This window comes from Gorilla gorilla, chromosome 13 (genome assembly GCF_029281585.2).
Source record: "Gorilla gorilla gorilla isolate KB3781 chromosome 13, NHGRI_mGorGor1-v2.1_pri, whole genome shotgun sequence".
NCBI lineage: Eukaryota > Metazoa > Chordata > Mammalia > Primates > Hominidae > Gorilla > Gorilla gorilla.
This window is the reverse complement of record NC_073237.2, coordinates 112,236,131-112,308,219: the sequence shown is the minus strand read 5'-3', so window position 1 is coordinate 112,308,219 and position 72,089 is coordinate 112,236,131. Positions and strand designations below refer to the sequence as shown.

General features: G+C 38.1%; 1 long non-coding RNA gene across 1 annotated transcript; it reads left to right on the top strand.

The window, feature by feature from the left end:
• The first annotated feature begins 17,988 nt into the window (after positions 1-17,988).
• On the top strand, positions 17,989-55,358 carry LOC101145468 (uncharacterized). Its single transcript, XR_010130340.1, has 3 exons — positions 17,989-18,173; positions 38,555-38,826; positions 55,040-55,358. It is a non-coding gene; the product is annotated as an uncharacterized lncRNA (long non-coding RNA).
• The last annotated feature ends 16,731 nt before the right edge of the window (positions 55,359-72,089 follow it).

Below are 72,089 nucleotides of genomic sequence, written 5' to 3'. Positions count from 1 at the left end.
TAGTTTTGAACAGATTGGATTTAAGATGCCTGTGAGTCTTTCAAGAGCTATCTACAGATACTTAGATAAAACAGTGTGGAGTTCAGAAGACGCACATGTGCTGGAGTTACAAATGAGAAGTCACCTTCACAAAGATGCTACCAGAAGCCATAGCAGTGAATCAGGATATCCAAGGACTTGATTAAAGGTGAGAGAGCAGGGGAGAGCCTCGAACATAGAACTCTAACAACAACAACAAAAACCAGTTATGGGCCATAAGCATTAAGAAGAAAAGCCTTTAAACCTTCCAAGAGTAGCCAGAGAGATAGAGATAATTAGGAGAAGGAACACTTTCTGAAAGCTGGAGTGAAGACTTCTGAAAAATCTACTTCATAACAGCAAAAAGAACACTAAAAAAATTGACAAAATAAACTTTTACAGAGCTGTAAAACTTAATCAAAAGCTTGTAACAATCTGAAGAATGTTTGTTGAAGAAAAATAGCTGAATTTCTGTAAGAATAGCAAAGAGCTTTGTAGCATTTTAACACACACTATTCCTATTTCTGTTTTCCTGCACAGTAGCAGTGAAAACCAACAGCCTCACGAGCATGGTAATTGTGAAAACCAGCAGTCTTACAGCTACTGGATGGGACAGAAACTGTTTAGAGATCTCCCAAAAGTCCATTCCTAGAGAACTATCACTATTTGACCTGCCTGACAACTCCCTGGAAAGCCCCATTCATGGAGACTGGCTTTATTTTAACTGACTCAGAGCTCATTCACTGGGGAAATGCTGTATCCCCAGGGTGTTTGTGAAAAATGAACAGTGTCCATCATTTAAATTGAAGCTGCCTGAAGCAGTGATACCAGTTGTATCAATTAGGGCAAATAAGAGGCTAGCTAAGACCCTTAAAGGAAAAAGCTGAAAAATGAAACATTTACAGGGGGCTGTAAAAGACTCCAACATATTCAAGGGCATCTAGAAAATAATGTACATGTGCAGGGCTGTGAGAATGCTCAGGAAAGACTTGAGAAGATCCCAATATCTTACGCTGGCTGACACTGAGGATCTGCATAAGCAGGAACTGAAAGCTAAGGCAGAGTTGAAAACTGGCAGTGTTGAAATGGTGGCCCAACACATCCACTCAGGGCTCCATGGTAAAGTGTGAGAGACCTACGGGTTCAAGTCATTCATGGAAATTTTTATCCAATCATTCCCTGACCACTAAGCTAACTCAGCAGAGACTTCAGTGGCCACACACAACACAGTGCAGACTTTAAATAATAAGTTGAGTAAAGTCACCAAACAAACTTCAAACAGCAGAAACAACAAACAGTAACAGTAGAAAACCCTGGGAAGTGAGGAATCTTATTTCCAGAGTTGCCACATTAGATTATGAAAAATGTCCAGTTTTCAACACGAAGCTGTGAAACACACTAAGAAACAGGAAGTTATGGCCCAAACACATAATTATAAACTAAATAATATTGTACATGGATTAAAAGAGTTTCCTATGTTAAAGAAATAAAATAGGCCGGGCGCGGTGGCTCACGCCTGTAATCCCAGCACTTTGGGAGGCCGAGGTGGGCGGATCACGAGGTCAGGAGATCGAGACCACGGTGAAACCCCATCTCTACTAAAAATACAAAAAATTAGCCGGGCGCAGTGGCGGGCGCCTGTAGTCCCAGCTACTCGGGAGGCTGAGGCAGGAGAATGGCGTGAACCCGGGAGGCAGAGCTTGCAGTGAGCCGAGATTGCACCACTGCACTCCAGCCTGGGCGACACAGCGAGACTCCGTCTCAAAAAAAAAAAAAAAAGAAATAAAATAAAAACACAAAGATTCTTCATTGGGAGAATATTCAGGTAACTTGTTATAATTATTAGATAGTTTAAATTCTGCTGTACCAAAGTTTATTAATTAATTTTTTAAAAATATATAGTCCACGAGGCTTAGAAATGCAAGACGTGTACACTGAAACTACAAGACATTGCTGAAGGAAATTAAAGAAGACCTAAAGAAATTGAAATTTAACCACATTTATAGATTGAAAAATTTAATATTGTTAAGATAGCAGTACTTCCCAAATTGAACTATAAATTCAATGCAGTCCCTATCAAAATCCTAGTGCCACTTTCTGCGGAAATTGACAAACTGATTTTAAAACTTATAGGAAAATGTAAGGGACCAAGAAGGACCAAAATGATTTTTAAAAAGGAAAATAAAGTTAAAAATTCACACTTTTTAATTTCATAACTTAAACAAAAGTATGGTATTTAAGAAAATGTTGTACTTGCATAAAGATAGGCTATAAACTAATGCAGTGGAAATGAAAATTCAGAAGTAAATCCTTACAATATAGTTGATTGATTTTTGACAAGGTTGCCTAGACAAATTGATATGAAAAGAAATAGTCTTTTCAACAAGTGGTGCTGAAACAACTGGCTATCTACCTGGAAAAAAATGAAGGTGGACCCTTCCTTACACTGTACAGAAAAGCTAACATAAAATGGATCATAGACCTAAATATCAGAGATAAAAGTATGAAAGTCTTGTAAGTAAATATAGTAGTATATATTCATGACTTTGGGTTAGGCAAAAGTTTCTTAGATATGATACTGGAAGCATAAGTGAAGACAGAATAAGTAGGCAAACTGGATAAGATCAAGTTTAAAAAGTTTTCACTTCAAAGGTCGCCATCAAGAAAGTGAAAAGGCAACCCAGATAATGAGAGAAAATGTTTACAAGCCATATATTTCATAAGAGTCTCTATAAGAGTTTTGTACTTTTATCTCTTGTTCATTCCTTATATATTCTAAATGCTAAATATATAAGGAATGATCAGAACTCAACAATAAAGAGAAATAATGCAATTAAAAAATGAGCACATATCTGAGTAGACATTCCTCTTCAAACAAAGATATAGAAATGGCCAATAAACCCATGAAAAGATGTTCAAGATAATATGACATGAGGAAAATTCAAAACAGAACTACAGTGAGACACTACTTCACACTGACTAGGATGGCTAAAATTTTAAAAGATAGTAAAAAGTTTGACAAGGATGAAAATGGTGGAGAAAATGATACCCTCATATATTGCTGGCAGAAACGTTAAATAGTATGCCTCCTTTGGAAATAAACTTGACAGTTCTTCAAAATGTTAAACATAGAGTTACCATATGACCTAGCAATTCCAGTCTTAGGTATATAACTAAGAAAAATAAAAATGCACTTTGATACAAAAACTTGTACACACATTTCCATAACAGCATTATTCATGGTAACAAATTAGAAGCAACCCAATTGTTCATCAACAGGTGAATGGGTAAACAAAATGTGATATATATATGCAATGGAATATTACTCAGCCATTTAAAAATGACATACTGATACATGCTACAACATGAATAAATCTTGAAAATATTATGCTAAGTGAAATAAGCCAGTCACAAAAGACCACATTTTAAATGACTTCACTTACATAAAATGTCCTGAGTAGTTAAATCCAAAGAGACGGAAAGTAGATTAGTGGTTGCCAGGGAATGGGTGGAAGAAGAGAATTGGGAGTGACTGCTATAGGGTATGGGGTTTCTTTGAAGTGATGTAAATGTTCTGGAATTAGATAGTGGTTAAGATTGCACAACTCTGTGAATATATTACAAATCACTCAATTGTATATTTCAAAAAAGGTGAATTTTAAGGCATGTGAATTATAGCTTGATAGAGCTGTTATAGGAAAAAAAAAGAGGAATCCAGGAGACATGATGACAGCAGTGTCATATGCTGTGAATAAGCCCATTTGATAAAATGAGCAACATTTATTGGATATAGCAACAGTGAGGTCTTTGATAAACTTGGCTAAAGATAGTGGAGAGGTGGGGCAAAACAAGTTTGATTCATTCACCAAATATTTATGAATTACATATTGCACAATGGCATGTGCCATTGGGATGAGATATGAATGAAGGGAAGAAAGCCAGATGATAATGGGTTGATTTGAAAATAGGGGATGAGAAATGAGAGACTAGGAGTATGCACAATTCTTATATAAGTTAGGTTGCAAAGGGCTGAAAACAAAAATGTTAGTAACTGGAAGAGGACACATACTCAGCTTGTTTTGTGGTTTGTTATCTGGGAGAAATTTCAGCATCTTAACATGGGTGAACATATCCTCTGTGTAGCGCTGATGGAAAGGATTCATGGGAGAAGGAAGGATGGGGTTGATGACACACGATGGCATGGGGATAGCTAAAAGGGACAAGTTCTGGAGAAGTTCACCAGAGCACAGATGGAGGGATTGTCTTTAGATAGCAAGGGACACAGCCATATATTGTGATGGAAGAAAGAGAGGAAAATGGATGGAAATGAAGCTTATCTTAAAGACTTGTGGGAGAACACTGAAGAAATTTCCTGTCCTGGATTCTATTACTAATAAAGGGAGGTTTTATCTGTGGAGAGCCAAGAATTGGTAGAGCTTCCAGACTCACTTGGGATCAGTGAAATAGTGGCCAGGGAGGAAGCTTGAGAGGAGCGTGTAGGAGAAACATGAATGATTGCTCTGTGTTGAATAGACAAATCCATAGAGTGTTGAGAGCTCAAGGTCCAAGACTATCAATTTGTTGTAGCCCCAATTCACAGGGTTGGACATTTTTTTTAATTCTCCCAGTTTTCAGCAGCAGTGTTCAGATTGTAACATTAATAAAGCAAATCAGTGAATATTGCATAGTAGAGGAAGTAAAAATATTCTATTGATAAAGGAATTCTTTAAAGTGGGCACCCAGGATCTAAGCTGTGGAAAGAAAGGGAAGTCTGGGCATGACTGGTAGGGAGAAATTAGAGGGGTCAAATGATTGAAGGTATTTTTTCTCTTCTCTCTAATCTGTTTTGGATATCCCTTCCTCCTTTCCATCATCTTTCTTCTTCTATTTCTTCTCCTTTTTTAAGAAGCTGCTCATTTAAGATTACTTTTCTGCCTGGTTGGCATATTCTTGATGATGAGCTCATCAGTTCTTGAAGAACTGTTGACTGGCAGTTGCCTGTGTGAAGGTTAGGCAGGTTTAGGATGCTAGTTACCTCATGGTTCAGCTTTCACAGAGGGGTTTTCATTTGAATTTCACAGCAATCCTGCCCTCTAAGTGAAGTGAAGAAACAGAATCCACTTCAATGGGCTAGGGGCTATTTGAATAATGTTCCAAGAGGTTTAGGGACAACTCTATGAAGTCCAGTACAGGGTTGAAATTCAGTTTGATTTGTTTCACTTTTCTCCATTCCATGCTGACAGATCATTTAATTTATATATGGAAATGCATGCATTTCATTCAGTGAAGGGAGTCCTATTTATTTGGAGGGATGTTATTAATAATAGAGAACCCTTTAAAAATAATAATCCACCACACATTTTAAATATAATTATTACTCCATCAATGTAATCCTTCCTTGGTTTTCTAGATGATCTTTTCAATATATTTATGCTTTGCCCTCCTCCCCTCCCCAAACATTTTCTTTAAATTAGGAACCAAATATGAGCCAAGCACCATCTTAATCATGGTATGAGAAAGAGTCACTATTTACAAGGGACTTAAAATCCATTTGGGAATATAACACATATTTGTATATATGTATGTTGGAGTACATAACATATGTTATGTTGGAAAGAGTTCGTTATTTATATTAACTTTTAAAATTTCATGTGATTACCCAGTTTTCCTAGAACATTTATTTGAACACCTGTTCACCCTAGTAATTTAGAAATCAACTTTTCCTTAACATCATTATATTCATGCAATATTCAGATTAGAAATTTATCCTAGTCTCTGAAAATCTGGTGGCAGGAATTGTGTCATTTAGGTATGACAAACTTAGTGTTAATACCTAACTAATTCTTGCTGATTTTAACTGAAATGTTGAATCAAAACAAATACTAAATCTCAGCATGTATGCCCATCTGCATCAGCTTCTATATAGCTATTAAATTCTGATGTCCAGACACATACAAAAAATCCTTCACTACTTAATAGCTTTGTGACTTCAGTCAAGTCATGTGGCCTCTGGACATTGATTTTCTTAACTTGTTAAATGGGGGTAATACTTTCTGCTCTATTTACCTCACAGGGGTGCTCTGTTTTATAGGCAAAACAGAAAGCACTCAAAGAACATGTTGAACACACATACACACGTGTGTTTTCACACAGAAACACATTCTTTTGAAAGGCCATTAGATCAAAGAATCATAATATCTTCTCCCATGATATGGGTGAATCTGAAAAAACCAGGATTATCCATTCTGTCATAAATGGCAGGATTTTTTTTTAAAAGGCTGAATGATATTCCATTGTGTATACATACCATATTTTCTTTATCTATTCATTCATACATGGATATTCGGTTGATTCAATATCTTGTCAATTGCAAATAATGCTGTAATGAACATAGGACTGTTGATACCTCAACATATTTATTTTATTTCTTCTAGATATATACCCAGGAGTAGGACTGCTGGATTGTATGGGAGTTTTAGTTTTAATGTTTTGAGGAACCTACATACTGTTTTCCATAATGGTTATACCAATTTACCTTCCCACCAACAATGTGCAGAGGACCTCTCTTCTAGATATTGTCACCAACCCTTAGGTTTTTTTTTTTTTAAATAATAGCATTCTAACACGTATGAAGTAATATCTCATTGTAGTTTCAATTTGCATTTCTCTGATGATTAGTGATGTAAACAATTTTTTTATATTCCTGTTGACGATTTGTATGTCCTCTTTGGTAAGTGTCTAGTCAGGACCTTTGCCCATTTTTAAATTGGGTTATTTGTTTTCTTCCTATTGAGTTATTTGGGTTCCTTATGCATTTTGGATATTAACACCTTACATGATGTACAGTTTCTAAATACTTTCTCTCATTCCATAGGCTGTATTTTCACTCTATTGATTAGAGTGAAAATCTAATCTTTTAGCTTTGCTGTGCAGAAGCTTTTTAGTTTCCTGCAATACCATTTGTCTATTTTTGCTTTTGTTGCCTGTTTTTGGGGGTGTTATCATTGCCCAGGCTAATATGAAAACAATTTTTCCTATGTTTTTATGCAGTGATTTTTACAGTTTCAAATCTTATGTTTAAGTCTAATCCCTTTTGAGTTAACTTTTGTATATGTTGTGAGATAAAAGTCTAATTTCTTTCAACATGTGGATATCCAGTTTTCCCATTACTATTTAATAGAGAGACTATAATTTCATTGCTGTGTGTTTTTTAATCTAAAAATATCAAATTCAGAGAAGCAAAGAGTAGAATGGTGGTTGCCAGGAGCTGTGTGGGGGTGGGGAAAATGGGAAGATGTTGATCAGAGTACAAACTTCCAGTTACTCAGGATGAAATATGTTCTAGAGATCTAATGTACAGTATGGTGACTATAGTTAAAATACTGTATTGAATACTCGAAATTTGCTAGGAGTAGATCTTAAATGTTCTCAACACACACACAAGGTAACTATGTGAGTTGATGGATATTTTAATTAGTTTGATGATTGTATTAGTCCGTTCTCACACTGCTAATACAGACATATCTAAGACTGGGGTTATTTATAAAGAAAAGAGGTTTAATTGACTCATAGTTCAGCATGGCTGGGAGGCCTCAGGAAATGTACAATCATGACAGAAGGGGAAGCAGACATGTCCTTCTTCACATGGCAGCAGGAAAGAGAAGTGCAGAGTGAAGAGTGAAGAGCAGCAGCAAGAAGTGCCAAGCAAAAAGGGGAAAAGTCTCTTATAAAACGATTAGATCTCATGAGAACTCACTATTATGAGAATAGCATGAGGGTAACTTCCTCCATGATTAAATTACCTCTTCCCCACCGGTTCCTACCCAAGACATGTGGGGGATTATGGGAACTACAATTCAAGATGAGATTTGGGTGGGAGCACAGCCAAATCGTATGAATGATGTTAATCATTTCACAATATATATCAAAACAATGTTGAACACCTAAAATACATATTACTTGTATTTGTCTATGATACTCCAATAAAGCTGGAGAAGAAAAAATACACCATGAGATGCTGATCATGCTGGCTATCATTAATTGGTCATTTAAGAAATAAACAAATGTTCTTGAATGTTGTTATTAAGAGACCACCTTTAAATTTTCATTATATCAACATTTAAATCAGGGTTTCTCAACTCCATACTACTGAAATTTGGGGCCAGATTATTCTTTGCTGAGGAGTGAAAAGAGACTGCCCTGTGCATTGCAGGATGTTGAGCAGCATCCCTGGCTTCTACCTCCTAGGTGCCAGTAGCACTCCCCTTTCCTACAGTGCAAAAACATGCCTCTAGACATTGCCAAATATCCCTAGGGGGTGTTTGTGTAAAATTGCCCCCAGTTGAGAACCCCTGCTTTAAATAATATGAACCAAGGCTTTCATGCAGCATTTTGCAAAACCCACTGAAATACATTATATATTAAATTCCCATAATACTAAGGCTTTGAGAAAGTGGATGATTTGCCTGAGGTCACACAGAAGGGAATTCAGGGAAACCAGGATTGAAGTTCAGTCTTCTGGTGTCTCAAATCCATGCGAATTCCCCTCCTCATCCTGCCTCCTGCCTCCATATACTATGTAATCTCAGGCAGGGAATATATATATATATATATATATATATATATATATATATATATAGAGAGAGAGAGAGAGAGAGAGAGAGAGAGAGAGAGAGAGAATGAGTGAGAGAAAGAGAGAATGAGTGACAGTGAGAGAGAGAGTAGTGAGTTTACCACACCACTCGTAAGGCAATTCCGGAGACTAATAAGCCCAAATACATTGACATGGCAATATATTGCATGACTTGTATGGATTGATAAGTAATTTCTTTAACATATATTCTAATTTAGAGTTAAAACACACATATGTTTTACTCTCACAATAAACTTGTAATCTCCAAAAAATAAGTATCAATATTTCCAGTTTAAAGACAAGCAAATCAAGGCTCATTTGAGTAAGCTGCCTGAGGATACACAGCTATGTAATGGTATGGTTGGGATGTGAAGTGACGTCTGTTTAATTGTAATCTATCTTTCTCCTCTCACCTCTTTCCTCTTCTCTCCATGGCTGATGCCTAGAAATTTCCATTATCTTAGGGCAATAAGCAGGTGTTACAGCTCCTTAAATTTTTCTGAGGAAAAAAATGAGTCATTCATAGGTGTTCTGCTTAATTCAATTCACATTCCATTCAATTAATATTTATTGAGAGTCTTCAGAGGACTTGAAACTGTACAGTATTTTTAATGAGGTAGAGTTTGCGAATTTCAATCTCTTTGTTATGAGAAACTTTGAGGATTATTTTTCCCCTTGCTTTTGAGAGATTCTTAACCACCTCAGTGAACATCAAAGTGCATTCAAGGGCGAAAAGCCTTCTTTTCTGTTATCTAAAAACTACTTATGGTATTTTACAGTGGGGCTACTGATGAAGCATTAATTCATCCAGCTTCGCTGTCTTTGGGAAGCAAATGTCCAATAAGAAGAAGCACTAATAACATTAGTGACTTCAACGCAAGTTGTAATCCCCTCTGTGTGTTTGCCGCTTTTATATTTTGAATTGTCAAGAACCTTTGGAGCACAAAGGAAACAATGGTACGGGGTTTTAATTTTCATGATTTCCAACTTAAATTTCTCTCATCTGTTCCTTTGTTTATTACTTTACTTATTCATCAAATGCAATGAAGGCAGGGACAGGAGACACAGTGATAAAAAAGAGACAGTCCTTCCTGTAATGGAGCAGACAAGCGGGTGAAGCACACAAAGGGATGTAAATATGGATGCAGGAGAGATGGTATGACAAAGGTCTGTGTGGCATGAAGTGGAAGCACATGGAAAGGTTATCTAACCTGGATATGGAACACACAGGGATGCCCTCCATGAATACCAATTCACAGCTGAAGGATAAGAAAGAATTATCAGAGGTGGGTGGAATTGGGACCAGCATATGCTCAATTAAAGAGTCAAGAAAACATTATGACAATGGAGGCAGCAGAAACTTATTGTGAGTGGAGAATAAAGTGTAAAACACACACACACAGAAAGAGATAGAGAGACTAGCAACGAGTGAGGCAGAAGGGGTACACAAATTGGAATGTGAAAGCCCTGTTTTACATGTTAAAGGGGCCATGTCTAATAGAGTCATTGAAGATTTAAAGTAAGGGTCAGACCTATGGCCGATGTTGGTTTTGGGAAAGATCCCATATGCTACATGATGGAAGATGAATTGGCAAGAGACAGGCCCAGAGTGTCCAGTTCAGATGAGAGGTGAAAATGCCTTGAACCAGGTTGATGTCAAGGAAGTGGAGATAAGGGGCAGACGTAAGTGGGATGAAAGTGGTAATGCCCTGGACCAGAGAAATGTCAGTATGATGGCGATAAGAAGGCAGATAGAAAAGGAAAAGAGCCAATTTTCAGGCAAGGAAACAGGAGAAAAATCGTCCTGTCATACACGGATCTTGTTGAAGGGATGCCATAGTAGACGTTTTGGAGACAGACAAATATTCCATCCCAGCTTTGTGACCTTGGGCAAGTTACTACAATACTGTGTGCCTCAGTTTCCTCGTGTATAAAATTATGACAATAATAGAACTACTTCATAATATTACAAGAACTCAATGGGACAATATATAAAGCACTTAGCCCAGTACCTGGCAGATAGAATCTATTCAATAAAGAATAGTTATCATCATCATAGTATTTTTTCGTTCTCTTACATTAATGTGGTCTCTGATATGAGGGCTGGGAATGAGAGTGAGTGTCATTTATTTCTATTTTGCATTTACTGAGGACAGGGGTTGGCTGGATTCCCTGATGTCTTAGCATTGAGCTCTTAGGATACTGAACTAAATAGTTCCTCTCTTTTGAATCCAGTTTTTGCTCCCCTCATCCCATCGTTTTCCCCCTCTCCCACTGAAACATATGGAACTGCAAACCTCACCCCAAGTGGGACTTCTTCTGTCTGTTTTGGAAAGCCTTTGCTTGTAGACAAATGGGGCTAAAATTTGATGTTCCCCATTATGGTTTATGTAGGCAAGACCAGGGACAGATCTTGTTACCTTTGAAACTGGTTTCAGTTTTGGCTAAAGACAAAGTGCAGACAGTACTCAGGAGGATGGGAGTGGTGGCATGTCTTCAGGAAGGTGCATGAATCTCTTTGGGTGATGCCTTGGGGGAAAATGAAATTCTGCAGAGGTAGGGTGGGCCCCGGGAGTCAGGGATCTTCCTCACCCTGCCTCCTAGTCCCAACAAGGAACCTTAAACTTGCATTTCTGATTTCTGTCTTTACAATACCCTGAGATATAGAAGAGAATGGAGCACAGCATGTCAGCCCAGGGAAGGTCTTAATAGACCATGCCATTCAATAGCCTTCCTCTATTTCCAGATGCAGAACCAGAGGCCCAAAAAAGGGTTGGAGCTTATTCATATCAATTTCATGATAAAAATAAAATAAAAAAAACAAATTGCTTCCTCACTGAATAAAAACAGTTGTACCTGCTGTGTGCTAACCTTCATAGCAGTTCATCTGACTCTTTCTTGTGTTGTATTTCTTTTCTACCTCTTTGTATAAACATGTATACATTTTTCTTTTTCTCATTTCTAGCCTGATAAATCCCGGGAAGTGAGGTTGACTCCATTTTTTTTTAATTTTTATTTTTTTACCTCTACATTGTACACAGTCTGATATACAGAACCTTGTACCAGACAAAATCTTAATAATTAATTATTAACTGTTAATAATGGGAAGCAGGTGCATCAATTAGAATGACACATAAAATTTACATTAGAAGGAAGAGAATCTGAAAGTATGCCTCCAAATAGCACCAGGAGCATTGTATTAATCACTTGATCTACAACTTGTTGGGATTTTAGGGAGCTTCTCAAGTTCTGAATTTGTATAACCAAGTTACACAAATGAGTTGAGTGGATAGAAAGCCAAATGTTGACTTTATTACTGAAAGAGCTGTATAAAATGTGCGGTGGGTTTCTTCTGGAATTAGTCAGATGTGCCCACTTGGTCACAGCAATCATGGATGTCCTCAGGTCTCTCTGGCATGGCCAGGACCTTTACTGCCTGGTTCATTGCATGGCAGAGGGCACACCCAGGCAAAGGTTCTGTGAAGACAGAAAGATTCCAAGGAGGAAAGGGATGGTGCTGAGCTATGAATATAGCTCCTTGTTCCAATACGTTATCTGAGAGGTGGAGAGGACCTAGAAGTGTTTGTTTATAGGCATCTTCCACATGAAAACACAGCCCCCCACCCCTGCTGGCAACAGTACTCTCAATTACCATAGGAATCAGTGCAATTAATTTTCCCTTATTACAAAGAAGAAAACAAAAACAAAAACCCAAGACTCATCCAGTAAGGGACTTGCTCTAGGTCACAGGGCTGGTAAAGAGCAGGGCCCTGATTTGAAGCTGGGCTGTCCTCAGGTCTAAACAATCTGCTATATTTCATCACTTCCTCTTCCTCTAAGGTGGTCATTCTAATTCCCTGTGTCAGTTAAAAGAAAATTCTTTAAAAAGATGCTGATTTATTAACTCACCACCTTTATTCATAGGGTCATGTTGCTGGCATTTAAATGAAGATTGATGAGGGTGGAGTATTTGGCAGAGCTCTGCTGTTTGAAGTGCAGGGGGGATTTTCTTTGTAGCCAAAGAGAGACAGAGAATATAAATTGTGAGAGCTAAGGGAAAATGATTCAAGACAGCAATGGCTGGTGTTGCACCCCTAGAGAGAAAGTGCCCTTATTGTGTGTTGCTGAACTGATGGGCTGGGTGAAGACTCCTCCACTCAGTCTTCTCTCATTGGCCATTGACTCGTCTTCAGAGTAAAACTGGGCCGGGCACGTTGGCTCACACCTGTAATCCCAGCACTTTGGGAGGCCGAGACTGGCGGATCATAAAGTCAAGATATCAAGACCATCCTGGCCAACATGCTGAAACCCATCTCTACTAAAAATACAAAAATTAGCTGGGTGCGGTGGCGCATGCCTGTAGTACCAACTTCCGGGGAAACTAAGGCAGGAGAATCGCTTGAACTCGGGAGGCAGAGACTGCAGTGAGCAGAGATTGTGCCACTGCACTCCAGCCTGGCAACAAAGCGAGACTCTGTCTCAAAAAAAAAAAAAAAAAAAAAGTAAAACTAGTACTTTGTTCAGAAAGAAAACTAGAAAGTAGTATCTTTTTTTTTTTTTTGATAGCATAGAGGTCAGGAGTTATGACTAAATCATCTGCTTGACATTTTCCATACTTTTTTGAAAATATCCTCTGTCCATAAGAAAGCTGGAATATAAGAACCTATGTTCTGTGTTCATGTCAACCAACATTATATCTGACAGGGCAGAATGTAATAAAATGGCAGCTGGAAGTGGCTCAGCATATGGTACCTGCTGTCAAAAAAGTCACAGGATCCTAGAGCTTCCGACCTCTCAGAGCCTCTTTTTCCTTATCAATAAAATCAGTAGATTTTCACCTCAACCACTCTCATTAAAAACAATGTTTACAAGGCTGGGCATGGTGGCTCTAGCCTGTAATCCCAGCACTTTGGGAGGCCGAGGCGGGTGGATCTTAAGGTCAGGAGGTCCAGGAGAAGAGCAGCCTGACCAACATGGTGAAACCCCATCTCTACTAAAGAAAAAAAAATTAGCCAGACGTGGTGGCACATGCCTGTAATCCCAGCTACTAGGGAGGCTAAGGCAGGAGAATTGCTTGAACCCGGGAGGCAGAGGTTGCAGTGAGCCAAGATCACACCACTGCACTCCAGCCTGGGCGACGGGGTGAGACTCCTTCTCAAAAAACAAACAAACAAACAAACAGACAAAAAAACCACGTTTACAAAACAGTAGGTTAAATGCTAGAGCAGAGCAGTATCAAAAGCACAGGCCCTGAAGGTGAGTAGACTTGGTTTTAAATCTTGGCCATACTACTTACTGGTGGTTTAAGCTTGAGCAGTCATTTAGTCTCATGGAACCTCAGATTTTCCATATGGAAAACATGGATAACACTTGCCCTCTCTCTTCTTCTGGTGATGCATAAGAACAATGTAAATAAGATACTTTGCACAGTGTTTGACACATAATAAATGCTCGCTAAATGGTAGATTATTTCATCATTATGGTATTATTAAATGATATTATCATTTGGTCCCTAGTAAATATGCATTTATGGGGTAGCGTTAAACAGAGAGACTTTATGAGAAGCAGCCTCACAAAGCTCATTTTCAAAAGCTTTTTAGAGATATTGAAGAGGGTACGTGCCATTATATTGCACATTTTTCCTTCAATTAGGACCTAGGAACAAAATTGATTTCCAGCTTCAAAACAGGCAAATAACTGTTTCTTCTTGGGAAGTAGTATTTTAATCATGTAACTAATTGCATTTCCCTCTTTGTTTTCTGTGCTAGGAAGCTCATATTTAAAGTTGGACTATAAATTAATACTTATCTAAATACCCCTTAATTCAAGGGTTCGTAATACCAAAGGGAACACCAAGTCCCAAAATTATTTATTTTGTATATTTAACATGAAAGATCATTCCCTCAAGTCTCAAACTCTTATTCCTTGACAACTACTTTTCTGAAAATTGTTTCCCTTTCTTCTCATCTCGCTTCTTGCACTCTGGATGCCTCATATTTTTAATGTTTTTTACCTGCATCATCACATTTAATTACCACACAAATGCTGTAAAACATGATACTATTATCTTCACTCTACAGCAAAGACACCTGAGGCTTAGAACAATTAGAACTAACTGATATACTAGTCTTTCACCTTCTCATCTCACTATACCCTTTCCCTGAATGATATATTTATGTGATTTAAACAATACCACTGAGCTACACCAATTTTGTACCTCTAGCATTGAACTCCCTTTTGAACACCAAGTATTATTTCCAAACAACTACTAGATATCCTATAGACACTGTAAAATCAACATGTTGAGAACCAAACTTAATATCACTCATCTGAAAAACGCTTTTTTCTGTAGACTTGTTCTTGCCTACCATAATTAATTTATACAATAAAAATTTTGAGCACTCATGTTTCTGGCACCATGCTATGTGTTTTATGTGCATTATCTCATTTAATCCTCACAGTAATTCTATACAGTGAGTTTACTATTATTTCTAGGCAAGAAGTATGTCATTTGCCCAAGGCTACCATCAAGCACCTGTTGTAGCCACTCTGATTCCAGAGACAAGACCTTAAACCAATAGCGTTTCCCCAGGTCATGTGAGCTGGAAAATCTATCTTTATGTCCTCCTTCCTTCCCAGTCATAGCCAACTAGTCATCCAGACCCGGTAATTCATAAACCAGTGATTCTCAAACTTAGCTACACATTAGAATTACCTGTGGGGCCTTACAAGCTATTGATACTCTGCCCCATGCCCAAAATTTCTGATATAATTGGTTTGGGCTGTGTGCGAGGTCCCAGAGTTGTTTAAAGCTCCCTGGGTCATTCAATGGACATCCAAATTTGAGAATAACTGACTAATTCTCTAAGCATGGATATCTGAGTCATCATTCTCACTTCTTTCGACTTAGCACTTCTATTAGTCCGTTTTCACACTGCTATAAAGAACTGCTGAGACTGGGTAATTTATAAAGGAAAGAGGTTTAATTGACTCACAGTTCTGCATGGCTGAGAAGGCCTCAGGAAACTTACAGTCATAGCGGAAGGCAAAGGGAAAGCAAGGCACCTTCCTCACAAGGTGGCAGGAAGGAGAATGAATGCAGGAAGAACTATCAAACACTTATAAAACCATCAGATCTCATGATAACTCACTCATTATCATGAAAACAGCATGGGGGAAACTGCCCCTGTAATTCAATTACCTCCACCTGGTCTCTCCCTTGACATGTGGGGATTATGGGAACTACAATTAAAGATGAGATTTGAGCGGGGACACAAAGCCTAATCATATCAACTGTTTTCACCATTTTCTCCAAGATGTCACAAGGCCCCTAACCCAGCATCCTGTCTCCCTTTTTATCCCTTGTCATCCATCTTCCCTGATGGCTGTCAGAGTGACCTCAATGAAGCACAGATCTGACCAACCCACAACCTAGATTAAACGTGGCAATGGCTTCCTACCACCCTTAAGGCATCTTCATCTCCTTATTTTTACCTGCTAAGCTCTTTTCCTTGAGTAGATCTCATACTCTTGCTACAGCCTCTGCCTGAAGACCACTTTCTGCATTTAGCAATGGTTTAATCCATTCTGTAGGCTTATGTTTAGATGCCATCTGTCTTTGAGATATTCTTTGTATAACTACATCCCTAAGGAAATCAATTGCTCCCTCCTCTGTGCTCTTAAAGCACAAAGCTGTTAAAATACTGATAATTTTACACTAACTAGGCTGTGCTAGATTGTAAGCTCACTGTGAGCAGGCAATGTTTCATTCATTTTTCCATCCTATGGGTACAGCACACAGTATAATAGAATTGCTATAAGGAACTAATAATAACAGTTATTGAATAAACAAAGAAATATATTAATAAACACTTAATTGTTCTTTTCAAATGTAACTGTCTTTGATTTTTTTTCTCTCTGTAATTTCAAGTAGGATAGTTTCATCTCTAAAAGAGATTTCTAAAATGGTACCCCATGGTTGGCAACCAGAGAGATAAAGGTCTGGCTCCTGGCTTCTTATATAAATTGTTGCACTGATTTTGAGAAAGTGAGTTAGCCTTTTGACACAACAGTTTTCTAATCTGTAAAATGGACACAATAATTTTATGAACTTATTTCACAGAGTCATTAAGAAGGTTTAATGAGATAATAGCTCTAAGACACTTAGCATAGTATCTGGCACGCAGTAAGCACTCAAAAATTATTTTTATTTTCTTCTCCACAAAGCCCTCCTTGCTTATGCCAAGCCTCAGTGATGCCTCTCTTTTTCTTTCTTGTTTGTATTTATTTACTTAATCAATATTAATTGAAGGTCCCATACTCATGACATATGCTTCTCTAAAGTGCTGTGAGATATATGTCTCACAATTATTCACTGTCAATTAATATTTATTATTTATGTATTATTAGATTAGTTACATATATATCAGTGGAGAGGACCAGTGTTGCCCTTAGGAGCTTACTTTCTAGTATGGGAAATGAGATAAAATATACAAAATAAATAAGATATACAGAATACATGATGGAGGTAAGTGCTATGGAGAAAAAGAAAAGAGAGGGAAAGAGAAAATAAATGTTGGGATAGGATTTTAATTTTAAGAAAAGGGGTCAGGTACGTCTTTGCTGAGAAAGTCTCATCTGAGTGAAGACCTGAAGGAGATGTGGAAATCAGCCGTGTAGGTTTCTGGGGGACAGAATTTCAGACAGAGGGGACAGCAGGCAGGCTAGTGTGGCCAGAGCAGAGTGGCAGGGATGGGGGTGGGGTATAAGTGGTGAGTTCAGGGAGGGAACAGGGAGTATGGTCCTGTCAGTTGTTTTAAGGTCTTTGGATTTTACTCTGAATAAAACGAGAGGCCTTTGGAGAGCTGTCAGTTCTGGAACCACAAGTCTAACAGGTTTATTAGGATCACACTGGTGACTGAGTTAAGACCAGGCTGTATGGGGCAAATACAAAGGAAGAGCCTCCAAGAAGTAATCTGGGTGAGAGAAGACTGAGAGTTGCAGCAGGCTGGTCACAGGGCAGATGATGAGAAATTGCTGGATCCAGGATGTATTTGGGAGGTAACACAAACCAGTTTGCCATCAGATTGGGTGTGGGGTGTAATCAAAAGAGGCTTTTTGTTCCGAGCAACGGGAAAGGGAAAGATGAAGTTGCCATGAACTGAGACTGGGGAGTCCATCAGAGGAGTAGGTTTAATGGAGAAAAATGGGGACTTCAATTTTGAAAATGATAAGTTTGAGACACCCAAGGAGAGATAGCAAGTATGCTGTTGTATATATCAAGCTGAAGTTTAAAGAAGTGGTACAGAATAGAGGAAATTTGAGCTATTGGTATGCAGGTGGGATTTGAAGCATGAGACGGAATGAGGTCACCAAGAGAGTGAATGTATATAAAGCAAAGAGGGTGTCCAAGGGCTGAGTTCTGAGATACTTCAACAGCAGAAGATGATGCTGAGAAGCAGAAGCCAGCTAAAGAGACTGAGAAAGTGCTGGCGGTGAAGCACCAGGAAAACCAACAGATCATGTAAGATGTCTCAGATGCCAAGTGAAGAAAGCATTTCAAGGACAAGGAGGCAGTCAACTGTATTATATGTTGCTAATCAGCGAACCAAGATGAGAATTGATGTCTGACTTTTGTGTTTAGCAATGTGGGTGTCAATCATTATAATAATTAGGTTTATATATAATAACCTTGATAACAACAATTTTGGTGGAGAGTGGAGGTGAAAGTGTGATATAAGAGTGATGAAGAGAAAATGAGTAGAAAGCTTATTCATCAGCTATGGGTTTTATACAAGTTACAGAACCTCAAATCCTCCCTCCCTCTGTTCCTCCCTCCCTCTGTTCCTCCCTCCTTCCATTTCTCCCTCTCCCACTCCCTTCCCTTCCCTTCCCTTCCTTTCCCTTCCCTTCCCTTCCATCCTCTTCCCTTCCATCCCCTTCCTTCTTTCCTCCTTTCCCCAATCTGTAAAGCAGAATGATAGTATCTTTTTTATGTATGTAAATCATGACAATATATGATATGTCATCAATAAAAGATAGCCTCTTCCTGCTCTTTTAGGATCCTATGTCTTGTGTTCTCAGTGGCTGTGATAGTATTTGCACAAGTAGGTGTCCATTAAATGTCCATGGATGGAGACGAATTAGGTCCTTAATTCTGCTTCTGACCCAGGTGTCTGGTTATTTGTTTGGTGCAAACAACAAAAAGTTCCTGTTAAAGGTGATAGCTGAATGTTGGAGGCCACTACCAGCTTTTCAGGAAAGAAGCCTTTTGGCTCAGAATTTCATGGAGCTTCTGACTGTAAATAAAAATTGCATTGACTTCTGCTTGGAAGTGGGGATGGGAGGTCTGAGAGTAAGTGCACTCTGTCCAGGGCAGCCTCCTGCGGAAATGATTTCCAGAGCAGAGTGCCAAAGTGCTTTCGTAAATGACTCTGGCTCACCCCTTTCTCTATCTTCTGCCCTGTGTATACAACATTTATAAAAATAAACAGTTGCTGGAGGCATTTGGGAGGAAGCCAAGGTGAAGCACCCAGCAAAAGAAACAGATACACCAGACAACTCAGAACTCCCAAGAAGAGTATAAGTTTTCAGAGGAGGAAACAGAGGGACTAGCGGATGTTTGGGAGGATGGTGATAGGAGAGGAATGTATGAGTTTTAGAGTTTCCATTCTGTCCACTCTTGGCTTCTCCTTTCATGCACCATATTGTTATGAGTGAATGAGAGCGAATGAACTTCTCCACTGGACTGCATGATCCTTGAGGGAAGGGACCCTCAAATGAGTACTCATTTTTGGATTTGGGTTATTGATCCAAATATGATACATTTATCAAATACCTACTTCATGACAGGAACTCTGCTCCTACAACCACATTCATCATGCATTAGATGCTCCATAGTTAAATGAGCATTCCTTCACCCTTAAGAGTTAGTACTGCATTTGCTCTACTGGGCGCAGTGAACATGTCATATCCTCATAAAAGCCAGATCTAAACTCCCACCATAGGCAGAATAAGGCTTTTCCTCCTGTAAACTTCATGGCTTTTCACATTTCCCTCACTGAAATCTCTGTAATAGAAGCTCACTGAGTGTGAGGCTTGGCTTTGCTTACCTGTACACCCCACTGCCTAGAACAGTGCCAGGCATATAGTAGTTGCTATGGTCTGAATGTTTGTGACTCCCCCAAACTGCAAAATTCATGTTAGAATCCAACATGATACAATAGCATTAGGAGGTGAGGCCCTTTGGGAAGTTATTAAGTCCTTAGGGCTCTGCCCTCATGAATGGGATTAGTGCCCTTATAAAAAAGGTTCAAGAAAGGTATCTTGCCCCTTCCACCATGTGAGGATACAGAAAGTGCCATCTAAGAGGAACAGGCCCTCACCAGACACTGAATCTGCTAGTGCCTTGACCTTGGACTTCCCAGCCTCCATAAATATAAGCAGCAAAATCTGTTGATTATTAATTATCCAGTTTAAGCTATTAATATTTTGTCATAGCAGCCTGAAAAGATGAAGTCTGTAGGTATCCCATTAATATGAACAAATGATTAGTACCCAATTCCTCATTATTTTAAAGTCAAATATTTTGAGTCTGTCTCTATTACTAGGCTGTGAACACTTTGATGGGAGAGGTGGTGCTATTTTCTTCTTAATTTCTCCATTTCATGGCATACAAAAGTGACTTAGTAAATGGTAATGGGATAAATGTATAACCAAACTTTCACTGTTTTTTATGAATTTCTTTTAAATTATTCTTTGCTCTATAAAATCTAACATGTAATTTTATTACATAAAATGTGTATTACAAAAGAGATACAGTCAAAGGCTCTTGCTGAGATAAGGGTACTACAGGGAGTTGTGGAAGGATGTGGTATGTGTGGTATGACCCAGACTGATGCCACCAACGAGAACGTCAGAGGACGGGCCATGAAAGCTAAAGAATGAATTTCAGTACATTGTGTAGTCAAGTGATAAGTAGTCCTGAATTTGGCAAGGGGTGAAGAAAGAGGCGAGAATAGGGAGATGTTTATTCAGACAAAGAAAACAGCATTTTTTATAGCATATAAGTGATAAAGTGAAAGGAAAATAATAGAAGTTCAGGAAAATGATAGTAGTTCAAAATGGCCAAAAGGTAGATTGCAGGTGGGCAGGGGCATCCAGTGGAGAGAAGGCACAGAAGTGAGGAAGTCAGGGACCATGTCAAACAAAGCCATGTTATTCATGAGCAGGTTAGCCTCTGCCTGCTTTCTTTCCTCAATGCTGAATCACCTATTTTCTGCCCTGATCTTCATAAACACACAGGGGCATTAGTTAGATAGGTAATCTACTAGAAAAACTAATGAGCTGATATCAAGAGAAACTAAGTCAGTTGAAAATATCTGGAAATATCCGGTTGGTAGAACTGGACCTAAATTCAAAATCTCCACACTTCGTTTTTTTTGTTTGTTTGTTCTTGTTTTTAAGACGGAATTTTACTCTTGTTGCCCAGGCTGGAGTGCAATGGCGCGGTCTTGGCTCACTGGAACCTCCATCTCCCAGGTTCAAGTGATTCTCCTGCCTCAGCCTCCCAAGTAGCTGGGAATACAGGTGCTTGCAACCAGGCCTGGCTAATTTTTTGTGTTTAGTAGAGATGGGGTTTCACCATTGTGGTCAGGCTGGTCTTGAACTCCTGACCTCAGGTGGTCCACCCACCTCGGCCTCCTAAAGTGCTGGGATTACAGGCATGAGCCACCATGCCTGGCCAATCTCCACACTGTTAAATCCAAATGGCAGCAGTAGGAATGGAAACTAGATAACATCTTTTATGCCAATTCTAATTAACTGGTAGTGGATGTCTGTAGTCTGTTTTCAGTCTGTGATCCAAATGTGCTCTAAAGAAATGAGAACTCAGATTGATTCACCGTGATGCCTCGGGAGGGCGAGGGGGAAGAGCAGGCAGCCCCACCTGTCATGCATCCTGCATGCCCTGCAACAGCATTGTGCAATTCTTAGTTACACCACGCAGACCTCTATTTCTCGGTGAATTCTTTCTAAATGATTATGACTCTTCATTTATCCCCTTTTTTTGTTGGAACACTTCTTCACTATGACGCATACCAGAGATTTTCCTAGAAATCCAGAAAACTGCTAGTGTGGGCCAGTCAGGCTAGTGATTACGAAATTCTCCAAATTCAAAAATGGTTCATTTGAATCAGCCAAACCAAAGAAAACTCTTACCACCAATTCCCTGCTACAGATTTTTCAAGCTAAAGTGAATTAGGGTTATCCAATTACACATATATTAACAGTGATTACTACCTTAAGATGACTGCATTTCATTGCCACAGGAAGCATTTTAGTTATTCAAGACTTAGATATTGAAAAATGTATGCAAGCTAATGTGTCAGCCCTCCCATAGTATGATATTGGTGATACTGGTATTTTCTGTAGGTACTCACCATGTATTTTCCTGCCATCATGATAGCACATTTCACTTAGCAGCTATTTTGTAAATATTTATTAAATGCATAAAGGAATGAATTAATTGATGCAACAAATAGGTCAAATAGGTAAATGAGTGAAGGCAGAAATTAATTATTCTTACCTAACACTAATGAAACTTTTTGAGGAGAAGAACCATGTATTTTTACCTTTGTGCTGCCTTGGAGGCTAGCATGTTATCTAATATGTAATGGTTTTTTATAAAACAGATATAGATTTATTGGAATATTATCACTCCTAGTAGATTAAATGTGTTTAAATACTTTGGACTATAGTCTATGGATATGGACTTCATTCCACATGCTTTTTCAAATTCTTCGCAGATTCATTTATTAAATAGGGAATCCTTTTCCCCATTGTTTGTTTTTCTCAGCTTTGTCAAAGATCAGATAGCTGTAGATATGCAGCATTATTTCTGAGGGCTCTGTTCTATTCCATTGATTTATATCTCTGTTTTGGTACCAGTACCATGCTGTTTTGGTTACTGTAGCCTTGTAGTATAGTTTGAAGTCAGGTAGCGTGAGGCCTCCAGCTTTGTTCTTTTGGCTTAGGATTGACTTGGCGATGCGGGCTCTTTTTTGGTTCCATGTGAACTTTAAAGTAGTTTTTTCCAATTCTGTGAAGAAAGTCATTGGTAGCTTGATGGGGATGGCATTGAATCTATAAATTACCTTGGGCAGTATGGCCATTTTCACGATATTGATTCTTCCTACCCATGAGCATGGAATGTTCTTCCATTTGTTTGTATCCTCTTTTACTTCATTGAGCAGTGGTTTGTAGTTCTCCTTGAAGAAGTCCTTCACATCCCTCGTCAGTTGGATTCCTAAGTATTTTATTCCCTTTGAAGCAATTGTGAATGGGAGTTCACTCATGATTTGGCTCTCTGTTTGTCTGTTATTGGTGTATAAGAATGCTTGTGATTTTTGCACATTGACTTTGTATCCTGAGACTTTGCTGAAGTTGCTTATCAGCTTAAGGAGATTTTGGGCTGAGACAATGGGATTTTCTAGATATACAATCATGTCGTCTGCAAACAGGGACAATTTGACTTCCTCTTTTCCTAACTGAATACCCTTTATTTCCTTCTCCTGCCTCATTGCCCTGGCCAGAACTTCCAACACTATGTTGAATAGGAGTGGTGAGAGAGGGCATCCCTGTCTTGTGCCAGTTTTCAAAGGGAATGCTTCCAGTTTTTGCCCATTCAGTATGATATTGGCTGTGGGTCTGTCATAGATAGCTCTTATTATTTTGAGATATGTCCCATCAATACCTAATTTATTGAGAGTTTTTAGCATGAATGGTTGTTGAATTTTGTCAATGGCCTTTTCTGCATCTATTGAGATAATCATGTGGTTTTTGTCTTTGGTTCTGTTTATATGCTGGATTACATTTATTGATTTTCGTATATTGAACCAGCCTTGCATCCCAGGGATGAAGCCCACTTGATCATGGTGGATAAGCTTTTTGATGTGCTGCTGGATTCGGTTTGCCAGTATTTTATTGAGGATTTTTGCATCAATGTTCATCAAGGATATTGGTCTAAAATTCTCCTTTTTGGTTGTGTCTCTGCCCGGCTTTGGTATCAGGATGATGCTGGCCTCATAAAATGAGTTAGAGAGGATTCCCTCTTTTTCTATTGATTGGAATAGTTTCAGAAGGAATGGTACCAGTTCCTCCTTGTACCTCTGGTAGAATTCGGCTGTGAATCCATCTCGTCCTGGACTCTTTTTGGTTGGTAAGCTATTGATTATTGCCACAATTTCAGATCCTGTGATTGGTCTATTCAGAGATTCAACTTCTTCCTGGTTTAGTCTTGGGACAGTGTATGTGTCGAGGAATTTATCCATTTCTTCTAGATTTTCTAGTTTATTTGCATAGAGGTGTTTCTAGTATTCTCTGACGGTAGTTTGTATTTCTGTGGAATTGGTGGTGATATCCCCTTTATCATTTTTTATTGCACCTATTTGATTCTTCTCTCCTTTTTTCTTTATTAGTCTTGCTAGCGGTCTATCAATGATGCTGGGGAAACTGGCTAGCCATATGTAGAAAGCTGAAACTGGATCCCTTCCTTACACCTTATACAAAAGTTAATTCAAGATGGATTAAAGACTTACATGTTAGACCTAAAACCACAAAAGCCCTAGAAGAAAACCTAGGCATTACCATTCAGGACATAGGCATGGGAAAGGACTTCATGTCTAAAACACCAAAAGCAATGGCAACAAAAGCCAAAATTGACAAATGGGATCTAATTAAACTAAAGAGCTTCTGCACAGCAAAAGAAACTACCATCAGAGTGAACAGGCAACCTACAAAATGGGAGAAAATTTTCACAACCTACTCATCTGACAAAGGGCTAATATCCAGAACCTACAATGAACTCACACAAATTTACAAGAAAAAAACAAACAACCCCATCAAAAAGTGGGCAAAGGATATGAACAGACACTTCTCAAAAGAAGACATTTATGCAGCCAAAAAACACATGAAAAAATGCTCATCATCACTAGCCATCAGAGAAATGCAAAGCAAAACCACAATGAGATACCATCTCACACCAGTTAGAATGGCAATCATTAAAAAGTCAGGAAACAACAGGTGCTGGAGAGGATGTGGAGAAATAGGAACACTTTTACACTGTTGGTGGGACTGCAAACTAGTTCAACCATTGTGGAAGTTAGTGTGGCGATTCCTCAGGGATCTAGAACTAGAAATACCATTTGACCCAGCCATCCCATTACTGGGTATATACCCAGAGGACTATAAATCATGCTGCTATAAAGACACATGCACATGTATGTTTACTGCGGCACTATTCACAATAGCAAAGACTTGGAACCAACCCAAATGTCCAACAATGATAGACTGGATTAAGAAAATGTGGCATATATGCACCATGGAATACTATGCAGCCATAAAAAATGATGAGTTCATGTCCTTTGTAGGGACATGGATGAAATTGGAAATCATCATTCTCAGTAAACTATTGCAAGGACAAAATCCAAACACCGCATATTCTCACTCATAGATGGGAACTGAACAATGAGAACACATGGACACAGGAAGGGGAACATCACACTCTGGGGACTGTTGTGGGGTGGGGGGAGTGGGGAGGGATAGCATTAGGAGATATACCTAATGCTAAATGACGAGTTAATGGGTGCAGCACACCAGCATGGCACATGTATACATATGTAACTAACCTCCACATTGTGCACATGTACCCTAAAACTTAAAGTATAATAATAATAAAAAAATAAAAATAAAAATAAAATTCTTCACAGATTCTAGCACAGTATCTTCTGCTTAGTAAGGTTAGACCTAGCAATGTATGTTTTATGTCGTCTTTGGGATTTCAGTTTCTCCACAAGTGGTTCATGAATAACTTGTATCACAATATTAATATTAGAACCCAGCAGAAATCATTCTTAGTTCCAATTCCAAGACAAAGCATGAGAATTTTTAACAAGCTTGTTGGGTGGTTCTGGTGAACAAAAGTTAGAGAATCATCTTCTAAACTAAGAGCTACTTCAGGGTAGAACTAAGTTTATGCATCTTTGACTTTCTTGTAATGCAGCATAATTCCCAGCTCACAGTTGGTCTTATCTATTGAATGTAGGAGCTTTCAGAGTAAGTTACCTGCTGGCTGTGATGACTGTTGATGTGGTTTGGATCTGTGTCCACCTCCCCTCCTGCCCCCCACCAAGTCTCCTGTTGAACTGTAATCCCCAATGTTGGAGGTGGGACATGGTGGGAGGTGATTGGATCTTGGGGGTAGATTTCTTATGAATGGGTTAGCACCATTCCCTTGGTGCTGTTCTCATGGTAATGAGTGAGTTCTTGTGAGTTCTGGTTGTTTAAAAGTGTGCATCTTCCCCTTCCCTCTCATGCTCCTGCTCCTGCCGTGTAAGATGCCTGCTCCCTCTTTGCTTGCTGCCATGATTGGAAGTTTCCTGAGGCCTCCCTTGAAACAGAAGCTGCTATGCTTCCTGTACAGCCTGAAGAATCATGAGCCAATTAAACCTCTTTACTTTATAAATTACCCAGTCTCAGGTATTTCTTTATCACGACGTGAGAATGGACAAATAGAACTGTCAAATTGGTGATGTACTACCAAGGTAGTCAAGTTAACAGGCGATCTCAAAAGGGTGAAATTGTGTATCATAGTTGTTTTTGCCAAAGTGCTTCTGGCAGTTAGGAGAGAGTGCCTCAAATTTTGTGAAACTAGGCGTTCCCAACACTGCGCATGGTCTGGGACCTTATCTAAGGTATATGCTACCCGTATTGTTGAGTTCACTAATCTCTGAACTCCACAATACCACCTACTATATTGACATTGATCAGGCTCCCTGTAAACAGACTCCAAGGCTGAGATTTGTGTGTCAGAAGTTCATCAAGGGGTGCTTTTGGGAGATACACCTGTGGGAGTGTGAAGGCACTAGCGCTGGGCAAAGGGAAGAGTTGGGTCTCATGCAGTCACAACAGAGGCTTCCATCAATCCCACTGGAATCACTGGAGCTGGGATGGCCTTCAGAGTTGTGCCACATGAGGCAAGGGGGCCATGTTTTTGTACCCCACATTGAAGAGTACTGGATATGGGCTGGCCCTGGGAAGAGGTGTGACCTAGGGTGAGGAGGCTCCCTGAAGTAGAGGGCAGTTGGTAGCTGGAGAGTGAACAGCTGGATAGTGAACAGCAATCCCAACATCAGGGAAAAGGAGCCCCTTAGTCCTGAAGAAAGGTAACTGCATGGCACACTACTGCATCCAACATGTAAATTATCTACAATAACCATTTCTGAAGAATTTACAGTTTGAAGATAGTACACTATGTTGCAGTAAATCATAGGATTTGGAGTCAGGAATAATGAGTCTAAATCATACTGCTTCTTTTTATTAGCTGTGTAACCTCCATAAGTCACTTAAATTTTCAGAATCTCAGGCTTTTATTTGTAATAGTGGTGTTTGCCAATGCCTGGCTCCTGGAAGATGATACATACAAGCACCTCTGCCTCCTCACCCTTTCCCCTTAAAGGTTATTTAGCATTGTCTTAACATTCATTCATCTGTCAGACATGCCTTTTTTGATTTGACTAATTATATATTTGTAAAACTAAAATGACTTGGGCGTAGGTACAGTTGTATCCCTTGAGCATGTTTACCAAATTGGTACCTTTTGAAAAAAATAACTTTATTTTATTTTATTTTGAGACAGGGTCTCACTCTGTAGTCCAGGCTGAAGTGCAGTGGCATGATTTTGGCTCACTACAACCTCCGCCTTCTGGGTTCAAGCAATTCTCCTGTCTCAGCCACCCGAATAGCTGGAATTACAGGCGTGTGCCACCAGGCCTGGCTAATTTTTGTATTTCTCTGTAGAGACAGGGTTTTGCTATGTTGGCAGGCTGGTCTTGAACTCCTGATCTCCAAGTGATAAGCCCACCTTGGCCTCCCAAATTGCTAGGATTACAGACATGAACCATCGTGCCCAGCAGAAAAAAATAACTTTAAAAGGAAGTACATTGACAGGCTTTACATTATGACATTTTTTATCATATTGTGATAAAAAAGTAATTAAAGGAAACAATATGAAAAAAATTAACCACTTATTTAAAAAATATTTGAGTGCCTATACCCTATGCTAGCCCTATTCTGTGTGCTTAGGATTTATCAGTGAACAAAGTAGATGGAAATCCTCTCTTTTTCAGAGCATACCTTCTAAAAGGGAACTAAAAACAAATTTAAATAAATATACAAGTTTGTTAGAAATTAGTAAGTGTGGGAAAAACAAGGCTTTAGGGAGGATGTAAATTGCAGTTTGAAATAGGGTGATCAGAGTGAGCCTCATTGAAAAAAATGGCATTTGAATGAGCATTGTAGGTGTTATGGGAGTCAGCTTTGAAGAAGAGTATTCCGAGTAGAGATCACAGCTGGTGCAAGGATCCTGAGGCAGGAGGATGCCTGTCATATTTGAGGAATAGCAGGGAGACAGGTAGAGGAGGCAATCAAAGTGTGATGCTTTGACTATCCTAGCCTCTCCGCCAACACACAATTCAGGGTCTACCCTCCCAAAGCCATTCCTAAGCCCCTCCCTAAGCCCCTGCTCTGCTGGAGTAGCCCACACTATGTTACGTTCATTCCTCTTCACTTTCTAACTCCACACGTGGAGCAGGAAACCACGCACATCATGGAGTATTATTATGCCAGCTCTCCTCTTTTTCTATAGAAACCACAATAGTGGACTCAGTCTAGAAAACATCACCAGGATAGAATAAAAAACATACACACACAAAAATCTAAGTTACACAGAAGCCTGGAACTGACGTCCCCAAATCCTATTTCAAACACAAGCCTGGAATTGACACCCCAAATAAGCTTCCACAAGATGACTCAAGGCCAGTCTTCATCTTGCTTCAGTATGTGCATGACAGCCACTAAGAGAAACTGATCTTCAATGTTTCCACAACTTGAATGTTTCATCCTGGAGTGGAATTTATAAAATGGAAAGAAAAAAATAATGATTTGTGGTATAAGTAACAATGCTGCCTCTCAGACGTATTCCGCCCCTGTGATCTGGATTCCATTTGGATCGAACATTTTCATAGATGTTCACACACAGGGTGGTTCCCATTGCTTAAATTCATACTCAACTCAGCTTTAGTATCCCAAAATGATCTAGTGATGGATCTCACAATCTTGTAGAGAAAACTGTTCAAGATTTTAACTGAAGTCGCTGACCTCCAAATCTTCTGTGATTTTATTCCTGAGTATTTGTGAAGAAGGAAAATTCTGGATCCTTTTCCCCATGTTTAGTAAAAGCTACATAATTTCAGTCCTTGAAAGCCAGAAAACCTACATATTTGCTGATCATGATTTGGTGCATTTAATAGTGTGCAGCTCCTTCTGAAAGACCTAAATGTTGTTATAATATTTCTGATGAATTATCCAAAACACATTTTTGCTCTCTGATTTTTCCCCAGTGTCTCTAAAAACCATTTTGACAATGCTACCAAATAACTGTACTTTTTGTCAAGATGCTTAAAATTCATCAAACTCTTTTTTATCTGTAAGAAAGAATCCTATAACTGGAACAGAATGACAAAGATTTGACACCTAGCACTTCCATGTATTACTTTCTGATCTGAAGCCAAACACTTAGGCATTCTGCACTACAGTGTCCAAGTCTGACTAAGCTACTCACAAAAAACTATGCAACTGTACTGTGGATTAAGCTTTGCCAGATAACTATAAAGTGATATTCAAGTGAAAGAGTTATTAAGGTCTGCTGCTGGTGGTCATGGAGGTCTCCTTGTCCCTGACGTAAAATTCTATGACATACAGCGCAGTTGCTTAGATTTTTCTAATCCTTTAAAAAAATCAAAAGCGCGCACATGTGCATTTTCTTATTCTACTAATATTATGTCTGTTTCCTTTGGGAGTTAACCCCTCTGAGTCCCAAATCTATATCTTACAGCTCTTGAAACACCATCCTGTTTCTCACTAGGAGAATCAGTTTATGTTAATAATTAAGAACTCAGACTCCAGGGCCAGAAAGATTGCAAATTCTTTCACTCACTAGCTGCCATGGATAAATTTCTTCACTTCTCTAAGGCCAAGTTTTACAAAGTAAACATAATAATGGTAATTACTATACAGGATGTTGATTGTATTTAATGAAATAATGCATATAATTATTTTAGCATAGTGCCTGCTACATAGCAAATGCCTTAAAATTGATTATTATTGTTGTTGTTGCTGTTGTTATTAATGTTATTATTTAACCATAAATGTTATATAACTCTGTTTTTTAAGTTAGGCATTGAGATTTTGTCTGCCAAGAAAAATGACTCTGGGTCATTAAGGTTAAAATGTTTAACATGAATATAATGTTATTAATACACTTTTCTCATAGATCATCACTTCTTTAAAAAAGAAAGCCATTCTGATGCATTATTCTGATCTCTGTGTTAAAAGGAGTTTGGAGTGGAGGATGGTGGGGAACTGAACCATCAGGTTTAACTGAGAATCCATTGTAATTAAGGTGCTGGGCTAAGAATAGAATTGAGATATTTGGACTCTAATCAATATGTACTTAAAAGAGAGAGGCCTTTCAAGTGGAAGAGAAAAGGGTATTTGAGCAGCAATTCCTCTGCTACCATGTACACTGCTCCCTCCAATTTCTCTAACAAAACACACATGTAGAAACTTCGATGTCCAGGTTGCTTTTACTAGCTATTCCCAGTTTGTCCAGCTCTCATTACAACCTGATGTCTTTTTCCCTGAGAGATGAAAAAAAAAAAAAAAAAAAGCTTGAAGTTTATGCAGGTACTTTGTTGCAATACAGATCCTGATGAAATTTATGATCTTGCAGACTTCTGTTTGAATCTTAGCTCTGACATTTACATTAGCTGTGTGACCTTGAGAAGATTCTGAGCATCTCTTGACATATTTTCCTCTGATCCAATGTGATGATTAAATGAGATAATTGAATCTATCATTTCTTGAGTGCCTATCATTCTTCTTGTCCTAGGCAAGGTGAGAGATACCAAAAAATCTTTACATAGAGTCCAACTTTAGGAGAGATGAGATATGTATGTAAATCACACTGCGCTATTATGCACATAATGATGACTTAATAAATGATAGCTGTTTTATTATTGTTATTATTATTAGCAGTAATCATATGATCATGATTATCTGCTATTGAAGAGCACTGGGCAAGAAAAGACACATAGGTTTTCTAGGCAATGGGAGCAACCAGAGCAAATGTGTTTGGGCTGGAACCCAAATGTAATTGGGACACTGAATGCATGTGTAAAGCTGACAACACTTAATAATTGCAAAACTCAGGAAGTAAATGTTGAGTCTTAACCCTACCGCCACTCCCCAGTAAACACTGGTAAGTGCAAAACCAAAAGTAGAAGGCGAAGATTTTGATTCACCTCAAGGCAGCTCATTTTCCTGCATCCTTATAGCTAGGACTATGCCTTAATCTTTTCTCCTGAGCAAAGGGACTATGGGAGAGAAGTTCAAACTTCGAGCATTTCTGAGGTGAGAGGGTTTAAAGAGAGCATCTCTGATTGCCCCTTGGAAGTTTTCACAGGTTTCTTTTTCTCTAGATGTGGCAGATGATGGGGTATAGGATACAGCCTTGCTGTCCGATATAAAACAAAGGAGTACAGTGAACTAGGATGCCAGAATATCAAAATGGAGCTTGGTGTGTTTGCTCAGTTCCTTCTTTGTTTTATATTTTGGGAAACTGAAGCTCAGGGAGGGGAAAACTTGGGTAAAATCATGTAGCCAGAAGGTAGTAAAAACTACAGCCGATAGGAACCCAGGATGTGTGGCTCAAAATTGAGCGCTGTTTTTTTGGGGGCTTTTTTTTTTGTTTGTTTTTTGTTTTTGCCATATAACACAGTTGTTTGACTCCACAGAGCATATTACAAAAGAGTATAACTGCAAAATGCCTCAGATACCTGAGGCCTCTCATTTTAGAGATGGGAATACTGAGTGAGGCCTGCAGAGAAAAATGGACTTGTCCAAGGTAATAGTGAATAAATTGTTGCATTTCAATTAGAATGTAAATCTATGTACTCAAACAGTATACTTTCTAGTGCCCACTCTCACACTGTTGCAAAAAGGTCATGGGCTGGAGAATTTTGGGAGCAGTCTCCACTCCTTGAGGTTTTCTGCATATAGACCAGGAGTCAGCCTTTGAAAGCCTTAAGCTTGTGGTTGGCCATGCTCCAGGTTGGCTGCATGCACCTCCCAAGTGGCAATTCCCATGAAATATCTCACAAAAACATGGTGGAAAGGAATGAGATCTTTTATTAAATCTGTTTTAGGCTTGTTGCCTGCTGGACTATCTTGGCCAGTTCAACTTCTTCCTCAGTTTCTTGGCTCTTAAACATAAAGTACAAGTGCTGAGCTTGGGAGTCCAGAGGACTCCAGAATGCTGACCTCAGGGTGAATGATCCTGCGGGTGCTCTTTGTACACAGAGCACCTATTGGCTGAGTGTTGCTGGCCAGAGCTACCTATAGAGATAAGCCATTCAGCTCCTTGGCCAGGTACTAGTGAAAGAACCACAACAAACAAGGGCATCTGGAAACATGTAATCAGAATTGGCACACTTGCAGGGGAAATGCAGTGTAGTATATTAAATTATTTCTGCAACCACAGCTCTGTATTTAAAAGGGAAAAAATAAGCACACATAATGTTTCATATTTCAATTTTAAAAGAGGGAGGCTTGGTTTTTAACATCAAACACAGAGTTCAGGGCAAGGCACACAGTTGGATTTGTAATTTATTTTCATATGCTTATTTATTTATTTATGGCTAACCAAGTTCCACAAAGAATTTGAAGCAAAGGATTTGTATTTTTTTTTTCTTTTCCAAGTTTGTTTAGGCCAATAGTTGTCACTGAGTGGCTTATCATTGCACTAGAAATTTGGGGGACAGATAAAAGAAGACGCGTCATTCTTGGCCTCAAGGTCTCAATCACAGGAAACAAAGATAGAATGATGATGATGATGATGATGGACACAATGTTATGGTTTATCAAGTATTATCACATGTGGTAACCTAATGATCTTCTTAGGTGATACTGCAAGCAAATATAATTTCCTCTAGCTTACACAAAGTACTAAATTGATACGATGTAAAGAAAGGAAGAATGGTCTACTCAGATTCACTTGGCTGATAGTTGGTAGAATCAAACCTGGATTCCCAGAATTTTAAAATGGAAAATAAAATCCTTGATTGACCAGTTCGGGCACTGAGATAGAAAAGAGGAAGAAAGGCTGAAATTGTTTAGAAATGCTTTATGAAAGACACGATATATGACTAAGCAAGAAAGACAAGTAAGAGTTTGTTTTGGTGGAATTGAGAAAGAAAACAGCAATGCAACGAATGACTTCTCCTCCCTTCACAGAGGAAACTGACCATGTTTAAACACATTCCATATCTACTTGATGTTAAATGCTTCCTGAAGCACATCCACTTGCCTTGTTTGCTATCCAGAATAGCACCACAGGTGGTTCAAACTATCTTGACGGTTACAAAGCCCAGCTTTCACCTTTTCCTAGGTGAGGGACTAGTTTTGGTCATGGCCTCCATCAGGACCACTGCAGTTAGAGCCCGAGAAGCTCCAGTCTTGATGGGATCCATGGAGCCTCTGGCCGCATACACAGGCTGGGTGGTAAAACCCTTTTCACATTCACCTGGATGATACTTGGTAGAGTCAAACCAGGAATCTACCCACCAGGAAGACTTTTGTCAATGGAAAACAGGAACAGAGAAGGACGTTGATAGACACATTTCTTTTTCCATTTTTCTATCCTACCTTTGTCACGCTGTTTTGAGATGCAGCAGCCTTAAAGGACCAAACAACCAACTATGTTTTCTTGAGAAGCTATAACCATCTTATAATGGCTTTCCCTTAAAATATTATGTTCGCTTATTTCTACAACATCAAACTCTCCTTGTTTTTTCTTGTTCTTTCTGCTCACACCTTAGTTTTCTTTGGAATTCTTAATATTGAAATGCCCAGGTCTTCGTCTTTGGACACTTTCTTATCTAGGCTTAATATTTTTGGGTGAAAAAGCATTCTTATTGCAGATAAATATAAAATGTTTTATTTTTTAGCCCAGACTTGTTTCTTGGACTTTCAGATTTGTTTATTAAATGAACTGCCTGATCAGTATTTCTTTGTGTACGTCTAATCAGCATCCCAAACTTAACATGACTACAACCCAACCTTTTATCTTCCACATATACAGCAAATAAACAAACTTACTCTCTAGTAGTTTTCCCCACCTCATGAAGTGCCCGTTCTAACCTGCAGTTGCTAGAGTAACCTTTGACCTCTTTTGTTCAACATCCCCCTACCATCTCCAATCCGTTAATGAATACAGAATCAATCCATTTATCCCCCTTCCACAGCAAGATGCCATCGTATTTTGCTAGATTAGTACAGGAGCCTCCTAACTAATAATATCTTTGCTGCTACCCCATTCCCCTAGTTTCAAGGCAGAAGACTGAGCAGCTTTTTTAGAACATAAATCAGATAACAGCTCTCCTTAGCTTAAAACTCTCTTAAATTTTGCAACTTGCTCAGACCGGAAGTCTGTCCTTAAAATGGCCTACAAATCCCTCTCCAATCTGCCTCCCCATGATGTCAATAACCTTTTCCTTTCTGTTTCCACATCAACTATCTTAGACTCTTTGTCCCTCCTCCAACATGCTACGCTTGCTCTCTCCTTGGGCCTCTGCACTCGCCATTCCTCTGACTAGAGGTAAGGTACCATAAATAGGTGCCTGGATCACTTCATCACCTCTTCAGGTCATTGCTCCAAAGACATCTTCTCAAGAAAGCCCCTTCTGACCACCTTATATAATATTCCCACTGAACTCATCTCCTTTTTCTGCTTTATTATTTATTTATATTGATACATATTTGATGTACATATTTTGGGAGTACATGTAATAATTTCATACCTTCATATAATCCTAATCAGGGTAATTAGGATAGCCAACACCTTAAATATTCAGCTTTTCATTATGCTAGAAACATTCAACTTATTCTCTTCTAGCTAGTTTGAAATGTACAATCAAATTAATGTTAACTATAGTCATTTAATTTTTTTTGTATATGATTTCTCCCATTAAACATGTGTCTCGTTTCACTTATTTATTTGATGGATTGTCTATATCTATCCTCTCATTATAAGCACCATGAGTCTTGTGCCCTCCTCTAGCCTCCTATCCCCAGCCCCTGAGACAGTATCTGGCACATGGAAGATGCCCAATAGATATTTGTTGAATGAGTGAGCACTCTGTCTCTTTGCCCTGAGTGCTCTATGATTGTCTTTCCTTTGGGATCAGTGTTTCCGATTGCTGAGGTGATGAGAAGGGTGTGGTAAAATGCCTTTATGGTCATCGCTTGCTACTCAGAGCCTCAACAGAAGCTGCAACCCCCCCACACCCCAGCCACGTGCAGGAAAACACAGCACATCCTCTGCAGCATATATGACTCTGGCCCTTAACAGAGAGCAAGAGCATTAACGTGAACATAGTCCAGGCTTACAAAAGGCTGTCTCTGATCTATCAGTCCCTTCCCTCAAGCAACTTCCAGGCTCACAGGGCAGGTAAAGCATTCCCAAGCAGCTGGTATAGTGTGCTGATGGCAATGAGTTACAGAGTGACATTTGCACATGCAAAAGGGAAGGAACAGTATTGGAAAAAGGCTTTAAGTTTTTATTTGAGCCAAATCTTAACATGGTATTTCAATAAGCAAAAATAAAATGAAAAGGGGACATTAAAAAAAAAAGATATTTACCATGGGACCATGGGACTTGAGAGAAATGGATTCTGGAAGCTGTGGCTGAGCATCTGAATTTATTCAGGTTCTGAAGGGCAGCATTATGAGTGGACCGCAAGATCAACAAAGGCCTCACAGAGCCAGGCATTTGGTGACAGTTTGTGAGAATGTAACAATGCAAAATTTAGCCTGTATTGGCTGTCATTATCCTAGAAGTCTCTTTCAGACAATTTAAAGGACTCATGACAACTCTTAAGAAAAAAAAATACATATATCAAAATGTGTATTTGAGGGAAGTAAAACGTTCTGTTTGGCTTCTGTACCAGGGCTCGTTAGTGAAGAATGAATAAAGCAAGTGTTATTATTATTATTATTATTATTATTATTATTATTATTATTATTACAATGATAATTCATGTGGTTGCTTGTGTGGAGCAAAGAAATTCTTGTGTAAATGGCCTTTAATAGTAGTTGAAGAACATCTGGACTCTCATGTATCAGGTCAGCTTGCAGAGAATTTTACTTTTAATTTACTGGCTTTTGTGTTCATTCTTTCACTTTTTAAAAGTTGGGAAAGTAAATGCAATTTTAACAGGACAAGCAATTTACACTATAAAATGTATTTTGTGGTTCCGTTAGTGAATTGAAGCTCTAGCATAGGCAGCTTATATGCCAATCCATTAAAATATATCTGCCCTCAAATAACAGACAAAAGGATCTAGGACTAGAAGATAATAATTTTGAACCCCTGCCTTGCTAATTGTTAGCTGTATGAACTCAGTTAGACACTCCTCCAAACCTTGATTTCCCTCTTTGTGAAACAGAGAAAATACTAAGGCTATTTCTAGGAAGATCCAATGAGATAAGATCTAATAATATGAAGTGCTTTGCAAATTATAAATCTCAATTTGTCTAGAAAATTTGTGTTCTTATTGCAGTTATTGCTTATATATCAGTTCTTCTGTCCCTTCCTCAGTGTCCTCATTAAGAGATGCTGACAAAAATCAGTTGCATTTATATATACCATTAAACTATTTGAAAAAAATTAAGAAAATATTGTCATTTACCAATAGCGTCAAAAAATAAAATAAAAGACTTTGGAAAAATTTTAACCAAGGAAATGAAAGATGTGTTCAGTGAATAAGATATTGATTAAAGAAGTTGAAAAAGATACAACTAAATGGAAAGATGTTTTATGTGCACGGACTGGAATAAGTAATATTGTTAAAATATCTATACTACCCAAAGCGAGCTGCAGATTCAATGCAATCCATATAAAAATTTTAATGGCATTTTTTTCATGAAAATAGATAAAACAGTCCTAAACTTCACCTGAAACCACAAAAGACCCTGAATAGACCAAACAATCTTGAGCAAGAACAAAGCTGGAGGAATCATACATTGTGATTTCAAACTATATTACAAACCTATAGTAATTGCAAAAATATGGCATTGGCATTAAAAAAAAAGACATATGGACCAATGGTACAGCATACAGGACCCAGAAATAAACCCATGCCTATAAGGTCATATCTTTGACAAAAACTCCAATAATACACAATGATGAAAGTACAGTCTTTAAATAAATGGTGTTGGGAAACTGGATATCCACAAGTAAAAGAATAGAACTGAACTCTTATCTTATATCACAGGCAAAACATAGCTAGAAATGAATTAAAGAATGTAAGACCTGAAATTATAAAATGTCTACACAAAGACATAAGGGAAAAGCTCTTTGACTTAGGGAAAAATCTCTTTGGTCTTGGCAATGATTTTTAAAAATATGACACAAAAAATCACAGACACCAAAAACAAACAAATGGGACTATATTAAACTAAAAAGTTTCTGCACAGCAAATAAAACAATCAACAAAATGAAAAGACAATCCACAGAATGGGAGAAAATATTTGCAAACTACACATTTGGTAAGGAATTAATATCAAAAATATATTCAAAATTCATACAACTTAGCAAAACTCTAAGAAGAAAACAAAACAAAATAACAACATACAAGCCAATTAAAAATAGGCAAAAGATTTGCATAGATATTTCTCACAAATAGACATATGAGTGACCAATGGGTATGTTAAAAAGTGCTCAACAGCACTAATCATCAGGGAATTGCAAATAAAAATCACATTGGGATATTACCTCATACCTGTTAGGATGGCTATTATTGAAAAGACAAGAGATAGCAAGTGTTGGTGGGGGTATGAAGAAAAGGGAACCCTTACACTATTAGTAAGAGTGTAATTGGCATGGCCATTAAGGTGAACAGTTTGGAGGTTCCTCAAAAAATGAATAGTAAAACCACTAAAAAAATGCTCCATAAATCCCACTTATGGCTATTAATTCCATTGCAAAGGACATGCACTTAAGATGCCAAAGAAATATCTGCACACCCACATTAATTGCAGTATTATTCACAATAGCCAAGATATGGAAACACCCAAAGTGTCTGTCAATGGATGAATGGATAAAAGAAGTGTGGCATATATACACGATGAAATATATTCAGCCAGAAAAAAAGAAGGAAACCCTGCCTTGCGACAGCAGGGATGAACGTGAAGAATATTAGGCTAAGTGAAATAAACCAGATACGGAGGGACAAATTCTGCATGGTCTCACTTACATGTGGAATGTAAAAATGTCAAACTCACAGAAGCAGAGTAGAAAGGTGATTGCCAAAGGGTAGGAGGTGGGAGAAATAGGGAGATGTTCAAAATGTACACACTTTCAGCTGCAAGATGAATAACTTCTGGGGATCTCAAACACAGCATAATAATGTTGGTGACTGTAGTTAACAAGGCTGTATTGTATACTTGAATTGTGCTAAGGCAGTAGATCTTATGTATCCTCACCACACGCACACATGAAAGAAGGTGACAGATGTATAAATTAGCTTGATGTTGATGATCATTTCACAATGTACACATTTATCAAATTATCACATTGTGCACCTTAAATATATACTGAGCAATATTTATTGATTGTACTTCAACAAAAAATAAGACAAAATTATATTTAAAAAAAAAACAGACAAAAAACAAAGATATGCTGAATTTAATTAGTCTCTGGTTTTATTTTTCCTACTCCTCTTCCCAAAGGCTCAGTGTTAGTGGATTCACAAGCAACCTGTACTCCTCAAAGAAAGATGATAAGATGAAGGAGATCTCTAGAACCAGCAACTGGGGCTCTTCCTTCAGTGAAAAAAGTGGGTGTATGCGGACTCATCCATCCATGAATCTAGATTGCAGGGATGTGACCTATGTAATGAACTTGCTACTTATTGCTCATCATCATCTTCTTCAATGACAAAAAAGAAAATAGTAACAATGAATACGTCTCTTGGGCAAAATAAATAATGAGATTGTTACAGGTAACTCTTTTAAAAATCTTTTATTGTAAAGTATTTCATAGATAGATAAAAGGTTGGTACCCATAATATATGAAGAACCTTAAAAATCAGTAAAAATGTCAATTTAAATGAGCCAAGGTTATATATAGCCAATTGACAGAAGAGAAAACATAATGGCTTATAATGGCCTAAAAATATAAAAATATGATTTACCTCATCAGTAACAAGGGAAAAGTAAAAATGAACAATCCAAAACAGAAACAAACCTAACAACAGTGACAGACCACTTTACATCTAACAGCTGGATAAAATTAAAAATCTAATGTGTTCTATTGATAATTCAATAAATTCTAATTGTCTTTAGTCCTGTATATTTTAGCCACTTTAATGAACTTCTGTGGGTTTTTTTGTGTGTGTTGAAAGAGGTCAAGGAACATTATAATTATAATGATATAAAGTATTCCATTTACTTATGAAGTCTTGTGCATTGCTTTGTAAATTTTTCACTCAATGACCAGCTTAATGCACAGTTAAATTTAAAAAAACCTTGCTGTTTCAGTCAGTCTTTGTTTACCAAAGATTCCCTCTTTTTCCATCTTGGCTCTGAGGTGTACTTATTCCATGTATCAGAAAAAACTAAACATTTCCTTAATAAACATTGATTTTGTTCACATCATTTTAACCATCCAGGATTTAAGCCACTTCAAAGGGCTTTTTTTCTGCACTAAATGGGACATTGGGCTCAGCGACCTTTTAGCTTCTTTCCAACTTTGAGATCATATAACTACATAGATTCCAAATGCATTTTTAGTATTTTAAACATACTATTCAAAGAAAAGTCAAAGGATTGGTGGAGAGGATTGTGAGGGTGGGCTGGGCATATGTGGGACGCAGTAAGGGGTGGAGTTGGGGAGATCAAGTGGTACCAATTGTGGGGTGGAATTCTGTAAGCAGCCATGGGTCACAGATGAATCTTACAGAGGGCTTAAAGAGTAGCATGTGCACAAAGTTACAGTCACACAGCATTCACTCTGGAAGGGTTGATGACATCTCTGTCTCTACATCAGGTCCGCAGCCTCTGGAGGTGGGTCCTTGTAACCACCCTCAGATTCATCTGCAGTGTTTATTTCCACAGTTCCCTGGGAATCTTCCCCCACAGGGCTCTCCCATCCTGTCCCAAGCTGAAACCTTCCCTCCAAGTTCTGTCTCCCTGATGTTAGAATGGGTACCACCTGCAAGCCATACCATGGAACTATTGCCTCCTGCTTAGAAGAGACTTCTGGGAAACACATTTGCCTTCCTGCACATCTGGCAGTTTATGTCAGGGCCTTGGGAGGAAAGATCAAGCTCTTTGAAAATGAGATTATATTTGCAGTGGTTTATCTGGCTTCCCAGAGAGTGAAGAGAGATGGGATGGGTGCTGAGGAGAGGAAAGATTTGCTCAGAGCCAAGAACCCTGGCCTGAGAGTCAGAAGGATTATTTAATCTTAATGAAAAAATGGGTTTAACAAAAATGGCCAATTAATAGAGGCCTTTTTAATGGAAATATTTATTGAGCTCTTACTACATGCCAGGAACAGTTCTAGGCTCTGAACATACATCAATGAAACGAGACAAGACAGGTTGCCCATTCTTACAAGTTTAGAATCTAGTAGTAAGTAGGGAATGTGAGATAATTTTCATATTAAAATTAGGATAATTCTATTAAAGAATTCTATTATGTATTAAGATAATTCTATTAAAATTAAGATAATTCACTTAAACAGCTCATTACTATTTCTGGGACATTGTAAAAGCTCAATACATGGTAGTTATTTTTAAATGCTCAGTGGTAGCTAAATCTAGAAGGTAGAACACTGTGGGTCTTGCAGTATCCTTATCATCATCAGCACTTAATAACTATTATATTTATTGAATGGCTGAATAAATGGCTCTGCCAATTGACTAGATGTGAGACTTGGAGAAAGTCACTTTCTCTCTCTGGGATGCAGATTTCTCTTATGTACAATACAGAAAGGAGAACACTGCTGATTCATGGCTCCCAATAGCAATCCCAATTCACAATGACCCCATCCTCAGTCCAGAGAATTCATCCCGGGTCCCTCAGTCTCACTTAAAGGGCCTTACAGGAAAAACCTCCACTTATCATTTCACACTAATCTTCCACAAGACCTCTAAGCTCAAGATGAACCAATCTAATCACCATCCTCTAAATTCTCCACGTGTTTCTTGCCCCTAGGCCTCTGCTCACAGTACTTCCTCTGAGAGCTTTCTGTTCTCTTCTCCATCCAGTTGACTTTTTCTTGCTATTGATGTTTCAACATCAACTGTCTTCCCTAGATAATCACCCTTGCCATCTCTTCATTCTCACCTTGCACATTTAGGCTCCCCTCTGCTATGCTGGCAAAGCTCCCGGGGCTTAACTTTAACTCAGCATGGGTACATTTAATTGTGATTCTCTGTTTTGGTGTATTTTTTTTTGAGATCAGAGATAGTTTTATGTATTTATTTATTTTTGTATCCTGAAAGACTCACGGTGCCTTTCACATAACAGATGCTCCATAATCTTTTTTAAGACAGGGTCTCTCTCTGTAACCCAGGCTGGAGTGCAGTGACATTAACACAGCTCACAGGGGCTGGGCAAGTTACCCAGGCTGATCTTGAAATCCTGGGCTCAAGCAATCTTTCTGCCTTGGCTTCCCAAACTGCTTGAATTACAGGTGTGAATCACTGCACCCAACCGATAAATGTTTCTTGAATTGAACTGAATTTCCTCCATATGCCACTGGGACAAAAATTGCCAGCCATCATTTTATAATGAGTTCATATTAATGTTGACAATATTTTTTTTACGAAGTGTATATTCTTGGAAGGTATTTATCTACTATAACATGCCTTCCTACATTGCCCAGCTGAAGAAACAAATAGAACAAATTTCAAAGTCTGGATGTCAAAAATAATGTATGATTCCATGTTAAGCTGAAATAAGATTATAGAGAAGTATCAATGCACTAAAGTAGAAAGTCAATTATACTTGATATAAGTTGGTCTTAAACCTAGTTCTGCCACTTTATTTATCTCCCTTCAATCTCTTGGGGGCAATGCAATTACTAGTAGAAAGAGCACTTGTTTTGGCATGAGACAAATCTGGATTCAGTTGATATACATATATCTTTTTCTAACTCTGTGAACTGTGAAATGTAGTATACTCTTGAAGTGCAATTCTTTCATCTGTATCATGGTCTAACTAGATATAATACGTAGGGTGTTCTTAATATTTTATAAAATGATTTAAATAAAGAATTTAACATAGAATCTACCCCATGTGAAATACACAATGCACATTGGTTTTTCCATTTATAAAATTAGGATCTTGGGGACAGAATGCATCTGAGGATGTAGCTATGTCTATGAAAATGGTATGCCTAGTTATTGGCCATAGTTGATATTCAATATACGTCTGTTAAAATAATGAAAATGGTGACATCATAATAACTCTTTTGTTGAAAACCAGCACTACTTCCTGAAACATATTTGAGTCAGTTAGAAGCTAGTTTTCTGATGAAGAAGAAAGTAATAAAAACAAGTAAGAAGACATAAAAAGAAGATGAAGAAAAGGGAGGAGGAGCAGGAAAAGGAGGAGAAGGATGAGGGAGATGAAGAGAAGGAAGAAGCAAAAGGTGAAAAAAGAGGAGGAGGAGAGGAAGGAGGGGAAAGAGGAGAAAAATTGTTACAGAAAGATGAGAAAAAAACGTGATACTTGTATTATTAAGAAAAAGGAAATACCATCAGTTTGAAATAATTTTTAGAGTTTTCAGCCCAGAACAGTCCTGGTAGACTTTGTCTCTACCAAAGGGTACCATAAGAGGTATTGGGATGAAGTTGCTTTCATCCTTATTTTACAAAGGTCTGCCAACATCTCTTAGGACCAAGTGCTCTATACTTGTGAATTTCTTGGAATTCCAGGATAGCTACAGCCTATGTTTTAGTGACCCAAGGCACCAAAATTGCAAGGGTCTAAACTGAATTTCTTGATTTAGGATCAAAAGTCTGATCTTTTAAATAGCTTGTGGAGGTTAAAAATGGCCAAGCCTTGACATCAGGGAATTATCCTTTTAAAAAATTATTATTTCTTTAGAAAGCACCACATGTCTGGATTTTTCCATCTCATTATTGGCATGACCATTTTTGCAGGCTTAGTAATGATACTCTTTTTAAACTTTAGTCATAGTAATGAGGCCCTTTTAGGAGAGAACCAAAGGCTCCACATTTAGTCTTTCAACTAATGAGCTTGGGTAAAATGTTGAATTTGATACGTGCTAGAGAAACAGTTAATAATGCAGCAAAAACTAGCTTTAAGAGGCAGTCAAGCTTGCCTGTGTATTGGTCTTATAATCAGGAGGTATGCATGTAAACAAGTTAGGCCTTTGCCTTTTCTTGACTATTTGGTTTAATAATTTCATCAGCTTTTTTCTTTGCTTGATATCTTTTTAATTCACTTTACATTTTTATATGTTATGACATTAAAAAGGAAAATGTCAAAATGAAATATAGATGCCTTTAGGCACTTTTTCTTTCCTTTTTTCCTTGTCTCTGATTGTAAGAAAAGAGCTTCAATGTGGTAATATACAAAATAAATAAAGTTCTAAAAACAGTATAAAACACCTATATACCACCAACTGGAAATGTATGTGTGAGTGTGCATGTACACGCACATACACACACTCACACATACACACACACAAATATGATCTATATGTCTCTTTCTAGTTTTTAGTCTGAACTTTTTATTTTTCATCTTTATATACTACCTGCATAATTTTATATTCAACTGTTTTGTTGTTTGTGTTGTTTTTGTTTTTGTTTTCAACCTTAGACGAAGCATATAATTGAGTCAATCTTACTCTGTTTCATGGTAATCATCCCGATTCATTCAAGGTCTCATACTTGTTTTATTTTACTTTGTATTTTATCTTCTATTCATTTTCTCTCCCTCCCCTTTTCCCCTTTGTTCCTCAAAACATCCAGACTAGCGTATTTGATGTTTCTTAGATATACAGTCAAGCTTAACACATATTTTGTTGTTTTATATAAATATACATTTTTAATTTTCACAAATAAAATTATACATTTGTTATTTATTTCTTAATTTATTCAATAAATACTGTGTTTTTAACATTTAACCTTATTCCTCCAAGTGCATCTAGTTTTTGTCTTCTGACTATAATTCTGCTTTGTATTGATCACCCTCTTTTTAATTTACCCAACCTTTTGGTAATAGACATTTAGATTAATCTACTTCCTTACTACCACACGTATCTTATGAATAAATATGTCATGCATGTCTCTTGATAGACTTGTGCGTGGCTTTCTCTGGAGTAGATACCCAAGAGTAGGATTCCTACATCCATGGCCATATACACATGCAATTTCACTTAGTATTACCAAGATTTGCCCTTGAAATTGGCCACACCAGTTCAGGCTCCCACCTGTAGGGTAGGGAGTGGGTTCCCATTTCACTCTCGTATTAGTCCATTTTCATACTGCTATAAAGAACTGCCTCAGACTAGGTAATTTATAAAGGAAAGAGGTTTAACTGACTCACAGTTCAGCATGGCTTGGGAGGTCTCAGGAAACTTACAATTGTGGTGGAAAGTGAAGGGGAAACAAGTCGTCTTCCTCACAGGTGGCAGGAAAGAGACCTGTGGAGGGAAGTGGAAAGAGCTCCTTATAAAACCATCAGATCTTGTGAGAACTCATTATCATGAGAACAGCATGAAGGAAACTGCCCCCCATTCAATTACCTTCACTTTGTCTCTCCCTTGACCTATGGGTATCATGAGGATTACAATTCAAGATGAGATATGGGTCAGGACACAAAGCCTAACCATATCAGCTCACTCACCCCATATACAATAAGGCACAATTGTAAGTATAAGCTAAATATAAAATAGTATATGTAATCTCTGCCTGCAATATTCTTCCCCCAGACATTCACATGGGTCACTCCCTCTCCTTCAAGTCTTTATTCAAATGTCAATTTATAAATGAAGACTTCACTGTAGCCCTTTAAAAAACTGCAACCCCAAACTTTTTATTCTCTTTTTGAAATTTCAGCTCCCACACTTTATATTCCCGTTCCCTACTTTTTATTATTTAATAGCACTATGTAATCTCTTACATGTTAATATTTGTCACTGTTTTATATGTCCTTAAAAAATGTATATTCTTTGTTGGGTCTGTATGTATCTATTAGATAGTACCTACTAATCATATTTTTGTAATTTTTAAAAATACTTTTGCTTATTTTGAAACTCTACTTGATCTGTTAGAGGAACATGTAAAAATCTCACCCTGTAAGTTATTGCCACATTTATTTCTCTCTGATATTCTTATAGTGTTGTTTTATTAATTCTGTGTCTATTTCTTTATGTGCATATATGTTTATGAATATTGTTTCTTTTTTTGATCTATTCTATTACCTATGTTGTTATTTTACTATTTTTCTCACTTTACTTAAAATTATATTAATACGTTATAAAAATTGCTATCTCAGACACCTGTGGTACATATCTTCCTCATATATATGTCCAGTATTTTTTTGTGTAAACCATATCCTGTGTTTTTAATTTTTCTCTTAAAGATAACAAATTAGTGGATTTTGGCATTAAAAAGTACAATTTAAGAATCTCTGAGTCTTGAACAGTAAATTTAAACCATGAACATTTAATGTATCATGATCATATTTGTACTTATTTCTGTAACTTTATTTCATAGTTGTATTTGCCATGGTTATTTCCCTTTTCATCTTCCTTCCTGCCTCCAATTCATGCAGTAAATTTTATTGTGCAGTTTAGAAAAATTATATTGAATTGTTTCTGATGATAAGAGAAAATTTATTAAGAATTTTATATTGTTTTGTCATTCTCTCATCAATTTTTAAGACTTTCAATGTGTACGTCTTCCATGATCAACAAAAGCACTTTAGCCCATTCTCTTCTTTCTTGTCCTCTTCTCCTTCACCCTCTCATAGTATCATACTGAGTTTTAATTCGAATTCCTATACATTTCTCTTTTCTCACTTTTTTTTTATCTTGTGAGAGATCACTGATTAAGACAGTAACTTTTCTTAAGGTAATTAATTAACTTTGTTAGCAAGATCTTTTATAATTCTCCTGAATTTAATAGTGTACTTCTAATATTTTTTATAAAAATGTCTGCAAAAATGGCATTTTTGTATTAAAACTTTTGGGACTTTTTAAGCCTAAGACTATGATTACTTGGCTTTTTCATTTAGAGTTGATATACACATACTTCTTTTTTTAGCACTTTGGAAATATTTCTCCACTATCCTCTTGCATCTAGTGCTTCATACACAATGTTGGTTTCTACCTGATTTCCTCTTCCTCTATAGATCAGGTCTTTTTTTCTCTAGAACGGGATAAAATTTTCTCCTTTACTGAAGTTTTTAATTTTACTGTACAGTCTTTTTTTGTTTACTTCTTTGATTCTTGTTTGTTCTGATTTCTTTATTCACATGATTTAGCACTCTGAGACCTTTCTATCTGCAATTTTGCTTCTTTTTATTTTAGGACAGTCTCAATTGTTATTTCTTCAAGTATGCTTTTTATGCATCCCCCACTAACTTCTTTCCAATATTCCTATTATATAAAAATTGGCAACTCTGTTTTACTCCTTTGCATTTCTTAAGTTAAAAGAACATTAATCAATATGTTTCTTTCCAATATCTTCCATATACATTAATTAGTCTGAATTTCCACTTGATTCTTTAACTCTTCATTGATTCCATGCTTTCATTTATTTGCCATAAGAACTTTATTTTAGCTGTTTTATTTTGCTAACCTGTTATCTCCATGATTGTTTTTATATTTCGTTTTCTTGCCTTATATTTCTAATAGACTATCTTATTACACTGAAGATGACTTTTTATGTTTACGTCTATTTTCCTAAGCACATCTACGCTTCATAAAGACAAGGACCATGTCTTACTTATCAACTTTTATATCTCAGTTCTTGAAAAATATGACATTCTTTTTTTTTTTTTTGAGACGGAGTTTCGCTCTGTCGCCCAGGCTGGAGTGCAGTGGTGCGATCTCGACTCACTGCAAGCTCCGCCTCCCGGGTTCACGCCATTCTCCTGCCTCAGCCTCCCGCGTAGCTGGGACTACAGGCGCGCGCCACCATGCCCGGCTAATTTTTGTATTTTTAGTAGAGACGGGGTTTCACCATGTTAGCCAGGATGGTCTCGATCTCCTGACCTCATGATCTACCCGTCTCGGCCTCCCAAAGTGCTGGGATTACAGGCGTGAGCCACCGCGCCCGGCCAAATATGACATTCTTAAAAACATTTGCCCAATTATTAAATGTGCTAAATTAGTGAAAGAAAAGATACATTTTATTCATTGTATATTTTTTGAAATGGTTTACTGAATGCTTAGCATTTTTTAAAGCACACTTATTGATTAGCAGAAGACTTTTTTTGAGGCTATTCTGTTAAAACTGTGGCTCTTCTGATATGTTAGCTTTGGACTTCCAGCCATTAGAACTATAAAAGAATACATTTCTGTTGTTTTAAACTACCAAGTTTGTGTTACTTTGTTACTACAGCCACAGGACTCTAATACACACAGTGAAAAGTTTTGGGATCCCTTTATACAATGATCTCCCTTCCACATTTTAGAGATTTATAATATACATTAATATATTAAAAGATCTATTAAGTCCGTGAATTTATTTAGGTCAATATTTTCAAAACTTATTTGAGACTGGGATTCATTCCTTCTCTACTCTCTTCATAACACTGATAGCCTGTGTGACTATGATTTACAAAGTACACTTCGAAGAGTATTGAATTAAATATTCCTAATCCTAAAATTAGGTCAAAAATAGTTGCAAAATCATAGCATACTTTCTTTCATTCTTAAAACAATTGATGCACTGTTATTTACGCTTTAAGTAGCAATCCTGTGGAATTCATATTTTCTTTTTTCTCCCTTTCTCCCTTTCTCTCTTTCTCTTTCTCTCTCTCTCTCTCTTTCTTTTTCTTTTTCTTTTTTTTTAACTCTTGTTGCCCAGGCTGGAGTGCAATTGCATGATCTCGGCTCTCTGCAACCTCTGTCTCCTGAATTCAAGCGATTCTCCTGTCTCAGCCTCCCAAGTAGTTGGGATTACAGGCGCCGGCCACTATGCCAGGCTAATTTTTGTATTTTTACTAGAGACGGGGTTTCACCATCTTGGCCAGGCTGGGCTCAAACTCCTGACCTCAGGTGACCTCCCACCTTGGCCTCCCAAAGTGCTGGGATTATGGGCATGAGCCACCATACCCAGCCCAGAATTCACACTTTCAACAGCAAAATGGACTTTGCAAGATATTATACATAGATAGGGGCCAAAGATAGTAATAATCTGAATTTTTTGCATTAATTCCATTATTGCCATTTTATATTTCACAGACATTAATAACATTTTGTATAACAGAAAAGCCAGCATGTTTTTATGTACTACTCCAGCAAATAAAAACTGTCATTTACATAATGATATCACACTATTACTTCAATAAACAGATGACTGAAAATTGTACTCTATTTCCATATCTAGAATACATTAGGAAAGGGCAAGTATTTAAGTAAGGATAAGAAATTCCAATTCCTTATCCTATTGGACTTAGTATATTGCACTTTGGAAAGAAGGCATATTTTAAAGATAGAAATGTAAAGGATGAAATGCAGCAGAGTACTGTCAAAGTCTCTCTTTTATTAATTTATTCAACATTTTTTACAAATATTTGTTGAGGTGCTCTTCTATATACAAAACATTGTAATGGATGCTCTTTTCATAAATGATAGTAGAAATTAATTTAAGGAAACATTGTCTAGTTAAAACCAAACATTGATGCTTCAGAAAACTGAGGTTCAGGGATACAAAAAAAACTTGCCAAGTCACACAAAGAGTTAATAGAACAACAAACTTGAACAGTAATAATATTAATTTGGATACTTTAATGACTTAATGCAGCTATAATCAATTTACGTAAAAAAATGAAATCAGATCTCAATACTTTGCTTTTATTCTTCCCCAATAAATGTATTGACCCTTTTATTATTGCCCAGTAAACGATTTATTTTGGTGAACAGTCCATGTATACATGAAAATAATGTGTTTCCCGCTGAGTGGAGTGTTCCATAAATTCCAATTAGAACAAGTTCATATGAGAGTTGTTTGTCTCATCTACATTCTCAGATTTTCTATGCATTATATTAATTATTAAAAGCAGAATTTTAAAATTTTCAACAAATATGTATATTTCTCCGTTTATTTATATTCGTTCTTATTCATTTTGAAACTCTTGCTATGTTCAAGCACATTTAGGATTATTCAGTCTTCCCAGTGAATTGACTTTACCATCTTTATTATTAAAAAAGTCTCTATTTTTCACTGGAAATATTCATTTTTATGATGTTTATTTTGACTGATATTAACCTAGGACTCCTAGCATTCCAGTTTTCTTATAATCAATGACTGCTTTATAAATATTTTTTATTCTTATACTTGTAGCCTGTATGTGTCTTTTAACTTAAAACACATTGCCTGTAATAATTGGTTTACATACTTTTTACTTCTTCATATGTTATAAATCCAACCATAGATTGTTATTGCTTTTTGCACTGAACAGCCAATTATCTTTACAGGAATTATGGAACGAGAAAACACATATTTTAAAGTTTCATTTCTAGTGTGGTTCATTTGTATAGATTGTTTCCCACGTAGCATCATTTTCCTTTAGCCTGAAAAACTTCCTTTAACTTCCTTCTTATATATTATTTTAACATGTTTGCTGGTGACAAATTGTTTTAGTGTTTGACTGTCTTTTTCATTCATAAGGAATATTTTTTATTTAAAATATTTTATTGTTGGATGCAGAATTCCATGTTACTTTAGAACTTTGAAGATGTTGTTCTTTTATCTTCCAGATACTGTTTGGCCTGTTTCTAATGAAAAGTTACTGATAATTGTTATCACTATTCCTGATGACTGCTTTTAAGATTTTCTCTTTGTCTTGAGTTTTCATCAGTGTGAACACGATGTGCTTAAATGTAGTTTTCTTTGTGTTAGTCTTTCTTAGTTTTATTGAGATCCTTGAATACATGGGTTTATTCATTTTTTTATTAAACTGGGGAATTTTTAGCCAGTATTTAAAGAAATATATTCTCTTCTTGATCTCTTTCTTCCCTCTTTCTAAAACTCCAATTACACATATATTAGACTGCTTGCTATTATCCCTCAGATCATTGAAGGTATATCCATAACTTAAAGTCATTTTAATCTCTGCTTTTTAATTAGAATGATTATCGATATAACTTCTACGGCTATGCATTCAAGGCTGCTTATCATGTTTTCTGCAGCATCCAGTCTGCTGTTAAATACATTCAATTAATAGCCTTTATTTCAGATATTGGACTTATTACTCTATAATTTATTTTGTTTTTTTAAACATAATTTTTACTTCTACATTGAGATCCCTATCTGTTTTCTAGTTATGTTCACATTTTCCTTTAAGTCCTTGTATATATTTATAGTAACTGATTTAAAGTCCTTGTGTGGTAATTCCATTAGTTGTATTATTTGTGGGCATATTTTGTTGACTTATCTTTCTACTGATTGTCAGTCAAAATTTTCTGCTTCTTTCCCAGTCTAGTAATTTTGAATTATGTACATGAACATGTGGATACTTCATTACTGAGTGTCTGGATTTTATTGCCTTTACTTAAATAGTTGATGTTTGTTTTGCCAGGCAGTTAATTTCTTCTGAGACTTTTATGTAAGTCTCTTTCTTCATCTGAGGCTTTTTTGTAAGTGTTCTTAGGTTCATGTAGATTAGCCTATACTCTGTGAATTGATTAGCCCTATTCCTAAGGTGAAAGCTGTTTAGAATTTCATCTAAGATGGATAATACCTCTCCATTCTGGCTTGCTTTGTACAAACTTAATCTCATAGCTCATAGATGTTTAGCTAATATCCCCCTAGTAGTTGTCTTCTTATTGCTTTATTTTATTTCTTGCCAAGACTTGCAGGCTATATAGTAGTTTCAACTAAGTATTCAGCCAAATACTCAAAGGGAGATCCAAATTTCTGTTATGGACATTTCCACATTTCCATACAACTCTTTCTCTAGAGCTTGGACCAGCAGTTTGGAACTATAGGTTCTATTCCTTCAGCTCCATATTGGAATACTTCCTGCCCTGTGGGCCAAAATGTATTCCCTGGTTGTAAGCCTGTTGATTTGAGGATTCACTACATTTGTTTCCCATTTCTTAGTGATCACCATTATGCTTTACCTGTTGCTCAATATCTGAAAACAGTTGTTTACTATACATGTGATGTTTCAGTTTTTTAATGGCAGGAGACCTAGTTAAGATGAGTGTCCTCGTTTTTTGTTTTTTGTCTTTTGTTTTTTTTTTTGTAATTAGATACTCCATCTGCTTAATAGTGCTGTCTTTGGATTAGTAGAGAACCCAGGAATGTTTCCTAAGTTCATTGTCAACCATTTAGCCATTCCTCTGCAAACATATATCAATGTGTCATTGTGGTCTGGCACACGCGTTTTAGATTAAAATGTGCTAGATCATACTAAGTGATTGTTACTGGTTGAATAAATAAATTAATTATACGGTCTATGTTGCTAAACATACTATTACAACAGTATCCTCCATTATCTTATACATGTAGATTTTTATACAGCAAAAAAAAAAATCCTACACACAGTTTGAGATCAGTGTGTATATTGATCTGATGGCTGTGAAGATGACTAAAGATGCAGTCACTGTACTTAAGGGATTTAGATTAAAATTAAAAATATAAGATCCAAATGCATGGAAATTTGAAGTACTAAGACATCACTTTCACTTTGAATTTGAATTTGTTAAGTCACCTAAGTACATGCCATTGTATATGGTATTATACTATTATTATTTTGAATGTGGTTGACTGATGAATTTGGAAGAAGCTGGAGATGGCTGCCAAATCGTTCTGAAGGAAGAAGCACCTTGCACTTTGTATACTAGCAAAATGTCATTAGTTATAGATTTTTGAGCATATCACTGTGTTTCACCTGTCTATCACTTTCAATATTCTGTTCTCACTGACTAGAATATGACCTTCTGTAGTCTTTTTTTAACAAACTCCTACTCACCCTTATAAACAATTTCTTTTATTATCTTCTCCAAAAAAATAACTTTGATGTTATAAAAATAAATGGATTCTTCTGTGTATGTATATCTGAACTTTGCCCAAGGTTGAATAGAGCACTTATCAACATATATTTGAAATATTTTTGTAAATTAATACTTTTACTGAAGTATTGAGGTCAAGGTTTATTTATTTTTTGCTACCACCACCACTTTTGCTAATACCTAGTGTTAGTCATTGCATGGAAAATGTAAATGATAAAGGATAGAATAGATTGGAAATGGATAAACCAGAAGAGAATAGGATAGAATAGAATCAGGGAGTCTAGGATAGAATAGAATATAATGTAATACAATAGAATAACTTAAAAAAATTGGTTAGACACTCTGGAGGCATTTTAACTTTTGAAAATTGCCAAAATATCAAGTATTCAAATAATAATTGCTATCTGGTCATCACTTGTGAAGATCTCCACTGCGTGACTGATGCAGTAGCAATGATTCTACTCTTTGAAAGTGATTGAAGCCTATTAAAACCAAGAAAAGTGCTAATAAAGTAAAAAAATAAATAAACTTTTAAAAGCCTCCTCTTGCCTGTGCCTGTCATAGCTCAGTGTGTAAAGCTCAACCCAGTATTTCCAGGTGACTAAAGGCAGGTTCATCTCTTTCAAACACTTCCTAAAAATTTTTGAGTGAGAGTTTTTTGCCATAGAATGGATCCTTAGAAACCCGGTGGCAGGTTAGCATAGGGAAGAAGGTAGAAATTTCAGAATCGCTCCAAATACCAGCCAATAGTGAGATGTAATGGAGTCTGTGAGGACTCTAATTCTTTAGTTTTATTGGCTGGTGTATCTGTACTCCATTCATTTCCTTATTTACTTATTCATTAGTTTGCTTCTTTATTTAAAGTAAATATAAACAAATATTTACTGGTGGCCTACTATTGGCCATATAAACCTCATTTCTTACCCTCTGTTTAGGCATAGGCAATAAGAATTAAGAAGTAAAGAAGACAAAAGATAGCTATAATCATGGAGCTAAAAATAAGGACATGGACAATGCTGAGAACAGGCTTTATCATAGAGTACTATAGGTGCTATAATGGATAAATGCAGAGTGTACTTTGAAATCATATAGCAGGGCCCCCTAAGTTAATATAGACAGTTAGGGCAGACTTGCTTCCTAGAGAAAGTGACATCTACATTGAGATCTGAATGTCGAGTGGGAAATAATGAGGGGAGGAGAAATAAAAGAGAGTATAGCTTCTTAGAAGGGGTAAAAAATGAAGCACAGTGTTCCTAGAGGGTAGGCTGGGGGTAGGTTGGTGAAGAATGAGTCCAGATTGGTGAACAGGTACAGACACAAAAAGCTTTGTGAGTTGGATTAAAGTGTTTAGAAAGTATCCTTTTTCATTTTTGTTGTAAGAAGAGTGACTATGCATTACTGGAATAATTGTAATCGATCGATACTGTATGCCTGTACATCTATATGTATATTATTCTATTTGTATGTCATATGTATTATGACATCATAATACATACAATATGTATATATATACATGAAATGAATGCGAATGCATGCAGACACATTATGCCAGGTGTACACAGTTATGGTTTGACTCTTAATTCCTATCCATGGAGTGTACTCATCAGCACATCCTTGTTGATGTAAATTCTCCTGCAGTGGGTTACCTGACTCTTTCCTAAGCTCTTCAGACCACCCTACCTCTACTTGTTAATTAAAAATATCAATCTAAGATGGAAATCTGGTCATGCTGTCTCATTTGCTTAAAACACCCCATTGCCCTTAATAAATTGCATTAAAATAAAATTTAAGCTCTTTAGAAGTGTTTACCAAGACCCTTCATAATCTGAGATTCCCAAATTTGCCAACCAATCCTCAGCCGTCATTGTTCTCCCACACAAATCCAATATTCCAATAAAAATAAATTTCCTCCAGTTGCTTGATGTGGCACAAGCGTTTCTAACTTTGTATATGCTCTTCCTCAGTCTCTACCATTCTGTTTCCTTCTTTACCTGTCTAATTTCTATTTTTCCTTGAAAACCCAGTGCAGGCATCACTTTTTCCTTCTTCCTAGGATGCTATGGGTGTTTCCCCTTCTCTGATTACCAAAAGCACCAGTTGTACACATAGTCCCAGCTCCATTACTTGATGATCATAACTTTGGTTTGAAACTTAACCTCCACAATCCTATTTCCTTTTACCTCTTTAAGATAACGACACATCTACCTCTTGGGGTCACTATAAGAATAATAGATTCCATTCAATATATGATGACTGGTGTTATTATTTTACATTATTGTAGACATTGTTACATGCATCATTATTCTATTAACTGATCGGTTTTTCTAATCAGCCTGAAGGGCAGGTTCATGTGTTTGTTTTGTTATTTCTTTAGTGTCTCAAGGACCAGAAATAGGATGGGAGTTCAGTGAATCTCTACTGTGTAATGGAAGAGAAAAGGTCTCTATAGGAGCCAAATGTCCAGCTTCACAATTGGCTTGTTGTGGAATATTAGGCAGATCATTTCCCTCCCTGGGCCTCTGTAATTTTATCTGAGACATAGAATGAAGGAATTAGAAGGTGACTAAGGTCTCTTCTAATTACATAATGTTATTGAACTTATCAAACTATAGGATAAAATGTTTTGATGATTTTTATGTTATTCCTCAAAGAGTCCACTCTAACTCCAGGGTCTGGTGCAACCCAAGTCCAGGCTCTCAGAAGTTCACTGCCAAATCTGAAAACTGGTTTGTACTGGGTGGGATGAATATTACTTACACTGATACCTCTAATAATTTTGGTCCTGACTGCTTACCAGTGCAGCAATTGGACACTCATTGTTCCTGCTGTTTCAGCAAAGACGTGAGAGGCACATTTATGATTTAGTGTGTCAGAATCACAGATAGAAAAGCTGTCATCTGTAATTTTCACATGTCAAGTGACTACAAGTTGAGCTGACAGAATGAATCAGGCCTTCTTTCTCTTATTTTGTGTACCATCTCCAGCAACCTGATTTTTGAAAAGAAAAAAGGAACTTCCTTGAACTAAAGCAGGTAAGACCTCGACATTTGCTCACAGAAAAAGTCGTTGAGTCGTTTCTAGTTGTGAACGGGCAAAAGATGCAGTTGTCCCTTATGGAAAATTCCAAGAACTTGTGCCTAATTTGAGTCATGCAAACCTGAGTTCTGCATGACTGAGCTCTGTCACTCAGTGGTTGGGAAATTTGTGATCATCTCTACGCCTTGCTTTCTGCATCTGTAAAGTGGAAATGATAATATCTACCTTGTGTGATTCCCGGAAGAATTAAATACATTATATTCAAAATCTTTTGGTCAATTGTAAATTACCAGCAAGCATAAGTTATTGTTAACTGAGAGAATCAAACTTTGATTAACATATTTAGCATCTTTAAAATCCACATAATTCCAGTTTTTACTCATGGGAGAGGATTATATTGAAAATCATGTAAGTTTTGTTTAAACATTTTGTATCTTATATGGTTTGGGGTACATTTTTTGTGAATGAAAATTTTCACTGTCCTGGACTGAAGAGAAGCAGAGGAAATTGAGTTGCTTCTAATTTTGCCCCCTACGTTTTCTAGAACACAGGAAGGAGATTTGTGCTGATTAAACACACATACATACATATATGCACACACATACAAAATTCCATTCTTCAACTTTATATAATTGTCCTATTTCTCCCAAACACAAAGCGAAGAAATTCAAGGAAAGCTAATGCACCTTGGTTGTAAAATAGGCACATCAACCCATATGGCTGTTGTGAGGCATAACTGAACTAGAATTACGTGTCAGGGGCTTTGCAGATGGTTACACATTATACACAAAGGTGAATGTTTTGGAGGCAGCCATAAAGTGTAAAAATTTAACCAAGGGCTTTGAGGTCAAAAGCCCTGAGATCAAATTCAGCCTCTGCCCCTTTTCCTGGTTTTTCCTGCATGGTATATGACCTATCTCTTGCAATCTGAAAGTTTCAGTCTCCTTAGGTATAAATGGTGGTATTCTCACCTGCCTCACAGGACAATGATGAGGAGGAAGTAAAACGATGGATATGACTTTGCTCTGTAACCAGTAGCATGGTCTACAAATGTGTGGCCAAGATGTGGGTTCTACACTAATTACAGGGAAAACAAAGGGATCTCTGAATTAGCTGGGGAATTATTCCTCCCTCCACCTATGCCTTGAACAGCCAAGAGCGGTGCTCAGTCAGCAAAGACACAAAGGTTGAGGCCATTAAGCTGCATTCACACCCAGAGCCTGATGATCTCACAAGTGCAATCAGCAACAAAAAAAGAGACAAACATTTACTGCAAAGATGAGTTTCTTTGCAAAGGAAATCTAGCACTTTGGTCCATTCTGGGTTGGGTGCAAACATCATTCTCTTGCTGAGTCTCAGCTGTGTCAATATTCAAAAAAGAAAGGGATTAATGAAACAAAATGTCTACTCTGAGCACTTGGCTATCCCTGAAATAAAAGAAGAAAGGGAGGGAAACAAAAGAAAGAATATAACCAGCCTTGCTCTCCACTGGGAATTTATTTCCCTTTAATATGCATGTGGGTAACATTCATTGCCAATAAATGTAGACATGCATTTTAATGGCATACTGTATTAGGAATAAAATGAGAACACCCAGAAACTTGACAACACAAATGAGTACTAAGATCCTTTTGTCTGCTATCTGTGCTAATTTCTGTCCCATCCGTGGAAAAACACCTTAAAACTTTTGCCTTTTGTTTCTGTTTCTGTGTTTACCTGCCACTTGATAGCTTTGTTTTGTAGAAGAGCTCCTCAAAAACACAGGCCATGTCTTCTACATCTCCTTATTGTTTTTGCTTAGCACAGAGATGGACACAAATAAATTGCATCGGGGAATTACATGGGGATTTTGCAGTTCTGGCCACCACTGTTCAAAAAGGACATTGGACAACTGGAGCAGATGGAAAGGGGCCTAGAAACAATGTTATATGAGCAACTAGTGAAAGAACAAAAAGAGCTCTAAGCTAGAATACTGGAACCCTCAGAGCTGAAGTGAGGATGGCAGGACAGCATGAGAACTGTCAGTTAAATTTCCTTGTGCCTTGGGAGACTAAATTCAGAGCTCAGTTAGACGAAGGAAGGATTTTGCTAAAACTAAACCAAAAGAAGACACACAAATAGCCAACAAGTAAATAAAAAATGTGCAACATCACTGATCATCAGAGAAATGCAATCAAAACCACAATGAGTTACCATCTCACCCCAGTTAGAATGGCTGTTATAAAAAAAGACAAAATAAAATGCTAGCATAGATGCAGAGAAAGGGGGACTCTTATACATTATAGATGGAAATGTAAATTAGTACAGCCATTATAAAAAACCATAAGGAAGTTCCTCAAAAAATTAAAAATAGAACTACTATATGACCCAGCAATTTCACTACTGGTTATTTATACAAAGTAAAGAAAACCAGTATATCGAAGTGATATCTGTACTCCCATTTTCACTGCAGCACCGTTCACAGTAGCAAAGATAAGGAAACAACCTAAGTGTCCATCAACAGATGAATGAATAAAGAAAATGTGTTAAATACACACAATGAAATACGACTCAGCCATAAAAAGAATGAAATCACATCATTTGCAGCAACATGGATGAAACGGGAGGACATTACGTTAAGTGAAATAAGCCAAGCAGAGAAAGACAAATATGGCATGTTCTTACTAACATGTGGGAGCCAAAGAAATTGATCTTATGGAGGTAGATAGTAGAATGATAGTTACCAGAGACTGGGAAGAGTAGAGTAAGATGAAGAGATGTTGGTCAGTGGGTACAGACATACAGGTAGATAGAAGAAATACATTCCAGGGTTTGATAGCACAGTTGGGTGACTATAGTTAACAACAATATATTAGATATTTCAAATGGGTAGAAAAGAAGATTTAAAATGTTCCCAGAACAAATGAGTAATAAATGGTAGAGGTGATGGATATCCTAAATACCCTGCTTCAGTGATTACACATTGTGTGAATGTATCACAAGCACTCCATAAATAGGTACGATTAGTATGTATCACTTTAAAAAATACCCACACCTGTAATGATTTAATTTTATTCCCCTCCCCAACACTGGTGGTTTTACTTGCTGTGGAGATTTTTACCCGTGGGAATTTTCAAATTTGGGATCAGAAAATCTATCTACTCTTGAATATCACTCTAAGAAATTCAGTGTCCCAAGTGAGGTCACTTGGCTTATTTGAGCATTAAAATACAAAACAAAACAAAGTTTCATCTGGGCACATGATTTTTTTTTTTTTTTAACTTTTCCTACTGAGAATCATTGACTCTTCCTCTGATGGGAGAGCATTTTTCTAAAACAGTATGATGGCATTTCTTTTTCCCTGAAGTCCCAACCTCAGAGCTTTCCAAAGAATAAACATTCCACATTCAGTCATTAGGGACTCCTCATTGCACAGCCAATGTTTTGCTATAAAGGAATCTGAACAGAAGCAGAAGCAGTAGGAGAGGCAATTCAATTGCTAACAAACTTCATGACAGGAGGATATTAGATGATCTAGAAAATTAGGATGTTTGGCTTTGAGAAACACCAGGAAACTGAGGCCCAAAGAAAAGTAACTTTTTTTAAGGCACCTCAGAGAGTGACAAACCTGGAATGAGAAGGAACCCTTGTGTATTAGTATTGCAGCAGAGCGATGTCAGGAAGCTCATCCAGAGGTCTGGATGCTACCAATGGACTTCAGAGACCACTTGACTTCTCCTAGAGTCAGAAACTAAGCTGGACCCTGATTTCTGTGGAGGAGCCGGAGAGTGAGAGTTAAGGTAAGGGTTAAGGCAGCCCAAACATCCCTGTTCCATCTCTATCATCTTGAAAAGTCAATGTGTGAGTTCACAGTGGACATATAAGAGCAGGGCAGGGTCCTCAGTGTCCCTCTGTCACCCCCTGAGTACCAAAAATTGGGCCAGGGTCCTAGTAAGGGCACAACCCAGCCCCCAAATTTGTTGGCTTCTTGTTAATTGAGTGAGTGAGAGATAAGGGGGAAAGTAATTTGTGCCCCCATTAACTTCTAATATAGAGCTGAAAAATCTAAATCTATGCAAGTTAGGAAAAATAAACCAATCCTCCAAAAACAAAACAAACAAACAGACAAAAAACCTCCAGGATCTTCTACATGGCAAGCAAAATAGGCACAATCCCTGCCCTCATGGTGGATATATTTGAATTTCTTATACTGATAATTCTTTAAAATACACACTGACATATTTCACACTTTGTTAAATTGAGGGGCAAGTTCCATTACCTGGTGCTTAATAATGGGTAATGCATTTCCCTTTCTGATTAGTACTTGGGTGATTTATGTTCTATACCACAACTCGCTCAGGCAGGTTATGCCTTGTTCCTGGCCTCAATATCATCATCTGTAAAATGAACAGATTGTGATAAATATCCTCTTAACTCCCAGGTGTGGAATGAATATCACAGCCTCACCTGGGAACAGGGAAGCAAGTTTGTGGCATTTCACTTTAATCTGCGATGCCACCTTGTGGTTATCAACACGGACCGCACCAAGGACACGGAAGAGTGTGCAACACAGCAGCCCACATCAGAAGATGTCCGTTTATTCTTCCCGCCCCTGAGGCTGGATGCACTAAATGGGAAACAGGAGTTTCCTTTCAAGTCCAAATCCCATAACCCTTGGAAGCCTCATCCTGCATAGAATCACCAAGAGTGAACTCTAGTAACACAGTTTGGGGCTTCCTGGAGTCTTGCAACATGTGTCCGTCCCCATCACTCCACACTCACATGTCTCTCCTTAAGTCTGCTAGATGATGACAGATGGGACCAGGCTGGGGCAAGACACTGGAGACAGAGATGGAACGAAGATAAGCCAACTTTCCAGACCAAACTCCTCTCACTCAGGCCATGGGAAAAGTAAGTCATTTCCAGGGTCCAGGAGGTCTGAAGATATTCAAGCTTCTGATTCCCTTTACTTTCTTCATATAACTATATGTTTTCTCATGAATACATTACAAAAAGGGGTTGTCATATCTTGGTGTGGCTGTGTACCAGGTCCCTGACCTCAGGTACATACCAGTCAGCCCTAAAACTGTGATGCCCTAGTTCCAAACACCATACTGCCAATTAGAACACACTGCATGTGGAGCTCTCAATATGGTGAACTCAAGTGTGTTTGCACTCTGGTGGCAGAGACACGAGGCTTGCTGGGAGAGAGAGAGTCAATTTGAAATTAGCTGGTCCTTAAAAAATCAGGAACTCTAAGAATGCATTACTTTGAAACAGGAAGCAACAAGGCACAACAAAACAACAATGACAAAGCATCAGCTCAGAAATCCTCATGCTGCACTTGGCACTGGGCTAAACAAATTTAACATGTGTTGTTTTATTTAACCCCCTACAACATTATGAAGTCACTACTTTTATTATTTTAAATTTCATAGTGGAAAAAGCCAAGGCTTGCTAAGGCAACTGTAACTTGGTCCCAGTCTCCCAGCTAGGAAGTGGTGTCACTATTATTTTGAATCTTTTTCCAACTTCAGGTTTCATGCTCTTCCAACACCCAGAAGAGCATGAAGCAGGGAATTCAAAGACTTCTCTTCTAGTTCTTACCCACTTGTCATGAGACATTGTACCTGTACTCAACATCCTCAGCCTCTGGTTTCCTTAGATCTAGAATGGAGATGATACAAAATCAGACTAAAGGCAAAATGCCGGATCACATCATACTGTGAAGTTCCTCCTAAATCTAGGACTGAAATTTGTAATATATCAATTGACATTGAAGTCAAAGGTTGCAAACCAGCAGCCTATAAGGGAATTCAGTTCATCAATTTGATTCGTTTACTCTGAAATCTGTTACAAATTGGAAGTTTAAAGATTTTGGGTGGACACAACTCTCCATTTCATCCTGGTTCCTATTTCTCTGTGCTATCCTATGCAGCTCAGTTGTCTGCTTGACCTCACTGGTGGACATGTGATTACGTGGTTCTTGGTTTATGTCAAATCCAAGGTTTTGTGTGTTGGTAATCAGAGTGCAGGCCATTACAGAGGCTAACTTCACTGCTAGCCTCCGTCTAGATTATTTTATTAAGCCATTGTTGTCCCAAACTCTGTTGTTTTCTCTGGGCAGCTTATGAGCAACTCAGACTAATGTTATACTACCACAGGAAATATTATGACCTAAATTTCAGGAGACCTGAATTCTGCTTCAAGTTGTATGGTTCTGGGCAAGCTCATGAATCTCTCTGAGCTTCAACTTTCCCATCTATGGGAGGCTTAGAGTAAACGTTGAAAACTTCTGTGTCCCGGCCAGGCACGGTGGCTCACGCCTGTAATCCCAGCACTTTGGGAGGCCAAGGTGGGTGGATCACGAGGTAAGGAGATTGAGACCATCGTGGCCAACATGGTGAAACCCAGTCTCTACTAAAAATACAAAAATTGGCTGGGTGTTGTGGTGTATGCTTGTGGTCCCAGCTATTTGGGAGGCTGAGGCAGAAGAATCGCTTGAACCCAGAAGGCAGAGCTTGCAGTGAGCCGAGATCCAGACACTGCACTCCAGCCTGGCGACAGAGCAAGACTCTGTTTCAAAAAAAAAAAAAAAGAGAGAGAGAGAGAGAAAACTTCTGTGTCCCTGTAAAACTGAACCTTCCATTCTGATTGGCTAAGCAGCAGCCTATTAATTTAGATGCATGCGAGTGCTGTATCTTTAAATACCTTGGTCTCACACATAGGCTTTAATTGACTTGGGCATTTGTAGTTTTTAAAAGCTCCCCAGGAGATTCTAATGTGCAGCCCAAATTGAGAACCACTGGGCTAAAGTGTGAGCTCTGAAACAAAGTACCTTTTTCATAAAGGACAAGGAGACATTTTTAAAAATTAAAAACAGGCCGATTAAAAAAAAACTGATATAAGTGATATGTTAAAAATCCTAGGATTCTTAACTCCAAACCCAGGTTCTTTTCTGTTATACTGACCATGGGATACTATTTAAAGAACCCAATCCATCTTTTCTTAGAATACTTAAAATATCTCATAAACTCAACAAACTAAACAATGCATAGCTTGTAAAAAAAAAAAAAAAAAAAAAAAAAAAAGCAATACTGTGGCTTCTCCTGAGTTCTCCAGTTCCTAGCAAAGGTATACAGGATATTCTCAGGTAAGTCTAATCCTTTAGGCCTCATGACCTTATTTGCAGAGTGCTAAATGGTTCTCAAAGTGAGGAGAGAAGCTAGAACTAGCTAGGAAGGGTGAAGAAAAAAAAGCTTTCTGTATTCCAACAGTTAGCTGATGCTCATATACAAACTAAAAAAAATTAAGCAGCACTTTTAAGATTTTCTAATCATTTAAAAAGCCCAGATTATCACCGTCCAAGGAAAGAGGAATGGCTCGGAAGTCGGTTTCTGCCGACACCTGCAGCTTTCAGCAACTCTGGTCCCTGCTTCAGGCTCCAAATCCATCTGTCAAGTCACAGCAGCCCATTTGCAAATGCTATCTGGCTTCACAAGGTTTCTTTTATTCATCGCATTTATTAAGTAATAGAAAGTGAGTTATAGTCATTAGAGAATATAAAAATTACTTTCATTCAGGTGTCCAAATGAGTCTCTTTGGCTACAATATGAAAAAAGAGCTCTGGCTGACTTCTCTCTGTGCCCAACAATTGTGCCAGGAAGTAGAAACTGGTCAGGCAGCCCTTTCTAGAAGATTAGCTCAGCACTTAAGCTAATTAAGCTTCATTCCTTCAGATTGGTTTCCTGAGTGTCCAGTATGTGCCTGGCCCTGTGCTAGGACAGTGTGACTTTGGACCAGGTGCTTAGTGAGTCAAGCCTCTTTTTCTTCATCTTTGTGATGGACATAATAATGTCTACATCACAATCTTGCAAATGACATAAGACATATTCAGGCTCTGTCAAATGTAAAGCAACATGTTCAAAGTTTATTTTTCATATTATTTCCCTTTTTCCCTAAAATCAAATTCAAGATTGTGTCATTTCTGTGTAATGGACAGTTGGCTATCTGATGCAACTGGAAGTTCTTGACTCACTTGCCACATGGCTCAAATAACTACCCGCTCCCTTCCCGGTGCTATTTTGATTGACATTTTGTTGTATATATGGCCCTTACAGAGGCAGTTAATCCTCGTTTTTTGACCCATATCCTCAGGATTTTGATCTTCTTTCAGTTAATCTCTTTATGTTAATTCTTTCTTTTTTCTCTTTATGTTAATTCTTAATGCAACATCAATGAAACTTACAGTTATAAATCTTTTGGGAAAAGTGGTTTGCACTTCCAATAAATTACAGATCTGAGATATGGGTGAATCTTTAAAGTACTGGTTCAATATCCTACCTGATCTTGAAAGAACTTGAGGTTTTTAGCTGAAGAACAGAGTGTCTGCTGTTCCAGAGAGGCTGCTGGAGCTATTTGCACATATTTCAAGTTATGACATGGGAGAGAAATCAGACCTATTGTCTGAGATTAAATAATAGAAAACGTAGTTGGCAGACTTCAGTAATTTGAACTATACCACATTGACATGGGCTGTCTGGGAATTCGTTGAGTTCTCTGACTCTGCAAATACGCAAGTAAAAGTTGTATTAAATAATGTTGAACATGCTATATGCTGAGCTAAATTGATTCAGTTGTAACTCACAGCATTCAAAATATAGGTGTGCTGGATATCTTGGACTGGTCTCTCCAGATACACTTTCTAACCTTCTGCACCCTTCCCTGTGACCCAGGTGTCTGATCTCCATGCCCCTCCTTGCCTTCTGGCTTCTGGTTAGACTCATCCCGAAGATTAGAGGGAGGAGGGGGGAAGGAGCATGAGGTCAGGAGACTTAACCCATCGGCTCCCTGCCTCCAGGATTGCCAAGGGCTGGCTGTGTTCCTTGGGTGATTCTCACAGCCCCTTCCAGGAAGCTTTTTACCTGCTGCATGTGTGTCTCTGGGGTCCCCACAGAACATCTTCCTCTCACCCCATCAGCACAGGCACCCTGCTCATACTAGACCTAGCAGGCTGCCCTCAAACCTTGAGTTTCCCTATGCCCAGCCCTCACCATTGTCAATACTTCCTTTATTATATTCTCCTCAAATTACACATCGTTCTTTCTGATGAGACTCTGATAAAAGTGGGATAAACAAACAAAGTGAGAACATAAAATTTAAGAAATAAAGAAGAACTCAGGATGTTTCCTTTTTCCTTTTAATAATTCTCTAAACCCCGTAGAATACAGATGAGACATGGAGGGGTGAAGTTCCACAGGAAGTTGGTAAGGCCAAAATAAGAACTTACATGTATTGACTTCAGATCACATACCTCAAACCTCTGTCCTGTTGCTTCTCTGAATGCAAAAAAAGAGTTGGTTGAAAATTAATCCATTTCCAACCTGGCAAACACTATTGGTAGGTTCATCAAGGTTAACATCCTCAGTTTTAAATCATGTTGCTAGCATGTACCCTTGATATACTGTGATGAGAATGACACTTCGTCTCTGAGATTTTCCCTCCATAAACTCATAACCCATAACCCCAGTTTCACTATGAGGAAAACATCAAAGAAACCCAGACTAAGGCACGTTCTATTAAACGCCTGACTTGTATTCCTCAATACTGTCAAGAGCATAAAAAAGTCTGAGAAACTGTCACAGTACAAAGTAATCTAAAGAGATTTGTCAACTAAATGTAATGTGGTATCCTGGATGAAATTCTGGAACAGGAATAAGACATTAAGGAAAACTAATGAAATCCAAATAAAATTTGGGACCACAGCTGCCGCTGACATGAACCCATTGCTGAAGCAAAGAAGTGCTGGATGGAGTCTGAGGATCCTCAGCTCCCACTAGGAAGGAGAGAGGCTGAGCAGCGATGTGGGGGTGGTGGGGTAGGAAGCCTGGAAGAGGCTGGAGAGAAACATTGGGGGAAAGCAGATTCTCACATGAGGTGGATGGGAAACAGAACTAGATTGCAGCTCCGACTTGGACCAACTGAGCAGCGTTGGAAGGCTCACACTGTGAACTTTAGCTCCAGATGGACTGCAAGAACAAATCAGCAATCCTGAGAGGACCCACAGACCCTATGAAGGAAGTGGACTGCTGCTGCAGGACCTGGGATACACCCCAAATACTCAGCTGCAACAAGACCCACCCAAAGAGAGCTTGAGCTCAGACACACCTAGCACTGCCCCTACCAGATGGGTCCTTCCCTACCCAACCTAGTAGCAGAAGACAAAGGACATATAATCTTGGGAGTTCTAGGGCCCCGCCCACCACTGGATCCTTTCATACTACTACAGCTGATGCTCTCTGGAAAGTGCCACCTCCCAGCAGGAGGCCAACCAGCACAAAAATAGATCATTAAACCACCAAAGCTAAGAACTCTCAAGGAGTCCATTGCATAACCACCATCCCCAACCCCGCCACCTCCACCCCAGTAGGAGCTAGTATCCACAGCTGAGAGACCCACAGACTGCTCACATCACAGGACTCTGTGCAGACAACCCCCATTACCAGCCCAGAGCGGGGCAAACTTGCTGGGTGGCTACACCCAGAAGAAAAACAACAATCACTGTAGTTTGGCTCACAGGAAGCCCCATCCATAGGAAAAGGGGGGGTGTACTACAGCAGAGAACACCCCATGGGACAAAAGAATCTGAACAACAGCCTTCAGCCCAAGACCTTCCCTCTGACAGAGCTTACCAAAATGAGAAGGAACCAGAAAACCAACTCTGGTAATACAAAAAAAAAAAAAAAAAAAAAAAAAAACAAGGCTCTTTAACACCCCCCAAAAATCACACTAGTTCACCAGCAGTGGAACCAAACCAAGAAGAAATCCCTGATTTACTAGAAAAAAAAATTCAGGTTAGTCATTAAGCTAAAGAGGGAGGCACCAGAGAAAGGCAAAGCCCAATGCAAGGAAATCCAAAAAATGATACAAGAAGTGAAGGGAGAAATATTCAAGGAAATAGCTCAAAGAAAAAACAATCAATCAAAAATTCAGGAAACATTGGACACACCTATAGAAATGCAAAATGCTCTGGAAAGTCTCGGCAATAGAATTGAACAAATAGAAGAAAGAAATTCAGAGCTTGAAGACAAGGTCTTTGAATTAACCCAATCCAACAAAGACAAATAAAAAAGAATTTTAATTTTATTTCATTTTATTTTATTTTATTTTTTATTATACTTTAAGTTTTAGGGTACATGTGCACATTGTGTAGGTTAGTTACATATGTATACATGTGCCATGCTGGTGCGCTGCACCCTACTATGCAGCCATAAAAAATGATGAGTTCATGTCCTTTGTAGGGACATGGATGAAATTGGAAATCATCATTCTCAGTAAACTATCGCAAGAACAAAAAACCAAACACCGCATATTCTCACTCATAGGTGGGAATTGAACAATGAGATCACATGGACACAGGAAGGGGAATATCACACTCTGGGGACTGTTGTGGGGTGGGAGGAGGGGGGAGGGATAGCATTGGGAAAAAAGAATTTGAAAAAATGAACAAAGCCTCCAAAAAGTTGGGGATTATGTTAAACAACCAAACCTAAGAATAATCGGTGTTCCTGAGGAAGAAGAGAATTCTAAAAGCTTGGAAAACACATTTGGAGGAATAATCAAGGAAAGCTCCCCTGGCCTAGACATTCAAATATAGAAGCACAAAGAACATCTGCAAAATTCATTGGAAAAAGATCATCGCCTAGGCACACTGTCATCAGGTTATCCAAAGTTAAGACAAAGGGAAAAATCTTAAGAGCTGTGAGAGACAGAAGCACCAGGTTACCTATAAAGGAAAATCTATCAGATTAACAGCAGAATTCTCAGCAGAAACCCTACAAGCTAGAAGAGAGAGGAGCCCTATCTTCAGCCTCCTCAAACAAAACCATTATCAGCCAAGAATTTTGTATCCAGTGAAACTAAGCATCACATATGAAGGAAAGATACAGCATTTTTCAGACAAACACATGCTGAGAGAGAATTCACCAATATCAAGCCACCACTACAAGAACTGCTAAAAGGAGCTCTAAATCTTGAATCAAATCCTGGAAACACATCAGAATAGAACCTCTTTAAGGCATAAATCACACAGGGCCTACAAAACAAAAATACAAGAAGCAAAACCAAAAAACAAAGTACACGGGCAACAAATAGCATGATGAATGCAATGGTACCTCACATCTCAACATTAACATTAAATGTAAATGGCCTAAATGCTCCACTTAAAATATACGGAACTCCAGAATGGATAAGAGCTCACCAACCAACTATCTGCTGCCTTCAGGAGACTCACCTAACATATAAGGACCCACATAAACTTAAAGTAAATGGGTGGAAAAGGGCATTTCATACAAATGGACACAAAAAGCAAGCAGGGGTAGCTATTCTTTTATCAGACAAAAAAAACTTTAAACCAACAGCAGTTAAAAGAGACAAAGAGGGACATTACATAATTGTAAAAGGCCTTGTTCAACAGGAAAATATGACAATCCTAAACATATGTGCACCTAACACCGGAGCTCCCAAATTTATAAAACAATTACTAATAGATTGAAGAAATGAGACAGATAGCAACACAATAATAGTGGGGGACTTCAATATTCTACTGACAGCACAAGACAGGTCATCAAGACAAAATGTCAACAAAAATAAACAATGAATTTAAACTATATCTTGGAATAAATGGACTTAACAGATATATACAGAATATTTCATCCAACAACCGCAGAATACACATTCTATTCAACAGCACATGGAACTTTCTCCAAGATAGAACATATGATGGGCCATGAAATGAGCCTCAATAATTTTAAGAAAATTAAAATTACATCAAGCATTCTTTTGGACCACAGTGGAATAAAATTTGAAATTAACTCCAAAAGGAACCTCTAAAACCATGCAAATATATGGAAATTAAATAGCCTGCTCCTGAATGAGCATTGGGTCAAAAAGGAAATCAAGATGGAAATTTAAAAAATCTTCGAACTGAATGACAATAATGACACAACCTATCAAAACCTCTGGGATACAGCAAAGGTGGTGCTAAAAGGAAAGTGCATAGCCCTAAACAGCTACATCAAAAAGACTGAAAGAGTACAAACTGACATTATAATGTCACATATCAAGCAACTAGAGAAACTAGAACAAACCAAACCCAACCCCAGCAGAAGGAAGGAAATAACTAAGATCAAGGCAGAACTAAATGAAATTGAAACAAATGAATGAAAAACAAAAAAAAATAAAAATGATAGATGAAGAAGCTGTTTCTTTGAAAAGATAAATAAAATTGATAGACCATTATCAAGATTAACCAAGAAAAGAAGAGAGAAAATCCAAATAGCCTCACTAAGAAACGAAACAGGAGATATTACAACTGACATCACTGAAATACAAAAGATTGGGGAGGAGCCAAGATGGCCGAATAGGAACAGCTCCGGTCTACAGCTCCCAGTGTGAGCGACGCAGAAGACGGGTGATTTCTGCATTTCCATCTGAGGTACCGGGTTCATCTCACTAGGGAGTGCCAGACAGTGGGCGCAGGCCACTGGGTGCGCACACCGTGCGCGAGCCGAAGCAGGGCGAGGCATTGCCTCACCTGGGAAGCGCAAGGGGTCAGGGAGTTCCCTTTCCGAGTCAAAGAAAGGGGTGACGACGCACCTGGAAAGTCGGGTCACTCCCACCCGAATATTGCGCTTTTCAGACCGGCTTAAAAAACGGCGCACCACGAGACTATATCCCACACCTGGCTCGGAGGGTCCTACGCCCACGGAATCTCGCTGATTGCTAGTGCAGCAGTCTGAGATCAAACTGCAAGGCGGCAGCGAGGCTGGGGGAGGGGCGCCCGCCATTGCCCAGGCTTGCTTAGGTAAACAAAGCAGCCGGGAAGCTCGAACTGGGTGGAGCCCACCACAGCTCAAGGAGGCTTGCCTGCCTCTGTAGGCTCCACCTCTGGGGGCAGGGCACAGACAAACAAAAAGACAGCAGTAACCTCTGCAGACTTAAATGTCCCTGTCTGACAGCTTTGAAGAGAGCAGTGGTTCTCCCAACAGGCAGCTGGAGATCTGAGAATGGGCAGACTGCCTCCTCAAGTGGGTCCCTGACCCCTGACCCCCGAGCAGCCTAACTGGGAGGCACCCCCCAGCAGGGGCACACTGACACCTCACAGGGCAGGGTATTCCAACAGACCTGCAGCTGAGGGTCCTGTCTGTTAGAAGGAAAACTAACAAACAGAAAGGACATCCACACCGAAAACCCATCTGTACATCACCATCATCAAAGACCAAAAGTAGATAAAACCACAAAGATGGGGAAAAAACAGAACAGAAAAACTGGAAACTCTAAAACGCAGAGCACCTCTCCTCCTCCAAAGGAACGCAGTTCCTCACCAGCAATGGAACAAAGCTGGATGGAGAATGATTTTGACGAGCTGAGAGAAGAACGCTTCAGACGATCAAATTACTCTGAGCTACGGGAGGACATTCAAACCAAAGGCAAAGAAGTTGAAAACTTTGAAAAAAATTTAGAAGAATGTATAACTAGAATAACCAATACAGAGAAGTGCTTAAAGGAGCTGATGGAGCTGAAAACCAAGGCTCGAGAACTACGTGAAGAATGCAGAAGCCTCAGGAGCTGATGCGATCAACTGGAAGAAAGGGTATCAGCGATGGAAGATGAAATGAATGAAATGAAGCGAGAAGGGAAGTCTAGAGAAAAAAGAATAAAAAGAAATGAGCAAAGCCTCCAAGAAATATGGGACTATGTGAAAAGACCAAATCTACGTCTGATTGGTGTACCTGAAAGTGATGCAGAGAATGGAACCAAGTTGGAAAACACTCTGCAGGATATTATCCAGGAGAACTTCCCCAATCTAGCAAGGCAGGCCAACGTTCACATTCAGGAAATACAGAGAACGCCACAAAGATACTCCTCGAGAAGAGCAACTCCAAGACACATAATTGTCAGATTCACCAAAGTTGAAATGAAAGAAAAAATGTTAAGAGCAGCCAGAGAGAAAGGTCGGGTTACCCTCAAAGGGAAGCCCATCAGACTAACAGCAGATCTCTCGGCAGAAACCCTACAAACCAGAAGAGAGTGGGGGCCAATATTCAACATTCTTAAAGAAAAGAATTTTCAACCCAGAATTTCATATCCAGCCAAACTAAGCTTCATAAGTAAAGGAGAAATAAAATACTTTACAGACAAGCAAATGCTGAGATTTTGTCACCACCAGGCCTGCCTTACAAGAGCTCCTGAAGGAAGCGCTAAACATGGAAAGGAACAACCGGTACCAGCCGCTGCAAAATCATGCCAAAATGTAAAGACCATCGAGACTAGGAAGAAACTGCATCAACTAATGAGCAAAATCACCAGCTAACATCATAATGACAGGATCAAATTCACACATAAGAATGTTAACTTTAAATGTAAATGGACTAAATTCTCCAATTAAAAGACACAGACTGGCAAGTTGGATAAAGAGTCAAGACCCATCAGTGTGCTGTATTCAGGAAACCCATCTCACGTGCAGAGACACACATAGGCTCAAAATAAAAGGATGGAGGAAGATCTACCAAGCAAATGGAAAACAAAAAAAGGCAGGGGTTGCAATCCTAGTCTCTGATAAAACAGACTTTAAACCAACAAAGATCAAAAGAGACAAAGAAGGCCATTACATAATGGTAAAGGGATCAATTCAACAAGAGGAGCTAACTATCCTAAATATATATGCACCCAATATAGGAGCACCCAGATTCATAAAGCAAGTCCTGAGTGACCTACAAAGAGACTTAGACTCCCACACATTAATAATGGGAGACTTTAACACCCCACTGTCAACATTAGACAGATCAATGAGACAGAAAGTCAACAAGGATACCCAGGAATTGAACTCAGCTCTGCACCAAGCGGACCTAATAGACATCTACAGAACTCTCCACCCCAAATCAACAGAATATACATTTTTTTCAGCACCACACCACACCTATTCCAAAATTGACCACATAGTTGGAAGTAAAGCTCTCCTCAGCAAATGTAAAAGAAGAGAAATTATAACAAACTATCTCTCAGACCACAGTGCAATCAAACTAGAACTCAGGATTAAAAATCTCACTCAAAGCCACTCAACTACATGGAAACTGAACAACCTGCTCCTGAATGACTACTGGGTACATAATGAAATGAAGGCAGAAATAAAGATGTTCTTTGAAACCAACGAGAACAAAGACACAACATACCAGAATCTCTGGGATGCATTCAAAGCAGTGTGTAGAGGGAAATTTATAGCACTAAATGCCCACAAGAGAAAGCAGGAAAGATCCAAAATTGACACCCTAACATCACAATTAAAAGAACTAGAAAAGCAAGAGCAAACACATTCAAAAGCTAGCAGAAGGCAAGAAATAACTAAAATCAGAGCAGAACTGAAGGAAATAGAGACACAAAAAACCCTTCAAAAAATCAATGAATCCAGGAGCTGGTTTTTTCAAAGGATCAACAAAATTGATAGACCACTAGCAAGACTAATAAAGAAAAAAAGAGAGAAGAATCAAATAGACGCAATAAAAAATGATAAAGGGGATATCACCACCGATCCCACAGAAATACAAACTACCATCAGAGAATACTACAAACACCTCTACGCAAATAAACTAGAAAATCTAGAAGAAATGGATAAATTCCTCGACACATACACTCTCCCAAGACTAAACCAGGAAGAAGTTGAATCTCTGAATAGACCAATAACAGGAGCTGAAATTGTGGCAATAATCAATAGTTTACCAACCAAAAAGAGTCCAGGACCAGATGGATTCACAGCCGAATTCTACCAGAGGTACAAGGAGGAACTGGTACCATTCCTTCTGAAACTATTCCAATCAATAGAAAAAGAGGGAATTCCTCCCTAACTAATTTTATGAGGCCAGCATCATCCTGATACCAAACCCTGGCAGAGACACAACAAAAAAAGAGAATTTTAGACCAATATCCTTGATGAACATTGATGCAAAAATCCTCAATAAAATA